This window comes from Medicago sativa, chromosome 8, assembly GCF_051527215.1.
Source record: "Medicago sativa cultivar Bolivia chromosome 8, Bolivia_mono, whole genome shotgun sequence".
In the NCBI taxonomy this organism is placed as follows: Eukaryota; Viridiplantae; Streptophyta; class Magnoliopsida; order Fabales; family Fabaceae; genus Medicago; species Medicago sativa.
This window is the reverse complement of record NC_140756.1, coordinates 90,568,058-90,619,037: the sequence shown is the minus strand read 5'-3', so window position 1 is coordinate 90,619,037 and position 50,980 is coordinate 90,568,058. Positions and strand designations below refer to the sequence as shown.

Here is a 50,980-nt window from a genome sequence, read left to right as displayed (position 1 = left end):
AAATAAATATAAATATTTCAAAAAAAATTAAAAATAAATATAAATGATGAGATGAATGTCCATTGCAAGAATAAAAAGTGTAACAAAATCAATAATGAATTAGTCCAAGTGGTAATAGTTTTGGGTCCTTTAAACATGGACTATTACTTTCCCACCCTATTGCCTTCTCCCGCGCACTGTAAAATTTCTAAAAATGCCCTTGTGCATTCCGGATTTTAAAATTCGGATTCATGTTTACTATTTCGGATTTTATAATCCGGACAATTCTTATGTATAATCAGTCATCAGACTCTCTCACATTTCAACAGTTTTGAGTTTTCATTTTAAAAACAACAAAAAAACTAAGTAAAAAATGCTAAAAACCTGTCAAATAAAATCATAAAAATATAAAAATAGTACCAAAAAATTCTAAAAATCAAATAAAACTAATGGAAAATTTTTCGGATTTTTCTGAGAATATGAAAAATTAATAAAAATGAAAAATGAGTCTAAACGATAGAATTTTGGATTTTGAGGGGCGGAGTCCCATAAGAAGTCCCTTCTAGGGGAGTCATGGTCCTTGAATTTTTTCTGATTTTCTGGGGATGTTTCGGAGCAATCCGATCAAGTAGCCCGAAAACCTGATTTTTGTTAAATAAAATATTAGTTTTTAAAAATAGAAAAAATAATAAAAATATTAAGAATGAATGTGGAAGTGACATGTGGCATAAAAAACTTTACTTTATATATATACTATTGATTGATTGATTGATTGATTGATTGATGTGTAGTTTGTTGAGATAAAAAATACTGAGTGCATAAGATCAAAAGTTTGTTGAGATATTTATGTTAAATAAAATAGAAAAAATAATAAAAATATTGAGAATGAACGTGGAAGTGACATGTGGCATAAAAAACCTTACTTTATATATATACAATTGATTGATTGATTGATGTGTAGTTTGTTGAGATAAAAAATACCGAGTGCATAAGATCAAAAGTTTGTTGAGATATTTATGTTAAATAAAATAGAAAAAATAATAAAAATATTGAGAATGAACGTGGAAGTGACATGTGGCATAAAAAACCTTACTTTATATATATACTATTGATTGATTGATTGATCGATGATTTATAGTTGAAGGGTATCGTATGTACTTTGTTGAGATATTTATGTCAAATTAAATATTGGTTTTAAAAAATAGTAAAATAATAAAAATAATTCGAATAAACGTGAAAGTGACACGTGACATACAAAAATCTTACTTTATATATATACTATTGATAGGACATATCAAGTGAGAGGACTTCTTAATGTGAGAGATGAGAGGAGTAATATATCTATCTATATATATAGATAGATAGATAGATAGATAGATTGTATAGTTTATAAAAACTACACAAAACTAATGATGCTACAAGGCCAATATACTAAAATATGACACGTGTCATTTAAATTAATAAAATATTTAAAAATTGGATTAAGGGCCCGTTTGGATAAACAACTTATATAGATACTTATAGCATTAGAGCTTATAACATTAGAGCTTACATCACAAGCTCTTATACTTGATAAACTATTTATGTTTGGATATGTACACTAAAAAGTACTTACATAAATTGAAGTGTTTGGATGTGACATTACATAAGCAATTATCGAAATTTTAAATATTTTTAATTTAACAAAAAAATCAAAGAATCGAACCACAATTATCAAGATTTTTTTTTGATAAAATTAATCAAGATGTAAAAAACAATATTACAATATATGAATTATAATTTTATATATAGTATAATCAATATTCGTCCTTAAAAAAATATCAATATTCATATAAGACAAAATTAACATTAGATGTGTAAATAAACTTACCATATATATAGATATTAGTGTACAATTTGTTACCAAAAAAAGACAAGTTAAGTTTGTTTTTTTTATTCAGTTTCATTCTGTTACGTAACAAAAAAATAATAAAAATTTTAGTTACGTGTGTTACTTAAGATAAGCATATAACAATTTTGTTACTCATGCACCGCCAAAGATAACTAACATTATAATTAAAATATATGTTTTGAAAAAGTGGAGCCAGAGAGAATCGAAGGATGTTACATAAATTCATAAGCTCCTCGTTAAGCCGGATGGTAAGCTGAAAATTTTGGCTTATTAAAATATGGCATAAGCAGCTTATGAAACTATGATAAGCTATTTTTATTTATTTACCCAAACACCTTTAGAAAGGCTTATGGGAGTAGATAAGTCCACATAAGCTCAAAATAAGCCAATCCAAACGGGCCTAAAGCCCATTTCTCTCTCTCCTTCGGTAGAACAGTAACAATAAACAACTCATCATCTCCAGATTTCCTTCAAACATCAATTCATCACCAGCACCACCCTCTTCCATTACCATCACCACCAACCTCCCCACTCTCCCCCGTGTCGATTTCGAACTCACTCACCGTTCTCCTCCTCTGCCTACTCTGGCCTCTCCTCCTCCCATTCTGTTTCTGGTTCCCACTCCAATCCGCTCTATCACTTGCTGACAGTTCAGTGATCTCCTCCACTTAGCCGCAAAATGTATCGTTTTCCCACCGTCATTCTCTCTCGCCATCTCCACCGCCGCAAATTATCCTCCACCACCTCCCAACCACTCGAACTCCCCTTATCTCACCCTATCTACACCATATGGGGCTCCAACACCGCCGTCGGTAAAACCCTTGTCTCTGCCGGCATTGCCGCCTCCTCTCTCCTCTCTTCCTCCTCCCCTATCAAATTCCACTACCTCAAACCTCTTCAAACCGGTTTCCCTTCCGACTCCGATTCCCGCTTCATCTTCAATAAACTCCGCCACCTCCATAACCGCAATCCTTACAACTCTCGCATTTCAATTTCCCTATCTAACCGTGTTCTCAATGTCTCTCCCGCTGCATCGACGAACCAGGTGAAGGAAATTAACGGTTTCGTTGGTGAAGATGGTTCTGACTCTTCGGAATTGATATGTAAGACGTTGTATGCATGGGAAGAGGCTGTGTCGCCGCATTTAGCGGCTGAGAGGGAAGGTTTCGTTGTGGAGGACTCAGCGGTGCTGGAAACGTTGCAGCGGTGTTTTCGCGAGGTGGTTGAAAGTGGTGTTGGTAAGGAGAGGTCGGAGGTTCTGTGCATTGTGGAGACTGCCGGTGGAGTTGCAAGTCCAGGTGCTTCTGGTTCGCTTCAATGTGACTTGTATAGGTGTGTAATTTCTCCCTCCAATTTTGTTTAAATCAAATGTGGATAGTGTTTTCATGAAATATTGTAGGACAAATGGACAATGACCTCCGATTAAACACTTATAGAATAAACACTTGTAATTAAGTGCTAATTTAGTATCTGTTTTCATAAAAGTTATGACTTATAAGCTATTTTTCTAAGCTATCTTGGAGAGTTTATAGAAATAAGCTGATGGACATGTTGCAAGTTGTTTCCTCGAGTTCTCGCAAACAGTCTCACTTGTGCTTATGTCAGTAGAATCAGATAAACTCAAATTAGACAATATTAACATTCGCCCTATGTATACCTATAATTTTGTTGGGTTTTGATGTTTTTAGTGAAGATTACTGTTAGTTATCAATGGTCACGAAGGTTCTTGCCAGTTTGTTTATACATATCTCACCCCAAACATCTTGCCGGTTTGCTTATGTCTCACTTGTGCTGGTCACGAATGACGGTAGAAGAGTGGTAGCTATTTTTTCCAATATCTCACCCCAAACATCACAATATGTGTGCCCATATGAGTGTATATACATGTACATATATAATAGTATATATACACACACATATACCGTATCATGTGGGCGAAAAAGGGATTTCTTAGAGGCTAAGATCTTACAAGTTCATATTTCATTATGTAATAAAGTGAAAGCACAAAGCAAGGCAAATGGGCATTGACAAAAACACATTATCATTTATCAGTGAGGGTAAGAGACTCCAATTTGATGCCATTTCGAGGCTGTCATGTACTATGCAAATCACACCATCTATATGACTCCAAATGTCTTTCTCCAAATGTCTTTCTTGAGTATGAGCTATGAACCTCTATTTAGAGGGTAAGGGTCCACACATTCAGATTCTCAACAGTTTTAGAATCTATAATGTCAGGCTGTCAATAATTTAGGTTATACAATTTACCCCATAATAAAATATATAAGAAAAAAAAAGTATATGTATAATCAGATATAGATGCTTTTTGTTTAATTTTTTTTTTTTGAGTAATCGACTAAATCTAATTTTCTATAAAAAAAAGGACTAAATCAAATCACTCAAGTTTAGTCTAAAAAAATTACTATGTTATAAATTTGATAATTTTTAAAAAAATATATATATAAAGTTTGATTCATTTGATTTTGATCCTCAATGTTAAATATCTTCCTTCTGTCACTTTATATCAGGCCATTCCGTATTCCTGCCATTCTTGTTGGAGATGGCCGGCTAGGAGGTATTTCTGGAACAATATCGGCTTATGAGAGCTTGATGCTTCGTGGTTATGATGTTGTTGCTATTGTTTTTGAAGATCACGGCCTTCTAAATGAGGGTCCCTTATTGTCTTACGTGCGAAACAAGTAAGCTTGATTGTACTTATTAGTATTAGTATTTTCTATTTCTGCTTGTGACATGGGATACAGAATTCTGGTTACTCAAAGGATTACAATACCCACATTCCTTTTCTCTGTGTGTTTTTGGTAGAGTTGAAAAATTTCTAATAACATTTGTAGTCACAAGAAGTTTTGGTTAGTATAAGCACCAAGAACTAAGCAAAGCATTGGAATTGAATTAACTAGTATTAATAAAGTATTCATTAAAGTAAATATTGTAATTTACTTCATTAAATAAGAAAAGGGTTGAAGGTTTATACCCGATGTTTAGTCACCTCAAGCAAGCTGAATGGTTTCACCAGTTTTTGTTTTTAGTTAAATTCATTTTTGGTAGGCATCAAGCAAGTTCCACTAAAATCCTGTTGGGCCTTCTGCATAACTACATGTTATGACAATGTTGTTGGTATATAGAAAAAAGTAAATGCACACCCTGCAAGCGGGTAAGCATGGATCAAGATCGCCTTTAATTAGGATGTAGATACAATGTTGAAGAATAGGAGAAACAAAAGGTATGCAATAATTTGTCAAAATAAAAGGCATGCAATAAATTCATGCGTGCCAATGACACAGTGGATAGCGGAGAATATTATTATAATATATGCCGAATATTAAATTCAAGGCTTTACAATAACCCTAATTACAGTAATTGCACAACAGTACAGAACAAAGAATCATCCCATATTTTCACGCATACATACATCTAAATTTCCTTCATAGCTGCATTTACGATCCAGTCAATCAGTTATCTTTTTAGTTTAGACTTTTATGCTGTTTTGGAATATGTTTGCTCTTCGTGCTTATATATTACAGCTGCCTTCATGTAGGGTTCCTGTTTTAGTGCTTCCACCTGTTCCAAAAGATCCATCAAATGATCTAATGGAATGGTTTGAAGGTTCATTCAATGTATTTAATAATCTAAAGGAAATAATGCTATCTGCTTATTTTGAGAGAATTAAGAAGTTGCATGAAATGCCAACTAAAGCAAGAGATATCATCTGGTGGCCTTTCACTCAACATAAACTTGTACCAGATGGTCGGGTTACAGTGATCGATTCACGCTGCGGTGAAAATTTTGCTGTCTTCAAGGTTTGTTTTGAGTAAAGTTGTTACATATTTTATTTTATTTTATTTTTTAAAAAAAAAAAATATTCTGAACGCATTGCAATACAAATATTAGGGATATGTTGACCACTGTATTGGTGTTTACTTTGGAATTATATTCAAGAGTTTAGATTACTTTATTCATGTTTTTTTATATATGCTGATACTTCGATGCAACATCACATGATTTTTTTTAAAGGCTCAGAAGACAGAAGTCATAGCACCACTGTTTGATGGATGTGCTAGTTGGTGGACTCAAGGACCTGATGCTATATTGCAGGTCATCCTCATTATTTGTTTTTGATATTTAATTCTGATATTCAAACTATTAATAATCATATCAACTGTTTGATTAAGGGCCATATACTAAAATATGCCATTCTTCCTTTATTCAACTGTTGATATGGTTAACAAAAATTCTCTCAATTATTTTAGCTTTCAATGCTTAACGATTTCACTTAATAGGGCCGAAAATGAGTGAGTGAACTTGGTTAAGCTTGACTCGATAAGAATCAGTTAAACTTCGAACTTGACTTTGACATGATCCGTTTTCAAAGAACTTTGTCGAATTTGTTAGCTTGAATCACATAAATAAAGTCAAACTAAAAGCAGATTTCCACTCTAGCTCAATTCAGCTCAATAGGAATTTACTTTGTTTTTAGATAAAATGACAGTATCATTAATTAAAAAATATAATATATTACTTAATTAGAATTCATATATATATATATATATATATCGAGCTGGTTCATGAACCAAATGGAGTCGAACTGTATATAACTCAAATTTATCTCATTTATTTAACAAACTCAATTTTCAGCCCAAGCTCGGTTCATGTGGTTCATGAACCAAGTTTTATAAATAAAATTGTCAAGCCGAGTCTCAAACTATTTTCGAGTTGGTTCGGTTTATGGTCTGTCCTATTAAACATATATACTGCCTTTTTACACTAAAAACTTATCTAGCTGGTTCCAAACCAAAATAAAAGAGGATTGCGTTTAGAAATTAGTAGCCAATGCAACAATCATTTTAATGGATCTTTATGGCATGTATCAATGATACATAATAAAATGTTATTTTGTATCAACATTATAGATTGCATATTTAGTTGTTTTGTGGATGCCCCTTCATCCCTTCACGACAACATCTCTGATGATTTCCTTTAATGCTATCTTTCCATTTAGGTGATTTCAGGCTGAGCTTGCTAGGGAGATGGGGTACACTGCTGCAAGATTTGGGCATGTTATGTTCCCCGAAAATGTTCACGAGCCAGCCTTGGATAGTGCTGAGCTTTTGCTTCAAGGTGTGGGGAAAGGTTAGTTTCCTGTTTTATTACTCTCATATTTGAACCATTAATTTTTTTATCTGATATGAATTTATCAAATGGTTCCCATTTTAAATAGTTTTAATGTTTGATCTAAGTTCTAATCTTAGGGCTATTTGATCTTTGAATGCTTTGGTTGCAAATTTGCTTTTCAGTTTATTCCAATTCCTACTGCTACATGATGATGTAATTAATATTTTTTTATAGGCAAATGTTAGTAATTAGAGAGAGAGAGAGTGGGGGTAGCACCTATAGTAGAAAAGTTGGTAGAAAATAGGCTTAGATGGTTTGGACATGTAGAGAGAAGACCCGTAGATGCCGTTGTTAGAAGAGTAGATCAAATGTAGGAGAGTCAGGTTAAAAGAGGTAGAGGAAGACCTAAGAAAACCATTAGAGAAACCATTAGAAAGGATTTAGAGGTCAATGAGTTGGATCCAAATATGGTTTTTGATAGAACACTATGGCGTCATTTGATCCATGTAGCCGACCCCACTTAGTGGGATAAGGCTTGGTTGTTGTTGTTGTTGTTAGTAATTAGTTTGTTAGGGGGAGGGGAAAATGTTAGCAGGGATTGAACCACGAGTCTCCTGCATATAAATCCTTCAGTGGCCCAACCCAAAACACTGGGCTACTCCTTTAAGGACATGATGTTATTGCTATGTTATATTTGTGAGCAGTTTGCAGTACTTTGCAGTGGCGGAGGCATACGACATACTCTGCAAGGCCAATTTTTCTCCATTTCTTAACCCTTCACTGCTCCAAACCTTTGGAAAATTTAAACTATTATATTGTTATATCTGTTTCTAAATATAAGACAGTCTTAACAAATTTCATTGTGCCTTATTATATAACTTCCAAATTTTCAACTGCTTTATTTAAAAACATCTGCATTAATCATTAAGGTTCAATATTTAGTGATTAAGGCAGTATGATTTACTGCCTCCAGTCCTGTTTATAGCAGAAAATTAAGTTATTTTTTGGCCAAAATATAATTAATACACTACCGGTTTTTATATTAATCGTTAATTATTGAAATTCTCTTTATACTCCTATTTTACAGTGAATTTCACTTGACCTAAAAACCTATCAATTGAATTCCATTTAATTAGATTTAAAAATAATTTTAGAAAACAAAGTTAGCATTAAATCCTTGAATGTGCTTCATTGCTTTTTGTGATTTATAATTTTTTTTTTTTTTTTTTTTATAAATAAGAATAGAAGGGGTAATAAGTATAATTAATGGTTCATTCCAACTTATAAAAGGGAACATAATGACGCCTAAATAGTTTTCCCAACTTTAGGCATTGTTCAAGCTAAGGCCATGCGAATTGTAATTGATGAGTTGAATGTTTGATATAATTTGAAAAAAATAGTCTCTTTTCTCCAAAGTTCATAGGGCTAAAAATTGGCAATTGGCACAGCCTTCTAATTTTACCACTGTAGTTCAATAAGGGGTATTGGTTCTATCCCTGGTTCTTTGTATCATTGCTCAGTTTATGTTAATTTCAATTTCAGTTTGATGTTTTACCACGCTAAAATTTGTGCAGGCTGGGCTTCTCGAGTATATTTTTCAGACAATGGATCTACAGCAATTGAAATTGCTCTAAAGATGGCATTTCGTAAATTTTCGGCTGAACATGGGCTTATTCCTGACTGCCACGAGGACGCTACAAATGAAAGATCGACTGAGCTAATGGTTGGTACCTATGGTCCTTTATTTTATCTTTTTCTGCCTCATTGTATAGATTTCAATCTTCATATGAAGCTGGTATTCTATAAAGCAATGCTGTAGTTTTCTTTTAAAAAGCAAAAGAAGAGGAAAACTGGCATTCAGTAGTAAATATTAATGGTCAAGTCCTTTTTATCCCTTCGGAGATCAAAGTGACAGTCGGAAACAAAATCTACTAAGCCTCTGTTTGGATACACGGTTGTAATCCACATTTTTTTTCCAAAATAGGCTTAGGTGGTTTGGGCATGTAGAGAGAAGACCTGTGGATGCTGTAGTACGAAGAGTAGATCAGATGGAGGAGAGTCAAATCAAAAGAGGTAGAGGAAGGCCTAGAAAAACTATTAGGAAAGATTTAGAGGTTAATGAGTTGGATCTAAATATAGTATATGATAGAACACTATGGCGTAATTTGATCCATGTAGCGACCCCACTTAGTGGGATAAGGCTTGGTGGTTGTTGTTGTTGTTGTTTAAGGTGTCTTACAAATACTGTAATGGTTTAACTGCAAGGCTTTCATGCCTTTTATATCGGGGAAATAGTGTTGTGTATTTTTCTTAGTTGACCTTGTTCTTTTTAATTGATGGCAGACTGCATCGTTATCATGTCATTCACATTTAAACTTCACTGTCCAAGTAGTTATTCTGTTCTGTATTTTAACTATAATTCTTCAATCATCTAGTATATGTGAGATAGAAAGCCATATAACCTTTTAAAAGATAATTTTATCCTATGAAATACACACACTTGTTGATGTTTGTGCCGTGTTGATTCAATTATTTCAGGTTCTTGCACTTCAGAGATCTTATCATGGCGACACCTTGGGTGCTATGGAAGCACAGGCACCGTCAGCTTATACAGGCTTCCTGCAGCAACCATGGTATGGACATTACCTTCTACTCTATACTCGTAAAACAACGTAAAGGGTGTCGGAAATGGACAAAAATAGATACAAACAGTTTTATGTTTGTAAACTTATGTTCAACTTCTGTCAGATTGGCAGTTTTCCAACAACCAAGCCTTATCCCACTAAGCGGAGTCGTCTACAAGGATTAAACGACACCATAATGTCTATCATTAATCTCTAGTTCTTTTTTAATAGTTTCTCTTGTAGTTTTTCCAGGTCTTCCTCTGCCTGTAGTGATCTGACCACCCTTCATTTAAATTCTAATGTTTGGGAATGGATTCTAGTTTTATCAACCTAGCTAATACTCATGCAACCGTTCTAAACTTCATTTTCAAATTCATAGGTACACCGGTAGAGGTCTCTTCCTGAATCCTCCTTCTGTCTCTATGTACAACAATAAATGGAACATTTCCATTCCCGAAGAGTTTCAGCAGGAAAATCAGAAACTTGAAAGTATCAGTAAGTTCAAAATGTTCAATTTTAATTCTTTGGTTGGTTACTGTTTAGAATATCATCATTTTATTTGCTGACTGTTTCACAGCCTTTGTTTCACGTGATGAAATATTTCACAGGCGCAGAGACAATTCTAAGCTTGCTCCAGTTTATTCATCTTATATATCAAAGGTGCTATCTGGATTTAGAGGGCCAAGCAAGATTGCTGCGTTGATTATGGAGCCAGGCAAGATATTTTATGTGGTTCCTTTTTTGCAGATTAAATCGTGCCATTTTGACTTTTACTATCTCCTCCTGTACCCTAATAATACAGTCATGTATGTTATTAGTCCAGTGCTTGAAGCTGAAGAAATTTTTTCCTACTGAACTCACTTCATCTCAAACACTTGTTTTGTGAACTATGCCCACATTTACACCATTTCCTTTGCGGCATGTGAATGAAAAACTGCATTTGGATGGTTCTAGGTCTTCCACGCAGCTGTCTTTTTTATTTTATATTTTATTTTGCTTGGTTCCTATAAGTCGTCTTCTTTCTGAAGTTGTTTTAGCAATCTTATATTCTAATTTAATTTAACTGATGTACCTTTTCCTGAGATTGATCATCTAGTCTGGGGACTGAGCTGTTTTGCAGTCATACAAGGTTCTGGTGGAATGCATATGGTGGATCCACTTTTTCAGCGCATACTTGTTAATGAGTGTCGAAGTAGAAAAATTCCAGTTATTTTTGACGAGGTTTTTACTGGTTTTTGGCGTTTGGGAGTAGAGGTGATTTCCCCTAATGACTTTTCTCTTTTCTAAAAAGAACTGTATTTTGTTTTCTTAATTTATTTGATTATGATATTTCTTCTCGCAGACTGCGGTGGATCTAATCCATTGTGAACCTGACATAGCCTGCTATGGGAAGCTGATGACTGGTGGGATAATACCTTTGGCTGCCACCTTAGCAACAGATGCCGTATTTGATTCATTTATTGGAGACTCAAAGGTATATAAGTAATTTTTGGATGGTTTTCTTTCTTTAAGTTGATAGACACAGAAACCGCTGTTGGTTTCATCTTCTTCTGCCAGTTGCTTTGATATAATTCGTTTGTTAATCTCCGACTTCTTGATTTGTTCATCAAATCATACAGACTATTTCTTTTTTTGTTGATAATAACACATATAGACTATTAAGCATCAGGCATTGATTGGATTAACAAATGTTAAAAATAATGGCTAAGAAGTAAGAGTATACTTCACTATTTCTCTACACATAATGTGATTTTTTTTTTACCACTCATATTTTTGCAAATCATACTTTTTTTGGGATTGAGCGGACCTTTATTATTTTTTTCTGTTGTAGTAGAAAGAAATGCAACCGATCATGACTGTTCTACTCTTTTTAGTTTCAATTGTATTTAGATATTCGATCTACCATTTTGGTCCTACTTGTATTTTGTGTTTATGCAAAGCAAAGTTCCTAAACAGTGCTTTGATGGCATAATAAGTGAGTATCCTCTTGTTCTGGTTAGCTCAAGGCCCTTTTGCACGGACATTCTTACTCTGCACATGCTATGGGTTGCATGGCCGCTGTAAAATCAATCCAATGGTTTAAAGACCCTTTTTCCAACCCTAACATCACTTCAGAAGGAAGATTACTTAGGGAGGTATGAATATGATTACTGTATTTTTTATTTTTCTCTTGACTCTTTAGTTTCTTAATTCATAATATATCAAAATCAATAAGAACATATAATATTAATCTATATTTTGTCATAGTATTCTAGGGTTTAAGGAATGTCCTTCTTAGCTCTATAAGGGATAAGGATCGACTATACCAGCCATTTTTTCAGTTTTTGTCTTTTATTATGCATTAAAAATTTTGTTATTTAGTTATTGTTACCAAATGTCATCCACTTCTTTATTTACAAGTGCAGTATTCTGCCCTTACAAATTGAACCAGTGTGCAGGGCTTTCCATCTTGGTTCTTCACTTAACTCTTGTTTTCCCCTTGTATTCAACGAAAAAGTACAGTGCAAGGAATTAATAAACGTAAACATGTTACACAATGAAAGTAATTTTTTTATTGACAATAAATAATTTTTCCGCGCTGGTATTTACCCCAAACATAAGAAATACGTGTTCTATTACTTATGATAATAAGTAATTGCTACCAAGATATCTTTCTAGGTTCAATCATAATTTGATATATAATTACAGGTTCTAACAAAATTATTGCTGTGAACGTTAATGTTAAATGCTGTGTTGCTGCCTTAGTAGAGTTTGTCATTTTTCAATATACAACAGCAATATTCATTAGATGTAATTTTTGTTGTGGATTTTCAGTTATGGGATGATAAAATGGTTCGTAAGATTTCGTCACACTCTGCAGTTCAAAGAATAGTGGTGTTAGGAACACTGTTTGCCTTGGAGTTAAAAGCAGAAGGCGATAATGCAGGGTAATATTTTCTCACTGTCCTGCCTTTCTCCCCTTTTTTGATATTTTTCTGCACCTAATATTCTAAAGTTCCATTGTTAAGCAGCTCGATCAGCAGTATGCATAATTGTCATGTTGAATTTGGTAGAATCTTTTAAATTAACTTAAACAAAAAACTTTTATATTAAGGGGAGGTTGCAAGTGATTTTCTTATATTTATATATTTGATACCTTAAGTGTATACTGCTTCTGCTTTGCTTGCTGGAACCTCTAATACTGTAGTTTTGGTGACTATACTGGAAAAATGTCGTTTTGTTAATTGTGATGTTCGTTTTCCTTTTCCCAATAAAAATATTACTCCCTCCGTTTCAAAATGAGTGTCGTTTTAGGTGTTTACACACATATTAAGAAATGCAATGATTAAGAGAAAGAGAATGGTTATTTTACCAAATTATCCTTATTAACCATTGGTTAGTTTTAAAAGTAATACTTTGGAAGTAGTGTGCAGAGTATTAATTAGAGGGTACAATTGAAAAGAAAAAGTTATTATTGCATTGGAAACTGAAAGCGACACTCATTTTGAAACAAATTTTTTTGGCTAAAGCGACACTCATTTTGAAACGGAGGGAGTATAAGTGAACTAAAAGGAAGCTTTTGGTAACAGAATATTTTTTTGATTTTGGCTGCTTGTAGATTGACGTACCTCTTAGTACTAGATGACCTACTAGACAAGAGGAGTGCCATAGACACTCTTTCTAACACACACACACACTCTCTCTCTCTCTCTCTCCCTCTCTCCCTCCCTCTCTCTCTCTCTAACACTCGCTCTTTTATTGGGTGAAACATATGTGAGTCTCATCACCTTATATGGGATCCATTCCCAAAGTATGAGACCCACATGATTCTCACCTAATAAGAGAGTGGATATTAGAGAGTGTTGTTAGCATTTCTCACTAGACAATTATGCATACTTCTATACCTATAGTTTTTATTTTCAAATTCTGTTTTTTTTTTTTTTTTTTTTTGTGTGTAAAAAATCATCTTTTCTCAGGTTGAAAATGTGCAATTAAACCATTGATTTTGATCATTCTGTTGATGCATTTCTTGGTTCGTTAGGATAAAGGGGTGCCAAAGTTGAAAAAACAGTGCATTTCACTCTTGAACAGGTTTTCATCTTCTAAATTATTGTTTTGTACAGGTATGGATCATTGTATGCAAGACCCCTTCTTCAAAAACTTCGGGAAGATGGCATGTACATGCGGCCACTCGGTAACGTTATTTATCTCTTGTGTGGACCCTGCACATCTCCAGAAGTATGCAATCAATTGCTCGTCAAACTTTATGAGAGGCTTGAAGAATTTGATGTATGCAAGTGAGATTTCTGAGTTGCCTAATGAAAAAATGTAACATGTCTACTATTGGCTGTAGGTTAGGTTTTTCATTTTGTTGTTGGGTAGCTTACTTTACTTAGGTGTTACTTATTGAGTTATGCTAACTGAAAACATTCGAGTGCAGTTATTTATTTATTAAATTAAATAATGTTAACTTGCATTACATGTCTATGAATTGAGCTTGATTTAGTTCAAATATTTAATAACAATTTTTTGATACACTTATAATTTAACTACAATTTATTTGTTTATTTTGACAAACAAATTTTAACAATAAATCCGCTGATTAATTAAGTTCAAATTGTAGACATGTAAATCAATGAATATGATGACCACACATGACAATGTAACTTGAGATGCGCCGCAGCTCACAGCTCCTTCCTTAGTAGAAGACAAATGGGAGCACAAAAGGGTCTCTTAGGGGAAGAAAAGGACATTATTATGGTTATATGCAAATGTTTGAAACTTTTTGGTAGTGGAGGAGGTTGCATTGGGGTCAGTAGCGATTGTGATTCCAATGGTAAATCACGAAAGATTTTATTTCTTCTTCTTCTTCTTCTTCTTCACGCAAGTTGTTGATTGTAATGTTGCTAAGAAACTTGGGTCTTTCAATACCAGACTTTTGTATTGCCAAAACAATGGTTATGTTTCACAATCTTGTTCAAGTGGGCATACTCACGTTTTGTCAGTTGCGTCGTCCATAGCTATCAAATTGCATCCTATGGGCAATGGCGTCTAAAATAACTATTTTGCTCAACCTCTTAACAAACAAATATTCATCCCAGCCCCCACCTCCAGCATATAAGGATTAATTTAATTCATTCTAAAATCAACCTACTCTATATGTATACTTGCAAGCTGCAATTTTTTTATGAACGGGTGAACAAGTACCAACATGCAATTGAAATTTATTTTGAAAGTGGACATTTATCAACTATTATGTTTTTTAGCTGTAACCTTTTAGTTAGTTTTTTTTTTTTTTTTGAAACAATGTAACTCTCATTTAATCATAATCACTAGTTTAGTACCTACCTTTGATGCATCGACTTTTAAAATAATGCTCGTGAATGACTCTATATATGCACCTAGACACGATTAAATGACATTATGATGTCAAAATTAATTTGACATCAAATCTCATAAAATCCTTTCATTTAATCCAAAGACTTATAGCTATCATCAAAATAATTAATATATACTAGATAAGTACTATCTTTATCCCTAATTAAAAAGAATATTTTTTCATTCACACATCAACATGACAAAAAGGAAATAGTGAACTGATGTAAAAAAATAATATATTATTCATAATTGTACTAAAAAAATAAGACTAATTAATATTAATAAATACAGAGTAGTAAATGATTTCCGTGTTTATTTGATTAACTAACGACAAAATGAAATAGTGAATGATGTCGTCAGCTGTTAATAGCCAAGTGACGTGATCGTATTGTACAAGGTGTCTCAACTCTAGTGACATGTCAAGTGTATCCTATATACTCAATAAAATGTACGGCCAAGATCATCCTTCCAGATCCAAACAATAATTCTTTTGTTTACCTATCAGGTACTAACAATACAACAAAACCGTTTATCTTGTTCCATTCGTTACACCTTCTTTTCATTTCATTGGTCAACACAATAACAGACAACGGTGCTCCCACACACATGCGATGATTATTACTCCATGGTACAAAGTGTCGGATCCAAGAACGTTTAGATGAGATATAAAATATCTTATTTTTGAATTTGAGTAGTGTCGGATCCAAGAACGTTTAGATGAGATATAAAATATCTTATTTTTGAATTTGAGTTTAGACATTCAACATTGATAAAACTCTTAGGAAATGTTTGTCATTCATCTGAGTTTTACAAGTTCGATTGATCAGACTCCGTGATTGCAGGTAGAGATATTCGATTTTAAAAAATGAAAAATAAAAATAAAAAAAAGGCCAAAGTCGCCAGAGTAGACCACAAATAATACAAAGAGAAACTCAATGACTTTCCAACTCAGGCAAATAATCCATTACCCATAATCGATTTTGTCGCTCTTATTTCTCTCTCTCTCTCTTCTCTTTCTCTCACCAAACACTGCTAAGTTATCTTTCTCAGGTACTCTAACACCGTTAAACTCCCCGTCACTTTCCCGCTTTCTGTTATTTTTCCTTTACTCTTCAATACTTCACTTCCACCATAAAATATCTCCGTCTCACTCCGTTACACTTCGTTTCTTTTACTTTTCTATTTACCTCAAATTTCTTGCTTATTGAACTTTTCTTGACTCTAATTTCAAGGTTTTCATCTAATTCGTGTTTAATTTCTTTGTTATCAATTTTTCATGTTTTCTAGATCTGTTTTGAGTTTTTCTTTTGAATTACTGTATCTATTAGGGTTTATTTGTTTGTTTATTCATATTTAATTTTTTATTAATTTTTTTTAAGATTAGAGTAGGTGATGATGGTGATTTAATTATTTAATTATATGGTTTTGGAATATGATATGTTTGTGTAATTTTGTTTTGTAGGGTTTTACTGTTAAGAGAGTGTATATGCAGAGACCACCTACCGACGGAGCAAGTATGGGGAAAAGGGCCCTTGAGGGTGGTGGAGATGATGATCAGCCTGAACGAAAGAGGCCTGCTCTTGCTAGGTACTAATTCATTTGCAGCTCTTTATTCAATTATATGATTCTGTGAATTTACTTTGTTTAATTAACCTTTTTAGTCCAGTTAGTATTTTATTTTCAATTTTATCACTATTTTACACTGATTAGTAATTATGAGAAAATTAGTCTGAAAGACCTAGCTCAGCTGACAATACCGAGATTGTTAAGTTGGACATTTGTTGTGGTTACCCGGGATCGAATCTAAGATCCTCCCTTTGTGTGTGTGAGTTTTCAAGTGATTCTACTCTACTGTATCCCAGTTGGAACTGTTTACTTCCAAAGATGTTTTGTCGTGTTGGTTTTATCTTTATTTGTAGTCTTTAATGACCGACTAATCAGTTGGATTATCATGGTCAAACCTTTTGTTGTCAGTTGTCAATTGTCAATTTTTAGTAATACTCGTTATTAATGTTGGAGAAACCCTTCTTTATCTTTTTTGTTGAAGCACATGTGAATTTTTCTTCTTAATGGTTGTGATTCCATTTTGATTATCGTTGCATAATGCACCTAGGAAGATTCTTTCTGATATTTCAAAATTCATCTGAAGATTGTAATAGCTATTTGAATGGCATAGCGTGGTCAACTATGGAATTCTGCATTTGGCTAGCTTTAGTTTTTTTTGGGTTTATCTGCTTTACTCGAGTTTCTTTTTTCTAAGGAGAAAATCTTGATATTTGATTGTGTACATCACTCTTTTTCTTTACTAATTTTATTCCTTTTTAATTTGAATTTTCATTCTTAATGGTTGTAACTTATTTATTTTCTTAGTTTACTTACTGTGACTGATGCATGTGTGTTTGCAGTGTAATTGTTGAAGCTCTCAAGGTGGACAGTTTACAGAAGCTTTGCTCATCTTTAGAACCTATTCTTCGTAGAGTTGTAAGACACTTGTCTTCACCCTGATTTCTGCTATTTGTTTTCTTTTTTGATTCAGTAATATTTTGGTTTGGGGGTGGGGGACTGGAGATGTACATTTTTATGATACTATTTGCCTTTTTATTCCAACTAAAAAGTCATTTTTCCGCATAATGTCCCTTCTTAAATGCCATGTCATATAGTGGTCTTCGGTGCAATTTGATAGTGTTGAACTTTTTTACTTGAGTGTGTACTTGCTTCTTGTTTTTATAAAGTCTTATTGTTTTAATAAATGAATCAAAATCACAACAATTTTGCTTGTCAAATTAGACCTATTGTTCACAGCATGACAGTATATTGCATATACATTTTGATTTCAGTGCTCCATTTGGTTCTTTTATTTCCAATCTTGGTGTGACATCATTCATTTGATAATTTGTGTGGAAAATGCATTTGATCTGATTCATAGAAGAAATAATTCCAATCTTGGTGTGACATCATTCATTTGATAATTTGTGTGGAAAATGCATTTGATCTGATTCATAGAAGAAATAAGACTAACATGATTTGTTTTGTTAAATTTGTAAGTTTCTGCATTTGATGCTCAAATAAATGAATGGTACTTATTGAAACAGGTGAGTGAAGAAGTGGAGCGTGCTTTGGCGAAGTTAGGTCCTGCAAGACTTAGTGGAAGGTCTGAGAAATTTATTACCTACAAGTTGGAAACCAATTTCAAAATATTTGTAGTTTTCTTGACTTCCCTTAAATTATGTGTTATCTCCATGCATTTTTATTGTATTTGTCCATAGACTAAGCAAGGTTGCAATTGAGTTTTTTTATCGTAACTGTGTTAAGTGTTAACTATGGTCGGCCCTTATATCTTTGTGTTTTTGAAGCATTTTTTCTCCCTCTATTAGATTTCGATTCAAGGTGTAGTTCAATCCTTTAAGCTAGCTTGAAAGGAGAAGAAAGTATTAAGTTAGAGAGGTAGGTATCCTGTAGAAAGAGGCCAACCAACAATGAAACTACAAAGGCATTTCTATTTCAAAGGATGATGTGGTAGAGAGAATATATTGCTAAAAACAAGCTCTACTATTGAGCTCTTATCAAACACACCACATTCTTTCTTTGTCGGCATGCTTCCACAAGACCCTGCTACTTTCTTTTACTAAAAAACTTGAGAAATTCAATTGATTAGTAGCTAATAGATAGTTAGTTGACTCAATTAGTTAGAGCTGAATTGCATTCATTTTTCCAATACTGCCTCCCTGATTTCCTTGAGACATTAAATAGAAATATTTTTAACCAGCTAATTTAGGTTCTTGCATATAGGCATTAATTTGCAAACAATTTACGTGTATAATTTTGATAGGATGGACATTGGAAACAAAAAACCAATGAAATTTTTAAAATGTAACTTTCTAAGTGATAAAAAACAAAACCCCATTCTCCGATTTGAGCCTACCTGCCTAGCTTAAAGTGTACAGTAAGTCATTGGCTATTTATATTAAGAAGAAACTACGTGTTAAGGTGTGAAGTCAATATCTCTATGTACAAAATGTAACTGTGACCACTTCAATTAATGCCATCATCATAGTTAAATTTAATTTAAATTTAATTCATTGGCGAGTCTGGTACTCTCTTCTAATAAGTTAAAATTCCAGGTCTTCCCCTAAAAGGATTGAAGGTCCTGATGGTAGAAACTTGCGGCTTCAATTTAGGTCCCGACTGGCTCTTCCTCTATTCACAGGAGGAAAAGTGGAAGGCGAGCAGGGGGCTCCAATTCATGTTGTTCTGGTTGATGCCAACAGTGGAAGTGTGGTAACATCTGGACCTGAATCATGTATAAAACTCGATGTCGTTGTCCTTGAAGGCGATTTTAACAATGAAGATGATGAAGATTGGAGCCAAGAGGAATTTGAAAGCCATGTGGTGAAAGAACGCCAAGGAAAGAGACCTTTGTTGAACGGGGAATTGCAAGTGACACTCAAGGAGGGAGTTGGAACATTAGGGGAACTGATATTTACAGACAATTCAAGCTGGATAAGGAGCCGTAAATTCAGGCTTGGCATGAAGGTTGCATCTGGTTTTGGCGAGTCCATACGCATTCGTGAAGCCAAGACAGTGGCTTTTACTGTTAAAGATCATAGAGGAGAATGTAGGGCTATATTCTTAGTTTTTCTCCAACTTCAATGCTTTCCCTTCTTGCAACCTACAACACCATTTTTTAATATCTTATTTTTTGCCCTTTATACAGTGTATAAGAAGCATTATCCTCCTGCATTGGGTGATGATGTATGGAGATTGGAGAAAATAGGTAAGGATGGGTCATTTCACAAAAAGTTGAATAATGCTGGAATATTCACCGTTGAAGACTTTCTTCGACTTGTGGTTAAGGATCAACAGAAATTGCGGAATGTAAGTTTAGGTTTTCCATCTTTATCTTGAATGTAGGTCCTTCCACCCATTTTCTTATATTTTATTTTAATGTAGATCCTTGGGAGCGGTATGTCAAACAAGATGTGGGAAGCTCTCTTAGACCATGCAAAGACATGTGTTCTAAGCGGGAAGCTTTATGTTTATTATCCAGAAGATACAAGAAATGTTGGTGTTATTTTTAACCACGTCTATGAGCTGCGTGGCCTTATAACAGGAGAGCAATTCTTTTCTGCTGATTCTCTTAGCGATAATCAGAAGGTTAGTCTGCATCCTGCATTTTTTCCATTGAAAGTTGAGCATGTGTTTATGTTGCTGGCATGCTCCAATTAATATAATTGATATGAAAATCTTAGCTGTATGTTTTTTTCCTCACACTTGCATGAGCACAGATATTGATCACAATCAGAAAAGTGCATACTATGGTTTACCAATGTTCAGAGTTTGTAGTTTCCTTTGAAGCTCTCTATTAGGAATAGGGTAAGCTTCTGATACCTTTAATTTTTTTGGGAAAGTCCAGGTGTACGTAGATTCATTGGTGAAAAAGGCATACGACAATTGGGAGCAGGTTGTAGAGTACGATGGCAAATCACTTGTGGATGCTGAGCAAAATAACAACACTGTTGAATCTGAAAATGAACTTCATGTGGAGTCAATTGATTATGATGGCGGTTTAGATCATCAACTGCTAATGCCATCCCTCCCCATGTCTGTTACTTCTGAACAGCAGATTAATTCAGCGATGCCAGTTGGAGGTAAGCGATTGTTAGGAACCAAATAATTGAATGGAATAGAAAAAACACTAATTTAAGAAATATGATAGAACAGGGGAGAATCACTCCTCCAAGGGTTTCCCCTTCACAGTAGAGAATACTCTATTCACAATTACAATATTCAAAGAGCCCCTTTTTTATCATTGTATTCCCCTAGTTATACAAATACTTTTCTAACTAAACAATTAACTAAGTAACTAACTTCTCTAGTGACTCATAATTACTTTAGCACGCTAATTTCTCTTTATTCTATACCCTAACAGCGTTTCTGTTTCCTTGAATCCTAATGTATCATATTTTATTTTTTATTATTCCTCACCTCCCTTCTCCTTTTCTTTTGAGCGATGTCACATTGTCAGTCACCTGTGTCTCAAATTTGTTTTCTCAATACAACTTTCAGATTATATTGAAATGATTTAGATGTTTTCTTTAATTTGTTGATGAATAAATTTCCAAATACTAAAAATATTTTAAAATAAATCTCCTGTCCAAGAGAAATTTGCATATACATGAATACATTTGTTTATTTGCATTGTTTAATGCACCTTTGCTGATTGTGTATGATGTTCTTACTATACAAATGTGTCCATATACATTTTCCTTTCAGGTTTTAACAATAGCATGGTGACGAGGTATCCAAGCCAGGCCTTGATTGGAAATTCCAGCTCTCGGAGTCATTTTGATGACCCGTTATATCTGTCTAACGACCATTTATTAGGCAATGCTCACCAATCCCAAAGCTCTAGAAATGATCATAGCACAGTAGGGTTGGCTCTTGGTCCTCCTCAATCATCAACTTCAGGTTTCCATGCTGCTAGCTCTTCCATGCAACCACCTGCCCCAAATCCTTTTGATGATTGGTCAAACAACAGGGACAAGGGTGTTGATGACTTCTTTTCAGAGGATGAAATCCGCGTTAGAAGTAATGAGATACTAGAGAATGAAGACATGCAGCACTTGCTTCGCCTTTTCAGCATGGGAGGTCATCCTTCCATGAATACTGAGGATGGTTATTCATTCCCATCATTCATGCCATCTCCTATGCCGAACTTCGATGAGGATCGCTCTCGTCCTGGCAAAGCTGTTGTGGGATGGCTGAAGATCAAGGCAGCAATGAGGTGGGGCTTCTTTATCAGAAAGATAGCAGCTGAGAAGCGGGCTCAGATAGAGGAGTTAGATGAATAGGTTGTTTGGACAAATGATAGTAGGCTTACTAGATAGCCTTAAGATTTTTCTGATGTTCTGCGAATTTAGTTGTCTTCTTCAGTGCCAACCAAATTGTGCAGTCCATGGTACTATCAACATTCTTGGTTTATGCCTGTGTATCTGATTTTACAGCATATTTGTTGAATCTTCTGTACAGTTTTGTTCAAGCTTAGGAAAAACCGCGATTGTAATCTGTTTTTGACTTTCCTGTTAATACTCTCCTCTATCACCTTTCCATTTGTTCTGGTTTTAGGGGGTGATAATATTTGCCGAACACCTGTCAGATTTGAGATATAACTCATCTTTGTTATCTCAATTGACTAAATGTGTATATTAATTGTGAGTTACTTAATTTTCTAGCTATGTTATCTCATTTTCATTGTGGATTGCACCAGTACATCGGCTTCCTTAGCAGTTTCTGGTTAATGATATATTTGAACAATGGTGTTGGTAATGTATTCTTAGTTGACTCTATGTGAAATATTAAAATGTATCACTGATCATGTGTCTTATTCACGCTGATAATAATTATTGAAATTGAAGACTGGAGTATGAAAATAAATCCCATTCAAGGTTTCATGGGTCTTGCGTGCCATTGCTCACCAGTCACCACAACCTCTAGAAATTGCGAAATTAAAAGTGACAGGAAAATGGTAATAAGAAAAGAATCTGTTTTTATTACAAAAAGATGTTACACATTTGATGAATGGCTACAAATGTTTCCTAGTGATGACAGAGATCAAAACGAATGAAAGAATCATACTAAGCTACAAACTAATGCTAGAATTGTACTGATAATGGGGAAATATTACAGAGGGGCTGCATAGTTTTCTCTTTTTAAGAGTGGTTGCACTCTGGAGGTAAACCCTGTGGAAATCGTTTTGTATCTGAGCAGTAATTGTATATCATGTAATTCTTCTGCACCCATTTCAACCTCCCTTGACCAGTAGCATCCAACTCCTGTGAAAGCCATGAACCTCTGGCAGAGTCCTTTGATGCAGAACTAGTTGAACCACAGGATGATGCTCCAGAAGACCAGATGCAAGCCTGAGCATTAAAATTTCTGTAGGAAGCTGTGAATGGAGCCTTTGTCCAATCTGTCTTGACTAGTCCACCTCTTGTTGCCCAGTTATCTGCATTCCACAAACTTGAATATATTCTCATTGGTTGGCTCTTTGGGAAGGGCACGCCAATAGTCTCTGAGTTCTTGAACTCTCTAATGGGAGTGCCATCAACTGAGAATCTGAACAAAAAATTAAAAGAAAATTATACAAGTCTATATGCCTGCAGGGTATTTAAGATGTAGAATAAGGAAACACGGGGTATATATATGAGAAACTTACATAATCCTCTGGGGGTTCCATATGATAGAATAAATGTGAAAATCAGCTGTTGGGTCAAACCATAGATAGAATTGTTGTTCCCTATTTCCTTTGCCTTGGCTGAAAACATTAGTGTGAAGGATGTATGGTTCACCACTTACATTTCCTAGAAATTCATAGTCTATCTCATCCCAAGTTGATCCTTTTGAAGATAACTGCAAACAAAGATAGATTTTTGATTTGTTATTAGAATGAATGTATTCAATATAAAACATGGCAAAAAAAAACCAACTCTTTAATAGGTTAACAAAAACTAAAGAAGTACTTACATAATATGCAGTGACAGTGCCAGCAGAGTTTCCAGGGACAAGTTTGAGCTGCATATCAATCTTCCCAAAGAGATACTCATTCTTTGATTGGAATCCTGAACCAGATGCTTTGTCAAGTGATAGAGTGAGTAACTCACCATTGTTTAGTATCTTTGCTCGTCCATCTCCCCATGTTATATCAAAGTGTTGGTTCAAGTTACCAGCAGCAAAGGCATTCATTACCATTAGGGAGCTAACAAGAAGAGGAATTAGAATTAACATGTTAAAATCATTTGAAGAAGCCATCTCTATAATCAAGTGTTTGAAACTTGAAAGTAAGAGGGAGTGATAATCTTTGTTAATTAGAAGTGAATGATGAAGAAGGGTGAATGGTGGTATTTATAATATGAATATTGAACCGTTAGTGATGATAATAATTATGAGAAATTTGAAAGAGCTAAGAAGCTGGACACAGTTGCCGCGTTTATTTATGTACATCAATAAAAATGTGTCCAATTGACAGGTGGTATTGTCGAAAAAACATAAAATCTTTTACGCGGCTGTTGTCTTTTCATTAATTTTGAACAGAGTTTGAGTTGAAAGTTGTTGTCAAGTGTGGTCAAGTAGTATTAAAAAGTCACTCCAACTCCATCTATTATCGGAGAAATTCTAATATGGTCACAGGACCAAATAAAAAGTGTTTGGTCACACATATAAAAAAAATAATTTTTAATAATAAGGTGGAAATTGATAAAAAAAAGTGACTGAATATTTTAATGAGAATCTTTTTGTGTGTGTGACCAAACACTTTTCATTTGGTCCTGTGACCATGGAAGAATACCTCCTATTATTGGATGTGAGAAAGTGCCAACCAAGCATCAAACAATTCCAGCTAAGCTAATAACTCCCTAAACTTTAAGACGTTTCACCACCGCCACTGCATATTGAACAAAACAGACAAAACAAAGTCACTCGTGGGTGGACAGTGGACACACCTAAATCTAGTACGAGTTGGTGGTGGGTTGAAGCCTTCGGTGGGTTTGTCTGGATTTAAGTCACATGTTACTTTTTCTTTAATTAACATGGGTCGTTTCTTTAATTAACATGGGTCGTGCTAATAAGTGTCATAAAGACATTATTTAAGGAAGTTATATTAGTTTATACAATTTACACACATGTAAGAGTCATAATTATAAAAAAATTGGGCAAAAGTTATTACTTTTAGTTGTTTAAACGATGCTTCAAGGATTATTTTTTAACTCGTTGATGTCTGACGAGCATTGGGAGGATGACACTAGATGCATGGCGGCAATGGGAAGAGGTTCATAAATAACCCTCACTACCGGTTGTACAACACGGGCATAACAGAGTGCAAGGCAACAACTCAGTTTGGGATAAGCCGAGCGAGACGTGGTTGAAGTGCAATGTGGATGCCGCATTCCATGACCGCAACCATATTACAACTTTTACGTGTTGTGTTAGAGACTCTCGCGGGCAATTTATTCGGGCTCAAACGAAATGGCAGCGGGCAAATATGACAGTTTTGGAGGGGGAGGCAATAGCCTTACTCGATGCCCTTCACTTTGCTGATGCAAACAGATGGGACCGGGTTGTCTTTGAGTCCGACTCATCTACTTTATTGCATGCTTTATCGTCTCAGGGTCATGGTGATTCAGAATTCTGTGCTATTGTTTCTAGTATTATTTATCAGTTAGCTTTACATTCCAACTTCGAGGTGAAGTTTATTAGGAGACAAGCGAACATGGTTGCTCATACTTTAGCTAGGGCGGCCTGTTCTTGGTCTAGTCACCGTATTTTTGATTCTTATCCTTCTTGTATTGAACATTGGTTGATTAATGACAATAGTTAATTTTGCTTCGGTAAAAAAAAAGGATTATTTTTTAACCTTTCCTACTCCCTCCGTTTCAAAATGAGTGTCGCTTTAGCCAAAAAAATTTGTTTCAAAATAAATGTCACTTTCAGTTTCCAATGCAATAATAACTTTTTCTTTTCAATTGTACCCTCCAATTAATACTTTACACACCACTTCCAAAGTATTACTTTTAAAACTAAGACTTAATTAATGCTTTGGTCCCTTAACTTATTTTTGGATTTAAATTTGGTCCCCTAACTTTAAACTGTCTCAAATTGGTCCCTTAAATCTTACACCGTTTACCATTTTGGTCCCCTCCGTTAGTTTTTTTCAAAATATGTTAACCCTTTGTCCACATGTCATTTAAGATTGGTGATTAATGGCTGGATTTAGAGAGCACACAAATATACAATGGACTCGCAACATATGATTATTTCTATTGAATTTCCTAAAAATTAAAATTAAAATATAAAAAAAAAATCTCTTCTCTTCCCCGTGTTCCTTTCCTCCTCTTCTTTCTTTCTCCCTCTTCTCTTGTTCATTCTCTTCCCTCTTTGTTCCTTTTCTCTTCTTCCAATCTTTCATAAAAAACTCATTTTCGAATTACAATCCTTCATCATCAACATCAATCCTTTCAAATCCCAATCTAAACCCATTTTTGGATCTAATATAAACCCTTTCAAATCCCAATCTAAACCCATTGTTTTATGAACATTAACCCATTTTACTGTTGTTGTGTTGTTGTTGGGGAGCAGATTTGGGCCAGATTTATTGTGTTGTGTTATTGTTGTTACTGGATTTTGTTTTGATTTTTTTCTTCTTCTGTAGAATGAGCCATAGGTTTCCCTCGTGAAACAGCTCTCAAAGAACCATGGCTTCTTTCCTCATATACCCACAATTCAATTCTTCCAATTTTGAAATTTTGCTATCCAAAGGTTTCAGCTTCTTAAATCGCGCGTTTGTTAAAGGTGAGCTTGAGAATTACAGAGTAGTTTGGAGAATAGAATAATTCTCTTTTCCTGTGGAGTTGAAACAAACTCATTTTGAACCTAAAAAATTGGGTTTAATAAATGGGTGTTAGTTTTGATTGTGAGTTAGATGATAGTGGTGGTGTTAATTCTAAATTTAAGGGGATGAAGATTGACAATCTTAGATTCAAGGATGAAGATGAAGTAGATTTTTTGTTTTTTTTTTTTTTGAAGGAAAGTAGAGTTTTTGTTTGGATTTTTTTTTTTTTTTACAGATTGAATGTTTTGATTTTGTTTTGCAATATTTTCTGGAATTTGCTATGTTGGAGTTTCTCAAAAATAGCTATGAAATTTTGTAATTTTCTGGATTTTGTTTAAGATGGATATGAATAAAGATGCAGATGAAGAAGATTGAAAGGGGAAGAAGATGAAGAAAAAATTAGGTGGTTGTGGTTCATTATAAGCTACAATAGATCCCTTCATGATCCAACCATTGATCATCAATCAAAACTGACATGTGGCAAAGGGTTAACAGATTTTAAAAAAACTAACGGAGGGGACCAAAATGGTAAACGGTGTAAGATTTAAGGGACCAATTTGAGACAGTTTAAAGTTAGGGGACCAAATTTAAATCCAAAAATAAGTTAAGGGACCAAAGCATTAATTAAGCCTAAAACTAACCAATAGTTAATAAGAATAATTTGGTAAAATAACAATTCTCTTTCTTTTAAACACCTAAAACGACACTAATTTTGAAACGGAGAGAGTATTAAAGTAGACTCCAAACAACTATGAACAATTTGTTGACCAACACTAATTGGATGCAACATTTAGGGGGGATCATCAATAGGGGTTTATGCGGTGCGTTTTGGATCGATTTTGAAACAAAAAGTTATCCGATATGAAATAAAAATCAGACGCAGTTTAATTTGGAATATCCAAAATGTAATCTATAATTTTTTTTTATTAATACTAACAGAAAGACAAGCACACTCTTTTTATTGAGCTAACACATGTAATAAACACAATGGTTAATTAAGTTTTTAATCCCTATAAATATACTAAATTTTGTTTTTAGTCCTCATAAAAAAATCTATCAATATTTTTTATGAGGACTAAAAACGAAATTTGGTATATTTATAGGGACTAAAAACTCAATAAACCAATGATAAAAATAATATAACAAATATAATAAAGGGATTTGCTAGAACACACCCACTAGTTTTTATGTGGGAGTGTTTTAGCAAGCTACACCTTAAGGTGTATTTAACTACTTTTTAGTTATAACTTGTTAAAACACACCTTCTAAAAAATAAGTGGGTGTATCCTAGCAAATGCCTATAGGAGTTGCTAACATACACCCACTTATTTTTTTAGAAGGTGTGTTTTAGCAACATTCACCTTAAGGTGTATTTAACAACTTTTTAGTTATATCTTTGCTAAAACACACCTTAATAAAAACTAGTGGGTGTATCCTAGCAAACCCCTATAATAAAATTCTTTTGGTTAGTTGGAGTAAGAAAATAGTTGTATCTTTAGAGGAATGCTAAAGACACTTGCTTACACACTCTCTCTAAACACGCTCCTTATGAGTGGTGCCACGTCTCCCTCTTTTTCAATTACCAACCCACTAAACAGGTGAAATAGTTCCAGTATAAATTTCTTTTTTTCTTTTTTTATTCTTTTCGTTTTGTCACTTCATCCTTATGGTCTGAAAACAACCACCGCCGCTTTAATGAGAAACACTTTGAGTCAGACACCAGTGAAGACAAGAGACACGACGAGGAGGAGGAAACGGTTGTCATGGAACAACGGAAAAAGAACCAGGCGGTGAAGACGGCAGGGGGAGCGGGTGTCATAGAAGGTTTAGGAAAGGATGAAGAGGACAACGTGATTAACCTGGATTTCTCAATTCATCTACCCACACCTTTGAATTCATGCACACAACTAAAAAACAGAGAAAAGGAACAATTTTCTATAATTCTCGTTGAAATCTTCAAAACAAACAATTAAAAAAAAGAAAGAGATTAAAAAACAAAAAAATAACTTTTTTTTTCTCTCTTGAATGTCCTCCTCCGCTGGCCATATTCTTTGTGTGTGGCGGAAATGTGAGTTGTTAATAAAAATACATGCTTTGCTTTTTATGATTTATAATTGAAGATGAAAAATCTGATTTGTTGTACATGGCTATGGTGTGAAACAAATGATATTGAAGATTTGTACATGGAGGTTGTGTAGCCTGTTTTACATACATCAGAAATTTTGAGAGACTTGTACATGGCAGAGATCGGTGTGGAACCATTTGCAGAGATGACTTTTAAGATACCAATAATAAAAAAATAAAATAAAATAAAAAACATTAAAACCTTCCCTACTAAGCCGGTCAACAGGTACAGAGGTGAAAAAGTGAAAACGTGGCACCACTCAGAGGGAGAGTGGTTAAGAGAGAGTGTCTAAGCAAGCAAGTGTCTTTGGCATTATTTCTCTTCTCTATTTTTTAAGAAGAAAATCAGAGTAATGATTCTATTTTAATTAATATGAAAATTTTGAGGATAAAATTAGTGTTTTCATTTGTTTTTTTGACAGTCATTAGTGTTTTTCATTTATGACTTGGCCAAATATGTTTCCATATTTTTACCTACGTCCAGTTCTAAGAATTTGACCTATTTGACATGTTTAATTTGATTTGAAGAACCAACTTGAGGTTAATTTGATGATGTTGGCTTGAGAATTTGCAGTGTTCTTCTCTGTACTAATTTGAATGAATTATTTAACCTTTTCAAATTTTTTTTTTTTGAATTGAAACATTAATTTTATGTTTAGACAAATTAAAGAAATCACATAGAAATGGAAGTGTGGTCTCCCCACGTAATTTCATTCTTTCTTTTGGAACGTTACATGCATGTAATAGTAATAGTCAAAATTGTTGCAATATTATGAGAATAATGTGAAAATTTGACATGAGAATTATGGGATAATGTTATACATACCATTCATATATATATCTAGTTACAAAGGTGATCTAGCTACAACTACAAATGATATTTTACATGGTAAATAAATAAATAATAAATAAAAAATAGAAGTACAAACAACAAACACATACATAGGAAAATGATCGTGAGGCAATGAGAGTCCTATAGTATATGACTAAGATCTAGTGAGTGCATTCAACTGGAAGGCCTTGTGGAAATCTCTTCTTATCTGAGCAGTAATTATAAATCATGTAGTTCTTCTGCACCCACCTCAGCCTCTGCAGACCTGTTGAGTCAAGCTGTTGTGATAGCCATGAGGAAGCAGAGGGTTTTGATGATGATTTGCATGATGATTTTCCATTGTTCCATGTACAAGCATTGTTGGCATTGAAATTCCTGTAAGAAGCGGTAAATGGAGCTTTGGACCAATCTGTCTTAACAAGTCCACCTCTTGTTGCCCAATCATCAGCATTCCAAAGACTAGAATAGATTCTCATTGGTTGGTTTTTGGGGAATGGAACACCACTTGATTCCATGTTCTTGAATTCCCTAATTGGAGTTCCATCTACAGAGAAACTGAAAAATACACAAAGAAAATAGTCTAATTTAGTTGCTTCCAACACAAGTAATGTTTTTTTTTTTTTTATTGATTTGATTTCAAAGATTGTATAGAATATATTGATTTAGTACTTACACAATACGTTGTGGATTCCACAGAATTGAGTATGTGTGAAAATCTGCAGTTGGGTCAAACCAAAGGTAAAATTGTTGCTCTCTGTTACCTTTGCCTTGGCTAAACACATTGGTGTGAAGGATGTAAGGATCACCACTCAAATTTCCTAAGAATTCAAAGTCTATCTCATCCCATGCACCTCCTTTTGATGATAGCTGAAGTGAGCATAAATAATTCACATCAGTAAGCTAATCAATATGACTTTGTACATAAATATATAGTTATAAAGTAAAGTATGAATATTTGATGAACTTACATAATAAGCAGTGACAGTGCCAGCAGAGTTGCCTGGAACAAGCTTAATCTGCATATCAATTTTGCCAAATAAGTATTCATTTTTGGATTGAAAGCCAGAGCCAGAGGCTTTGTCAAGAGACAGAGTAAGAAGATTGGCGTTGTTGAGTATTTTGGCACGACCATCTCCCCATGTAATCTGAAAATCTTGGTTGAAGTTACCAGCAGCACATGCTACATTATTAATCCAAAGCAGAGGAATAAGAAGCACTAGCAAAGTAGTAGTAGAAGCCATCAATTTACTAATGTATGAAAACTAATGAAGATGTGGTTTCAAGAAGTGAATGATGACAATTGAAGGAATAGAAAAATTAGTAGTAAGTGGATGTGTTATGAAGGTTGAAGAGTTGTTATGATATATATAGTAGAAAATGAGCGTGTGTGATTTGAAGTTTGAAGCAAGTAGGTTGGAGAGGAAAAAGATAGGAAGGTCAAACTGTGAGCTAAGCTGTGGATAGTTGTATAGTAAGAAAATAGCTGTCAAAAGCTCAAATGAATGGCATAGCATAGCCAATAAACTTTGTCCTATTTAATTAATGAATCCATGGTTAAATAAAAGTAACAAGTTATTATTATTTATAAAGTAAAGGTAATACTGGTGGAGGATGTATGTTACAATTGGATGAGCACGAGGTATTAAATAAGGAAGAGGTCACTATCATCAGGTAAATAAAGTATGATATATATGTAATGAATGAATATTAACCAAAAGAAAAATATGATATAGTATCTTAGTTAGTGGATAAGGTCACGGTCACCGTCGCCACCTTTGAATAATACTTGGACCCTATCTCCTGGCAAGAGGCAGCAGCTAGCTGTAAATTTTTGCTTTTTCACTTGTTAGAAGAGTATATCCAAATGCTTCTGGATTGATACTATGTTCTGCTCGTAGAACCCTCTTCCAAAACAAAAATTGAGACATAGTTTGGAAATTTGAATTTTGTTTTTATTGAAAATCATGGATTTGTCCTTTTAAAAGTCCAAAAATAACAATAGTCATTAAGTTATCTCAATTATACCATTATCTTTACTTAACTAATAAATAAGTTAGAAAATTGGCCAAAATGGAATTTTCAAATTGGGTAAAATTTGAAGTTTTAGTAAAAGATGAGGGATCGAACTGCAAATTTTGGTAAAGTTGAAATATTGGGTTCAATTTGTAAATTTTCAAAAATATAAGACTTATCTACAAAGTTTGAAAACATATAGGCACTGATCTGAAAATTTTGAAAAATATAGGAACCAATCTTTAAAATCAAAATAAAAGACACTATTCGAAAAATTTGAAATGTATAGATTTACATATAAACAAAGAGGAAATTTCATATTTTTAGATTTTAGGCAGTATTAGAAAATTTAACTTTAACAAAACACTTCATAAAATTTCTTAATTTATAAATTACTCAAAATTTATTAATCATTTTACATTGAATAATTTGAATTGTCTTCTAAAAATATATTACATCATACTTTTTTTCTTCATCCAAACACACCATTAATTTATCACAATAACTAATCGTTGGTTTGCCTTTTTATGTAAAACAATGTTTGTCAGCCTTAGTGAACGGTTTTCTTACTCAATCTTTAGTACATACTTTCTCCGGTCATATATATATAAGAAAATTTTCAAATTTTTTTTGGGTCACATTTATAAGAAAATGTCACAATTTTAAGTTTCTACATTTGGTTCTTTAACTTATGCCCCAAGAGCACAAGTTAACATTTCCCTTTTAATATTAGTGAGTGTATTTTTAATGCTTCACAATTTTCTATGAGGGTACATTTGTAATAATATTCCAAAGGTTGCACTAACTAATGATTTTATTGGTTTTAATAGTTTTTTATTTTTCTTTTCTTATAATAAGGATCATATGAAGTATTTTTTTTTTAAAAGAATCATTAGTAAATATGTTGAATGATACTGAAAACCATCGGTGAAGTGCAAACCTTTTATCACAATAAAAGAAGTATAATTTAACAAATAAACCGTTTATAAAATATATGTAAAGCAATTAGTGAGATCTATTTAGTAATTTTTTGTAGGTGCTATGTTAAAGTTAGGGATGGCAAAGCGGTCCAACCCGTCCCGCCCCCGTCATTAACCCGCCAAAAAAGGGCGGAGCGGGGCGGGCCAACTAGTGATGGTGGATTGAAAATCTCACCCCGCCCCGTTTTATGGCGGATTGGCGGGGTACCCCATCAACTTTTCTTTTTTTTTAAATTTTTTTTTAAAATAATTGATAAATTCGCAAAAACATGTAAAAATAACATAAAATTAAAGACCATTCAAAAAAATTATATATAAAACTAAACTTCAAACATCCATGATCCATTAAAGTAAAAAGGAAATCATAAATCCTTAATGAAATAGTCTCAAATCCAACAACTTAAGCAAAACTTGGATTCTATGTTTAAATCCACACCAACAAAAATTAAACCATAAAAAAAATACTCAAATCCAAAAACAAAAATTGAATTCAATGTCTAAATCCACACCAACAAAAAAATAAATATTAAGCAATACCAATAAGCATTCTTTAATTTTTTTTGCTTAAGCCCGACTGGTCAACCCCCGCCCCGCCACCGCCCCGTTTTTAAGCTGGTTATGCGGGCGGGCACCCTACGAATGGCTGGTTCAAAATCTCAACCCACGCCGTCAAAATAGGCGGGCAAAACGGGCCAAACCGACGGGCCCAACCCATTTTGCCATCCCTAGCTAAAGTGATTGAGTGTTTAATGCATGCCAACATTAAAAAGTATAAATAAATTTGTATATGTGTGACTCTCATTTATATTCTTGGCTTTTTATGTAAAACCATCGGTATCCCTCTTAACACATAAAATTATGAAAAACCATTGGTAAAATGATACCCTTTTATAGCAATTTTATTGAAGAGTCATTACAATCTCTACAAAAAAATAAAAGAATTGTTACATACAAACACTTTTTTTTTTGTTTTTACAATATTCATAATAAATTCCATTCAAGAAAGTATTCATAATATAGATTAGGCTAAAATAAAAAACTTGGAAACTAGCATACGGGTATGACTTAGACGTTCTTGCAAGGGTGTGAGATACAAGATTTGTTTGCTTCCTAATGAAACTAACCTAAGTTTTGCAACCCAACTCACTTAGCCATAGTAAGGCTTCATATAATCCTAAAGCATCAGCCTACAAAGATGGAATAAATGCCTCCTTCCAACTAGTTTTGGCTTTGACGAATTCCCCTTTCTCATTCCGAATGTACATTCCTACAGACCCTACTCCATAACATCCTTACTGATCAAAAATTGCTGTGTCTACGTTACATTTCAGCTCAGCCGGGACAAGTTTAGTCCACACACGCTGCAATTCTGTTGTCAGTTCCTCGACCTGCTGTATTATGTATGTGTCCTGCTGCTGCAGCGCCTTTTTCATGCTGCCCGCGGTCTGCTATACCAGACCGGTTTTTAAGACCAAACTGGTCTTTGTTTCACTATCGAAGGTGGATCAAGAGGGACCATACTGGGTTTTTATGATATTTTGCGAGGGACTAACTTATCCTTTCATTTTTTTACAGTGCGACACTGTCTCCTACTAAATATTGTAAATGCAACGTATATAGTCGATTTAACTGTCCATGTAATAATCACTGAATTTGTCTATGAATTTTTGTTTAGAGACTAACTGTTCCGATTTTCTTTTTTGGTAAGGGATTAAAAATTAAGTTCCCCCCCTTTTTTTATGAGGGACTAGCTTGAATTCATGTTCTTTGCTAGAGACCAGAATAAAACTTAACTCTTATGATAATAATTAAACTAAGTCAACCGTATTTTTTTTTTTTTTTTGCATCTTTAAAATGTCAAGACCTATTGGGCAAAATTGACATATTTATACACACTTTAACAAATAGTATAGAATTAGCTCAGCAAATTATATTAAGCTTGGAAGAAAAGAAATCTGAATATTTATTATAGTGTATCAAAGAATAAATGAATTAAGATGAAGCACGTTACAAGTAAAATAAATTGAATAGGCCTAAGAAAGAATAAATCTACAACTATATAGTTGCTATTGGAATATAGAATTATTAATTAGGATGCAGTGCACTCTATTGGAAGGCCTTGGGGAAATCTTTTGAGGTCACTGCAATAATTGTAAATCATGTAATTCTTCTGAACCTCACTCAATCTTTGTTGACTTGTTGAATCCAACTCTTGGGAAAACCATGCATTAGATGAAGTAGTTTCTGCATTGAAATTCCTATAAGATGCAGTGAATGGAGCATTTGTCCAATCTGTCTTGACAAGACCGCCTCTTGTTGCCCAATCATCAGCATTCCATAGACTTGAGTATATCCTCATTGGTTGATTCTTTGGAAATGCAACTCCTTTTGATTCCATGTTCTTGAATTCTCTTATTGGTGTTCCATCCACAGAAAAACTGCATTCAATTGAAAACATGTTCATCAATAATCAATTCATTGTGTCCAATTGATTATTTTTAAAGAAATTCTAATATCTATCAAACACCGACACATGTTTATATATTAGTGTCAGTATCGTGTCCAGTGTTTTTATCAGTATGATATTTGAAAAGGTGCTTACACAATGCGTTGAGGATTCCAAAGAATGGAGTAGGTGTGAAAATCAGCAGTTGGATCAAACCAAAGATGGAATTGTTGCTCTCTGTTGCCTTTTCCTTGACTAAACACATTGGTGTGAAGAGTGTATGGTTCTCCACTCACATTCCCCAAGAATTCAAAGTCAATTTCGTCCCAATTTGATCCTTTTGATGACAACTGCATGCCATAGTAAAAATAATTAACACATGACATGATCATTGATCAAGAATTTGAAAGTACAAATTATACTGTAGGATTAGCATTAAGGCAGTCAGTAACAATTAGTTATAACTTACATAGTAAGCAGTGACAGTGCCTGCAGAATTTCCAGGTACAAGCTTGAGCTGCATATCAATGTTGCCAAAGAGATATTCATTCTTGGATTGGAATCCAGAACCAGAGGCTTTGTCAAGGGAAAGAGTGAGAAGTTGACCGTTGTCGAGTATCTTGGCACGACCATCTCCCCATGTTATATCAAAGTTCTGATAGAAGTTTCCTGCTGCATATGTTGTAATGAAAGTGGCAAAAACCAATAGAGATAAGAGGACAGTGATCACTGAGCAATTATGAGTGTATGCCATGGTTGATTTGAAGGTGTGTGTATATATATATAGCTTGGTAGTAGTTCGTAGTGAAAATGAAATGTTGAAGGGATGATTGTGGAAGAGAATTGGGATTGGTATTTATACAAGATGTGATGAAATGTTGAAGGAAGAAACAGAGGAAAGTGCACTCGGATCATGTTGCCGTGTACAGCTGCAGTTTTCCATGAGTTGGCACAAATATTAATTGATTATATAGAGCCAAGTTTTTTAATTTTAATAGGTGCTCCACCTAACAATGCCAATACTTAAAATATCATTCGAAATTCCAATGATGGTCTAGATTAAGTTGTTTAATTTTGAGAAATGATATTTGTACAACCATTTTGTAACATTATGTTTTTATTATCTCTTTTCTTTTTTCTCTCTATTATTTTTGACCAATAAAAATAGAAAAAATGGAAGTTGTCATGAAAGTTGTCACTAATGGTTGTTCATATATTATTACTCTTTAATTTTTTACATAAAATTATGTAAATATAATAGTGTCTATTTTAACCATTCCTGTAAAAAAAAAGGTTACGTACTAATAAGAACAGGGGCGTAGCCCTTCAGCAGCATGTGGTAGCCAAGGCTACCCAAAAAAATTATTTTTCTTGAATGAGTTGGTATGATTTTATATCTAGCTACCCCAAGTAAAAAATATTTAGCTATACCCCAAAAAAATTTATTTGTTAAATTAGCATAAATAATAAAGTAAAAAAATTACTACATGATTGATAAATTTATTTGTATTAATTTGTCGCTTTCGGTCTCAACAACAAATAATGAGTTTCTTGCAAATAACTTATTTGTTTACGTTGAAAAAGACATTATTACTCTATTTAGTATATAAATCAATTATGAATAAAATTGGCTTCTTGAAATGCTTTGTGTCCAGCTTTTCTAAATAGCTATTGTCAATTTTTATTTTCTTTGTTATTGTTTTATCTACATTTCATGTAAGTAAAAATTATAGTGATTTTTTTTTAACATATTAGTTAAGATTAGGATTAAGTTTGATTTTAGTCTCTAGAACGGGTAGCACTTGATTTTAACACTCTTCTTCTTTTCTTTTAGTAAAAATTTGAGAGAAAAATTAATTTTTTTTAGTGACTAAACCTAAAAATATATAATTTATTGGACTACAATTATATTTTATCTTTAAATTTAATATTTTGATTTTAAAAATATTTTATTCTTCTTTAAACGTGGCCCCCGTGTAATATTTCTGCTAGCTTCACCGCTGAATAAGAAACAATAGTTTGTCAAAATGAAGAAGAAGTAGTCATCTTTTTTTCTTACTAACTAAATTAACTCTATTTATTTATAAATAGTTTCCTATATTTACGAAAATAACATTAAGTTTAAAATTTGTTTGAATAGTAACAAGCGAGTATTTTTGTCCAAATAAAAACAGTATACACTTACTAACTTAAACCTTAACATACTGCTTTTTTAAAACAAAAATTGTCTCAAAATAAATTATTTTAGAATTTTTCAAAGAAATGATATAATATTCCTAAATTTATTTATTAACAAATGGCTTAAAGATTTAACCTTTTGTTTTTCCTTGTTTTTTTGTCGTTGTTAAACTAACACTTATTATTTTCAAGATGGTTATGAATTTGGTGACCATAAATTTTTTTTTTGAAAGAGTATTTCTTAACCAAATTCCTTAACCCCAACAACCATAAAATATTTGCAAGTGGGTGTGACTCGGTTTTTTGCGGCCAAGCCAACATTTGAAATACTACTTACTACTAAGTAATGGTTTACTACTTGCGGCATTGAAGACGCGCATTTGAAACTACAGTTGGTTTCAATGAGAATGTGGGGTCTCAAATCTCATATATCAACACCGCCATCAGACCACTGATGCTGAGGATAAGACTAAATCCTACAAACTAAACATCCTTAAAAAAAAATACAAACATTACATTGAAGAGATAATTTAGTTCGGGGCCAAATACCATTTTTGGTCTTTTAGTCTGATAAAATTCTCAAATTAATTCTAAGTTTTAAATAGGTTCTTTTAATTGATAAACTATTTCACTGTTACTTCTGGTGTCAGTCTCTTTTTAACTGATGTTGATGTAACTGTTAAGTTGTTGACTTGGATCAAACGCTGTCTTTTAAAAGCTCTAAGGTATCAAAACGCTACGTTTAATGGTCACATATCATTTATAGCGCTAGAAAGACTATTATTTACAACAAATGCCTTTCTAGCACTATTAAACGACATTTACAGTGCTAGATGATCATTTGTTACCATTAAACGTAACTTTTTGACACCCTGAAGCTTTTAAAAGGCAGCGTTTTGATCCAAGTCAACAACTTAACAATTAAATCAGCGTTAATTAATTATTAACTGACAACATGGGTAACTGTGAAATAGTTTATCAATTAAAAGGACCTATTTGAAACTTTTGAAACTTAAAAGACTAACTTGGGAATTCTGTCAAACTAAAATGATCTATTTGAAACTTTTGAAACTTAAAGGACTAACTTGAAAATTCTGTTAAACTAAAAGGACCAAACACGGTATTTGGCCTTTAGTTCTGATATGAACTTCTACTAGTATCTGTGAAATGTGTTATTTCATTTTAAAAGGGATGAATATTTCCTTAACGATAATTTAAAAAGACAAATTGGCCCATTATAACAATTAAAAAGAGATTTTTTTTAATTTTAAGTTGAAAAGAGATAATTTTTGTCCCTAAACAAAATAATAAGTCTATAATGTTTTCTCTTTTCACTAAATTATTCACTTTTCTTTTTATCAACATAAATCATTCACATTTGTTTTGTTCAAAAAATTATTTCATTTGTTTTGTTCTATAAATTATTCACTTTTTTTTGTCAAGTAGTCCAGTGGCTAGAGCTCACACATTTTAAATGTGGAAAAGCGGGGTGTCTAGGGTTCGAACCCCAACCCCTGCATATAACATGCAATATCCCCATCAACTGAGCTAAGCTCACGAGGATAAAAATTATTCACTTTTATTTTGGGTATTTCTCTTTTGCACGCCTTATGCGAGATGAATCACCTTTGATAATGTATATATTCTATTTTGACTTGTTAAAAAAAAAAAATCATTCACATTTGTTTGCTGTCTTTTTTAGCATACAAACAAAGACATTCAATAACAAAAATTATTTTTGTTTCTATTTGTTGTTTCATAAAGAAGATCAATAATGTTCTCCACTTTCTATCTTATGACACGAACTCATGCACCTTAGATTCAAAAATAAATATTATTCAATAATTTATCAATAATATTTGACAATTCTAAAAAATTCCACGAGCATATCCAAAAAGTTTAAAATAGATCCATTTAGCTTCAACAACGAAAATTTTAGAAAGATCCACAATATATAAGGTTATAACATACCCAAGAAATGGTACAAATAGTGTACCAAAAACAAAACACTTGTCACATAGTTTATATAGTTAAAATAAAATGATGTATCTACGTAGACAAAGGTTGCATGAATGCCAGTGGCGTATCCAGGACCCTGAGTCAGGGGGTGCAAAATTTTAACTCTGATATATATGTATATTGAAATAATACAATTTTGAGTGCAAACACAAATTAGTCGGTCTCAAATAGGTTCCTTGAATTATAAATGTTTTAAAATGGTCTCCAATTCAATTAAAATGTAGGTTGGTTCGTACATTTAACAACTTACTATCAATTAAGTTCCTATATCTTAACAATATACTATGATTTATTCCTTATATATAAAAAAAAAATTACTATCAATTTAATTTCTAACATACCAGGAAGATTAATATAAGTGAAATTTGACCAAAAAATGAATCTTTCTAAAATACTTACGGTCTTCGAGATCTATTTAAAAATGTTCTACAAAGTCGAAGACTAGTAAAGAGATGAGTAGTTGAACTCGTTTGACTTAAAAGAAAAAGAATTAAAGGTCTTACAAAGAAGTAGATATTAATTAATCAAACTAATTAATAATATTTGTCATTTAAAAGAAGGAAAATTGTCTAGATTAGTTTTGTGGTTTTACTGAAAAAATAATATTTGCGTGCCACTATATGAGTTATTAAGTTTACTTATGCCCGATTTTAGATTTATATGATTCAAGCATTAAATAAAGGGAAATGTTAACTTGTGCCCTTAAGACACAAGTTTAGAAGCCAAATGTAGAAACTTAATTTTGGAAATCGTGCATTCAATGTCTTGAAAATTTAAAAACTTATTTTTTTAAATACAAAATTTATGTTTTAATTCTTTTTTTAGATTCTTAACTTGTGCCCTTAAGGCACAAGTTAACATGACCCTTAAATAAAGAGGTTGCTATATTAAATTAATAACCAAAAGACAAAAGCTATTATAAAAAGTAAACAGTAAAAGGCAAGTTGATCCGAAAGTCCTGCTGCTCCATGCCTCAAGCTCCCGTAAAAACAAGAAGTTACTTTGAAACACTGAGTTTGAAGTGCAGAAAGTGGGAGAGCCGGTTGATTGGTGCAAATTAAATAATTAAGGGTGTGCAAAGTAGTAGTAAAGCTGAATAATAGAGGGTAATATAGACAATTTCAGGGTGTGCAGGTGCACACCCTCACCAAGGGGTAGCTCCGCCCCTGATGAATGCTAAAGAAGAAAATAAACAAAAATAAGAATTTACTAGACTTTTGACCCGTGCAACGCACGCGTCTTGTCGATTATAATAGAGACAAATGAATAATCTTTAACCTGTAAGATCATGGGTCGATCAATAAACGCAAATTAGATTATTAGATATACAATATTACAATCAAATTTGTCTTACTATGTCCTTCAATGACACTTGAATCTTATCAAATTTTACATTTTAGTTTTGAAAAACTAATCTTTAAAGACTGTTAATTTATTTTATCAGAATATATTATTGGGGCATTATCTTCTCATTTTTTTTAAATTATAAAGAAAAAAGATAAAAAGAATACCATATTATATTGCTGCAGGGTCAATTTTATTTATTACTTTTATAGTTAAACATCAAAAATTGATTTGTAATAATTGTTTTAAATTTTACTAACATGAAAAACAACGTCACTTCAATTAATAGAAACACAGTTTAGGATTTTTTTTTTTTTTTGGAGATAAACATGGTTTAGGGTTTGCTATATACAGCCGAGTTTGCATGGAAATTAGAGTATTCTGTTTGTAAACGTATTAAATAAGTGTACAAAAAAATACAAAATTAATATCGAAAATAAAATGTGATAAACTAAGTGCTTCAACTTCACCTCTAAAAAAAAAAATCGGTTCAACTTCATAATAAATGAAATTTAATCGATTGGATGTGTAACACTATAACTTGGAGGATAAGGTGAGAGCGTCAAAAAAGAAAGGCAACATGATAGGAATGAAATTGGTGCGATCCATTTTTTAAGTATTAAATAAGTGTACAAAATATTGTCGAAAAAAATAGGCAATAGAATATGAATGAAATTGGTGGGATGCATTCTTTTAGATGGATTTGTTAGGTTAAATTGCTGCAGACCTAATAAAATTAATAAATAAATAAATAAAGATGCAAATTTAGAGCCAAAATGTTAGGATTGAGTTGTTGCAAACCTAATAAGGGATTAATGGAGGAAAAAAAAAATTAGGTTAAGTTGCTGCAGACTTAACAAAATTAATAAATAAGGATTGAACAAGAAACTAGTTTTTTTTTTTTGAATCCTCTAGTTATTAGAGTAATGAACCCTAAAAATTTGAAGTTGGGTTAAGAGGTTGTAAAGTCTGAGAAAAAATGTTCTTAACAAGAATCAAACTCAAGTTCTTCTAAAAAATTCGTTCTAGAAAAAATCTATTAATCGTTTGAGTCCAATCACTTGATTTATTTATAACGATGTATCTCTGTACTCTTGGGTCAGGTCTAATGCCCCTCCAATCTTTGTATCTCGTCTTTTTATTTTATTTAATTTCCTTTTTCCTTTTGTCATGCTTCTTAATGACTTAATAATGGTTAATTTTTTGACGTAGTTAATAATACAAGGATTAAGTTATCTTAATTTTTTTAAAATATTAGAAGTTACTTTTATTTTTTTCAATGACCAAACTCAGCCCACAGTTTTTTTAAGGAGTAAAATAGGTCGTCATTCTTATTATTTTATAGCCGTAGTCTTTAATTTGAAAAATACATAAATAAATTAAGAATTAAATAATCATAGAAATCGGTTCCTTTATTTATTTATTTTTTTGAGAGAGGAATTGGTTCCTTTATAATGATCCCTTACACAAATAATTAATGAATATGATTATGAAAGTTACAAAAAGAAAAGAAAATAGAATACAATTATACAACATGTTGAGGTAAACTAAATTCTCAAATCCCCTAAGTCATCCTGCATTCTTGAGGAAGACCCTGAGGAAATCTTTTGTTATCACTGCAGTAATTATAGATCATGTAATTCTTCTGAACCCACTTGAGCCTCTCAAGACTTGTAGAATCTAGCTCCTCGGAGAACCAATCATTCTTATCAGATTGTGATGAACCACAAGATGATATTCCAGAAGACACGGTGCATGCATTAGCATTGAAATTTCTGTATGAAGCAGTGAAAGGAGCTTTGGACCAATCTGTCTTAACAAGTCCTCCTCTTGTAGCCCAATCATCAGCATTCCAAAGACTAGAATAGATCCTCATTGGCTGGTTTTTGGGGAATGGAACACCACTTGATTCCATGTTCTTGAATTCTCTAATTGGAGTTCCATCCACTGAGAAACTGAAAAATACATGGAAAATAATATAATTTAGTTGCTTCCAACACAAGTAATGTTCTTTTATTGATTTTATTTCAAGATTGTATAGAATATATTGATTTAGTACTTACACAATGCGTTGTGGATTCCACAGAATTGAGTATGTGTGAAAATCTGCAGTTGGGTCAAACCAAAGGTAGAATTGTTGCTCTCTGTCACCTTTGCCTTGGCTAAACACATTGGTATGAAGGATGTAAGGATCACCACTCAAATTTCCCAAGAATTCAAAGTCTATCTCATCCCATGCACCTCCTTTTGATGATAGCTGAATTAGTTAATTAAGCACCAAAAAATTAGTTATCAAAGCTAAAGAAGAATATGCATGATATTTAACAATAAAGAAAGTAAATATTGAATTTCAAATATACTTACATAATAGGCAGTGACAGTGCCAGCAGAGTTGCCAGGAACAAGTTTAAGTTGCATATCAATTTTGCCAAAAAGGTATTCATTTTTGGATTGAAAGCCAGAGCCAGAATATTTATCAAGAGAGAGAGTAAGAAGTTGGCCACCGTTGAGTATTTTAGCACGACCATCCCCCCATGTTATATCAAAGTCTTGATAAAAATTGCCAGCAGAGGCAATTGCAACAGTCGAAGTAAAAATGACTAGGAATGTGACAAATTTTGAAAGTGCCATTGACTACTTACAAGGAGATCGAAGTTCAAATACTTTAAGATTGGAATAGATTTTTTGTTATAGTTGAGAAATATGGGAGATAAAGATAATTGTTGATGTGATATTGCAAAGATGGAAATTAATGTCATGTATTTATAGGGTGCATAAGAGAGGAAAGGAACAAGAAGGTTCACTTGAGATTGAAGATACGTATAGTATATAGTGTTGAGAAGTTGGTCATGAATTAGGAATGGGTAAAGTAAAGACATGGTTGGTTTGGTATAATGCCCACCCAAATGATATCATCACACACGGACAGCACTTGTGTAACATTATGTCACGGTAACATTACATCTGGGCCACACAACACACATTGTCACACAACATCTGGGCCACACAACACATACAACACATCTGGGCCACACAACACACCACATTTGTGTGACCCAGATTTAATGTCACCGTGACATAATGTCACACAAGTCCAACCCCATCACACACACGCGTTTGTGCCTGAAATGCTGCATACCTATTAGCCAGCCACACAATAAATGTGCAAAACGTTCACCGCCTTTGATCAGGTCCTATCTCCCTTCTTTTCAATTACATGGACTATATAGTATTGAACAAAATTAAAAGTATGATTATCAATGGAAAAAGAAAAAGATTTTTTCTTTTATTTAACAATAATCTTAACCTATTAAGGACCTTCATTAGCGAAAGAAAAAAGTGGGTACCTATTACCACTAAATAAGGACTCTCTTTTCAGCAACAACTAAAGGGTTTTACGATTAAAATAAAGAATAAAGTAGATAAAAATTGATCTCACCATCTCAAATTAATGTGATTCTTTCTTTTTTCAATTTCTTTTTAATCACCTGGTCTAAATGCACGTGTTAAAGTACATATTAATGGACGTATTTAAGGACTTTTTTTAGTTTAGTATCATTAGAGTGGGTGGAGATCCTCTTCTCTCCAATTAAAGTTATTTTCTGTGAAATCTAGGTCATTCAACTTTTTTTATTGCAAGCACTTCAGTTTGTTAAAAATAAAATTAAAGACACAGGTCAACACTGGACACTCTCTAGTGAGATTCTCACAGAAGGGGATCCAAATTCCATTTAGTCATTGAAGACTTAATAGATATTTTTATTTAAAAACGACAAATAAATAACGTGTATATATAAAACCCATTTAAAAACTCTTTTTAGTCTATACAAAACTTTGTTCTGATTTTAAATTAGACCCTGTAAATAGATGGTGGTGTTATAACCTCATATTAGCCGGTCCGTAAATCTATAACTGAATTGTGAAAAAGAAATTATACTTAGTTGTGATTTTTATATTCATTGTCTTTCCGAAGCTCATCATTTGCCTTTATAATGCAGTTTTCCACCCTATTTTTGAACTATTTTGATGTGGAAATCTGGATGATGGCTTTCACTTGGGGACTAAATTAATCTCCCACACATACTCAAAATATCCTTCATTTTATAAAAATATTGTATATGTATTAACTTCTGTTAATATTTACTTATTGAAGTATCACATTAATCTATGTATTATTTTGGAGAAATGATATTTTGACAACCATTTTTTGACAATTTTTGGACAACTTTCTCTCTCATACTCACATGATGTTATTATCCTCTCTCTTCCTTTTTCTCTCTCCATTGTTTTTGACCAATAAGAAGTGAGAAAAACAAGGTTGTCAACAAAGTTGTCATCAAATGGATGTCAAAATATCGTTACTCATTATTTTGTGACAACAAAGAAGATTGAATAGCTAGATTCATTCTCTTATACTCCCTCCGTTTCAAAATGAGTGTCGCTTTAGCAAAAAAAATTTGTTTCAAAATGAGTGTCGCTTTCAGTTTCCAATGCAATAATAACTTTTTCTTTTCAATTGTACCCTCCAATTAATACTCTGTACACTACTTCCAAAGTAGTACTTTTAAAACTAACCAATAGTTAATGAGGATAATTTGGTAAAATAACCATTCTCTTTCTCTTAATCATTGCATTTCTTAATATGTGTGTAAACACCTAAAACGACACTCATTTTGAAACGGAGGGAGTAATAGAGAAATGATATTTGGACAACCATTTTGGTACAACTTTTGTACAAATTTCTCTCTCATACTCACATTATGATTTTATTCTCTCTCTTTTTTCTCTCTCTATTGTTTTTGACCAATGAGAAGTGAGAACAACAAAGTTGTCTCAAAGATTGTACCAAATAGTTGTTAAAATATCACTACTGCTTATAATAATGGATAAGTAGTGTAATTTTTGCTGAACTATTAGATGTTTATCATGATTTGATATTGGTTATCAACAATTCTATTCAAGAGATTATTTGCAAGATTGACCCATTAGAATCACTCTATCCTCTTCAATATCTGAACCATTCACACATGCATGTGTATGTTTATTTGTTGGTTAAATTTTTTGGTTTCAATGAACATATCCTAATATTTCTTGTCAATAGATAGCGTGAATTTTATGACCAAACTTTGGCACTTCTTACGTTATGTGTCATCTCGGAATTGGAGACGGTGTGAGAGGTTTGATATTTCTAAGGTGTTTTTTTTTTTTTTTTTTTACCTTTGTGGTTGTAACAAAAAAGTAAACGACAAATATTATTTGAAAAAAGATCTTATAAATAACAACGAAATACACTTCTTCGTGTTTCTTTTCCTTTTTTACTCTCACTTCCCACCCGTGTGAGAAAACATTTTTGTCCAATTCTAAGGGGGAATTAGTCACTTTAGTCCCTGAATAGGGAACGATTCGTCAATTTAGTCCCTGAATGCAGATAAATTGCAAAATAGTCCCTGAATGTAGACTTTGTTAGTCAATTTAGTCCCTGAATGCAGACTCCGTTAGTCAATTTAGTCCCTGAATGTAGATTTCGTTAGTCACTTTAGTCCCTGAAATTGACCATGCAGGGACTGTTTTGCATATTATCTGCATTCAGGGACTAAATTGACGAATCGTTCCCCATTCAAGGACTAAAGTGACTAATTTCCCAATTCTAAGGGAGGGTTGGCAGGAATTAGGATCATTAGAGTTTGCTTGTCAGAAACGAAAAATGATCATATGCGAGTTTGGAATACAGATGGCATTGTAGAATTAAGGCGGTTTACAAATTTGACTGTACGTGGTGATGTGGTTGGACTTCGAAGTGAGAATTTGACCAACATTTATCCATGACATGACTATTTTTACCCAAGAGTCGGTGAAAAAGTTAATGGTTCATGTTTCTAGAATTTACACGGTTGTAGTAATAAAAGGATGATGATGATGAAACCAATTCCCTTCCCTCTCTGCCGCTGACTTGGAAAGCCAAGAAAGTGGTGTAGACCCTACTAGAAGCTACCTCATTTTTAAACTCATTAACTTGTAGCACTTTGGATGAATACTACGAATCAATAGCACAAACACTAGTTCGGTCTGGTAGAATAATCCTAGCTAGGAAGTCCTAATCACTTATCACTCTGCGCCGTATGCATGTGTAAAACTAAAACTAAAACTAAAACTAAAATAGTGTCTACCCTAACAAGCAAGCACCACGTAATGCACCACTTAATTCAAGTCTTAAACTATCATTACCAATTTAACACTATTATGCAATTGAAACCGATTGCTGTCCAGCTGTCAAGTCCCACTTCATCTCACCAACCCAACTTTTATTTTATTTTATTTTAGTATCATTCAGACAACATTCCCATAAACCACAAGCCTTATAGATTACTATAAATTGGACTACACTAATTTGCTGTTTCACAAGTTCTCACACAAAGACAAAGCAATACTAAACTTGTCGCACGTACACAACACCTTTTATTTTTATTTATCCACACAAAATACAATACACTGTCCAATGGCTTCTAACTATGCATTTTTTGTGCATGTCATAACCTTTTTAATATGTACACATTTCATGGTAGCTTTTGCTGGAAACTTGTATCAAGATGTTAGTATCACTTGGGGGGATGGGAGAGGTAAGATTGTGAACAATGGTCAGCTTCTAACTCTGTCTCTAGACAGAACCTCTGGCTCTGGCTTTCAATCCAATAATCAATATCTTTATGGAAAGATTGACATGCAAATTAAACTTGTTCCTGGAAATTCAGCTGGCACGGTCACTGCTTATTATGTGAGTTTAATTAATTTAATCCTTATTAATATGTTTAATGTTTTTTATGGAGTTTAATTATAATTAATATTTGAATTTCTTCATCATGCATTGCAGTTACGTTCAGAAGGGTCATTGTGGGATGAAATAGACTTTGAATTCTTGGGAAATTTGAGTGGTGATCCTTACATAGTTCATACCAATGTGTACACCCTAGGCAAAGGGGACAGAGAACAACAATTCTATTTATGGTTTGATCCAACTACAGATTTTCATACCTATTCTTTTCTCTGGAATCCTGCACATGTTGTGTAAGTTTCTAAATTTCAAAATGCTTATTTTCAAATTCTTTGTTTGGATAATAGAATTAAATAGCACATCAATATTAAGATAGAGCTTATTTATTGTACCATTTTTATAAATTTCAAAAATCTTGAGATAATAATTTAAATATAATAAGAGAGTGGATCAAATTTCAAATTTTAAAAGATTTGGGCAAATTTCAAATTTTAAGGAAGTTGAGGGATCAATTTTAAATTTTTGAAAATATGTAGGGACCAATCCTTAATTTTTTGAAAATATGTAGGGACCAATCCTTAATTTTGATAAATAAATATAGATAACTATGCAGAGTTTGAAACACATAGGAACTAATTGTGTACACACTATTTTTTTGGTGGTGGCCGGAGTTTGAACCTCAGACCTTGTATATATTATGCATTGTCGATATCAACTGAGCTAAGGTCACGGAGACTAATTGTGTACACAATATGAACAAATTATATGTACCAATTGGACATAAGAATTGTAATTTTTTTGTGGTATTCTAAATTCTCTAAATTTATCATATAAAATTACAAAAGAACTTTTAAAATTGCATTATCTCTAGCCAAAATAAAAATTTACATGATCTCGTAATCCTCTTGATCAACTTGACTTATGTGATTTGTCTTTGGTTTTCAGATTTTCTATTGATGGCAGACCAATTAGGGAATTCAAGAACTTGGAGAGTGAAGGTGTTCCATATCCAAAGAAGCAGCCAATGAGATTATATTCAAGTCTGTGGAATGCTGATGATTGGGCAACAAGAGGTGGACTTGTGAAAACAGATTGGAGTCAAGCTCCATTTACTGCTTCTTTTAGGAACTTCAAAGCCAATGGTTGTGTTTTGTCCAATGGAATTTCTTCTTGCAAATCCAACTCTTCTTCTGACAATGCTTGGTTGTATCAACAGCTAGATTCTACAAATCAGAAAAGGCTCAAATGGGTGCAGAAGAATTACATGATTTACAATTACTGCAATGACCTTAAACGATTCCCTCAGGGTCTCCCTTTGGAATGCACTGTCCGTACCAAGTCATGAGAATTAAGAGGAATACAGCCTTTAGTAGTTTATTACTTGTAAGATATGTGTGCATTATTTTTAATCATCTTTCGTTTGCTTATCATTCTTTGAGCTATGTCATTTGAGTTATTATGTTCAAAAATCTTTGTAACTCGTTAATGTAAATAAAGTTTTACTCCCTTCGTTTCAAAATGAGTGTCGTTTTAGGTGTTTACACACACAAAATGAGTGTCGTTTTAGGTGTTTACACACATATTAAGAAATGCAATGATTAAGAGAAAGAGAATGGTTATTTTACCAAATTATCCTTATTAACCATTGGTTAGTTTTAAAAGTAATACTTTGGAAGTAGTGTGCAGAGTATTAATTAGAGGATACAATTGAAAAGAAAAAGTTATTATTTCATTGGAAACTGAAAGCGACACTCATTTTGAAACAATTTTTTTTGGCTAAAGCGACACTCATTTTGAAACGGAGGGAGTAAGCATTTACTAAAATCATATTTAGTTCATACGTGAACAAGCAAGCAGGGGAACTTATTGGAAACATTGACATTTGCATAAGCAGTAGCAGCATTTTAAGTTAACAACCACTCAAACTAATAAAATCAATTTGAAGTTTCAAACAAACATTTTTATTCTTTAAAAGTACATGAGCTTTTTTATATATCAAAGAAGCTGTAGCACGAAGACTACAACCACCTCAAAATGTATTCAAATAAAAAGAAGAGAAAAAAAAGACACTAGGCCAAAACTTCTTCAAGAGTAAGAGAATCTAATTAGGCATTCCTAATTTGTTCGATCCTTTATAGCCACAGGGAGCTCAAACCAAACAACTGATTGATCTAGATTAAAGGTCTGTTTGGATTGATATATATTTTTGAGCTTATAAAAAATGATTTAGTTATATCATAAGTTCTCAGTAACAAAAGTTATATTTGTATAAGGTGATTTTTTCATAAAATACTTTGAGAAACTTATAAATAATACAAATAAGGTGTTTTATAGACACTAAGTCCTATATTAGCCTCCCTAAAAACAAAAACAAAAAAAAAAAAGTCCTATATTAGCCAAAATGCCAGCACTTTGGTTTCCTTCCTTGTACACATGGGAGACAAGAAGTTCATATTTGCAGTTAGCATCCTGCAGCATTTATTCGAACGGTTTTCTAGGTTGCAAGGAATGTTAATTAGCAGCATTCTTAAAAGCATGCAACACCAAAGTTGAATCGGTTTCTATCCACAAATTGTGCCGATGATGGTGATAAGCTATTTCAATTACTCATAAACTCCTTGAAATCGCTGCATGACAAGTAGTTTCAAAACAGCAAATGAAACTTGAATCTTGATTGTTTAAAAATGCCTCCACATGAGGAGTTAACGGAAGCCACAAATTCAACCAACCAGTGATAGGAAGAAGCCAAATCACAACTTCGATGATTTGAGGCTAAGGAGAATGAATGTTCACAGTGAACATTTTCAAAATAAAAAACTATGACAATGAAGAAGAGGATGCAAATGCAACATTAGAATTATTTCCTGAAAAAGCTACATTGAAATGATAGAAGATATTGAGGCTTTCCAAAAAAATCCTTGTCATTGAATCTACATTAATTTCTGGCAAACCGTACTCATACAAGATTCAAAATATTTCTGAGAGCAGCTTTAATGACATTCTTGCATATTGGTTGCTCCAACCACTATTACATAGAGTCCAAATATGCTCCAGTGAAAAGTACATGAACTTTTGTTATTTTATTTACTTTTATTTAAAATATTATTTATTATGTTATTATAGAAAAATGGTTTTTTAGAGAGATAAATGTTTTTATACTGCAATTATAGGACCGATAAATATTTTTCTTTCATTCGTTTAATCTTTTATAAATATATTTTCTTTAAAAAAAATGTTATGTCAACTCGATTTCTCAATATTCACCAGTATAAAATTCTTTTTACATGGATGGTCAAATGAGATATAGCAAATAGGGCATTACCCTCGGGGATTACCTTGAGCAAGTGGATGGATGATTTTTTTTTTTTTTTTATTTTATAAATTGCTCTTCTTCCATAAAATATTGTTCACTCTCGTCCAAACTAACGGAAATACCTCCAACGTGACTTAACTCGTGCATGTGTTAAAATCAACGTGACTTAAGTCACGCCGAACTCAACGTGAGTTAGGTCACGCTCATTACAGGTCAACGTGACTTAACTCATGCTGGGTTTAACACCTGCATGAGTTAAGTCGAGCTTGGTCTGTGTTAGGTTCCATAACAACAGAAAGGACATTTTTCCCAAATTTCCTTCATTCATTTGTATTTCCATACATCCATTCCTCTCACTTTCCTGATTCATTGATTTTTCTGATGGCTTTTTGAAATGTTGTGTCTAATGTTGTCGATGATTTGTAATGGTAGTTTACCGGTAGCAGACTCCCTCCCTCCTCTAACTCTGTCAGGCCTCTCAGACATATCGGCACAACATTTCAAAAAGCAAAAATTCAATGATTTTTTCATACGGACATTGCGTCATTTCTCACCATTCAACAAGAACAGTTAAATTTCGGTAATGTCATTTCAATC

The 50,980-nt window shown here is 33.1% G+C and overlaps 7 protein-coding genes across 9 annotated transcripts; 3 read left to right on the top strand and 4 right to left on the bottom strand.

Moving 5' to 3' along the window:
- The first annotated feature begins 2,342 nt into the window (after positions 1-2,342).
- On the top strand, positions 2,343-14,141 carry BIO1 (adenosylmethionine-8-amino-7-oxononanoate transaminase). The gene is made up of 14 exons (XM_085731846.1): positions 2,343-3,202; positions 4,399-4,569; positions 5,427-5,688; positions 5,903-5,983; positions 6,898-7,018; positions 8,575-8,723; positions 9,539-9,633; positions 10,004-10,119; positions 10,202-10,339; positions 10,745-10,878; positions 10,967-11,098; positions 11,625-11,759; positions 12,439-12,551; positions 13,728-14,141. The coding sequence occupies exons 1-14, from the start codon at positions 2,550-2,552 to the stop codon at positions 13,903-13,905; spliced, it is 2,478 nt and encodes an 825-aa protein (XP_085587972.1). The 5' UTR covers positions 2,343-2,549; the 3' UTR covers positions 13,906-14,141.
- A 1,791-nt stretch (positions 14,142-15,932) lies between these two features.
- Positions 15,933-22,251, top strand: LOC146903167 (Calmodulin-binding protein). 2 transcript variants are annotated; one of them, XM_085731842.1, is made up of 9 exons: positions 15,933-16,032; positions 16,445-16,569; positions 17,388-17,463; positions 18,075-18,133; positions 19,104-19,597; positions 19,697-19,857; positions 19,933-20,136; positions 20,396-20,630; positions 21,256-22,251. In XM_085731842.1, exons 2-9 carry the CDS (start codon positions 16,469-16,471, stop codon positions 21,831-21,833), a joined length of 1,908 nt encoding a protein of 635 aa, XP_085587968.1. In that variant the 5' UTR covers positions 15,933-16,032; positions 16,445-16,468; the 3' UTR covers positions 21,834-22,251. The 2 variants fall into 2 exon arrangements, with proteins under 2 accessions (XP_085587968.1, XP_085587969.1); XM_085731843.1 differs by having other exon boundaries at positions 15,933-16,214.
- Positions 22,252-22,508: 257 nt separating this feature from the next.
- On the bottom strand, positions 22,509-23,876 carry LOC146903166 (xyloglucan endotransglucosylase protein 7-like). The gene is made up of 3 exons (XM_085731844.1): positions 23,506-23,876; positions 23,198-23,391; positions 22,509-23,097 (listed from the first exon to the last, which is right to left on the bottom strand). Exons 1-3 carry the CDS (start codon positions 23,788-23,790, stop codon positions 22,692-22,694), a joined length of 885 nt encoding a protein of 294 aa, XP_085587970.1. The 5' UTR covers positions 23,791-23,876; the 3' UTR covers positions 22,509-22,691.
- A 5,416-nt stretch (positions 23,877-29,292) lies between these two features.
- On the bottom strand, positions 29,293-30,661 carry LOC146903165 (putative xyloglucan endotransglucosylase/hydrolase protein 23). The gene is made up of 3 exons (XM_085731841.1): positions 30,290-30,661; positions 29,995-30,188; positions 29,293-29,876 (listed from the first exon to the last, which is right to left on the bottom strand). Exons 1-3 carry the CDS (start codon positions 30,560-30,562, stop codon positions 29,483-29,485), a joined length of 861 nt encoding a protein of 286 aa, XP_085587967.1. The 5' UTR covers positions 30,563-30,661; the 3' UTR covers positions 29,293-29,482.
- A 3,592-nt stretch (positions 30,662-34,253) lies between these two features.
- LOC146903164 (putative xyloglucan endotransglucosylase/hydrolase protein 23) lies at positions 34,254-35,588 on the bottom strand. Its single transcript, XM_085731840.1, has 3 exons — positions 35,230-35,588; positions 34,917-35,110; positions 34,254-34,752 (listed from the first exon to the last, which is right to left on the bottom strand). Exons 1-3 carry the CDS (start codon positions 35,512-35,514, stop codon positions 34,404-34,406), a joined length of 828 nt encoding a protein of 275 aa, XP_085587966.1. The 5' UTR covers positions 35,515-35,588; the 3' UTR covers positions 34,254-34,403.
- A 6,104-nt stretch (positions 35,589-41,692) lies between these two features.
- On the bottom strand, positions 41,693-43,037 carry LOC146903163 (putative xyloglucan endotransglucosylase/hydrolase protein 23). The gene is made up of 3 exons (XM_085731839.1): positions 42,666-43,037; positions 42,365-42,558; positions 41,693-42,256 (listed from the first exon to the last, which is right to left on the bottom strand). The coding sequence occupies exons 1-3, from the start codon at positions 42,930-42,932 to the stop codon at positions 41,866-41,868; spliced, it is 852 nt and encodes a 283-aa protein (XP_085587965.1). The 5' UTR covers positions 42,933-43,037; the 3' UTR covers positions 41,693-41,865.
- A 3,662-nt stretch (positions 43,038-46,699) lies between these two features.
- On the top strand, positions 46,700-48,589 carry LOC146903162 (putative xyloglucan endotransglucosylase/hydrolase protein 23). Of its 2 annotated transcripts, XM_085731838.1 has the most exons (4): positions 46,700-47,073; positions 47,170-47,363; positions 48,016-48,212; positions 48,287-48,589. In XM_085731838.1, the coding sequence occupies exons 1-4, from the start codon at positions 46,798-46,800 to the stop codon at positions 48,355-48,357; spliced, it is 738 nt and encodes a 245-aa protein (XP_085587964.1). In that variant the 5' UTR covers positions 46,700-46,797; the 3' UTR covers positions 48,358-48,589. The 2 variants fall into 2 exon arrangements, with proteins under 2 accessions (XP_085587964.1, XP_085587963.1); XM_085731837.1 differs by having other exon boundaries at positions 48,016-48,589.
- The last annotated feature ends 2,391 nt before the right edge of the window (positions 48,590-50,980 follow it).

Bases quoted from the DNA above. Each gene is read 5' to 3' on its own strand.
- BIO1 (XM_085731846.1), top strand. From the start codon at position 2,550: ATGTATCGTTTTCCCACCGTCATTCTCTCTCGCCATCTCCACCGCCGC. The intron at 7,019-8,574 runs GTTAGTTTCCTG...AAATTTGTGCAG, and splicing joins GCTTCAAGGTGTGGGGAAAG to GCTGGGCTTCTCGAGTATAT. The intron at 10,120-10,201 runs GTAAGTTCAAAA...ACTGTTTCACAG, and splicing joins TCAGAAACTTGAAAGTATCA to CCTTTGTTTCACGTGATGAA.
- LOC146903167 (XM_085731842.1), top strand. From the start codon at position 16,469: ATGCAGAGACCACCTACCGACGGAGCAAGTATGGGGAAAAGGGCCCTT. The intron at 19,598-19,696 runs GTAGGGCTATAT...CCCTTTATACAG, and splicing joins TAAAGATCATAGAGGAGAAT to TGTATAAGAAGCATTATCCT. The intron at 20,631-21,255 runs GTAAGCGATTGT...TTTTCCTTTCAG, and splicing joins TTCAGCGATGCCAGTTGGAG to GTTTTAACAATAGCATGGTG.
- LOC146903166 (XM_085731844.1), bottom strand. From the start codon at position 23,790: ATGGCTTCTTCAAATGATTTTAACATGTTAATTCTAATTCCTCTTCTT. The intron at 23,392-23,505 runs GTAAGTACTTCT...CTTTGTTTGCAG, and splicing joins GCACTGTCACTGCATATTAT to TTATCTTCAAAAGGATCAAC. The intron at 23,098-23,197 runs GTAAGTTTCTCA...TTTTTTGTTCAG, and splicing joins TGGAACCCCCAGAGGATTAT to ATTCTCAGTTGATGGCACTC.
- LOC146903165 (XM_085731841.1), bottom strand. From the start codon at position 30,562: ATGGCTTCTACTACTACTTTGCTAGTGCTTCTTATTCCTCTGCTTTGG. The intron at 30,189-30,289 runs GTAAGTTCATCA...TGCTCACTTCAG, and splicing joins GCACTGTCACTGCTTATTAT to CTATCATCAAAAGGAGGTGC. The intron at 29,877-29,994 runs GTAAGTACTAAA...TGTATTTTTCAG, and splicing joins TGGAATCCACAACGTATTGT to TTTCTCTGTAGATGGAACTC.
- LOC146903164 (XM_085731840.1), bottom strand. From the start codon at position 35,514: ATGGCATACACTCATAATTGCTCAGTGATCACTGTCCTCTTATCTCTA. The intron at 35,111-35,229 runs GTAAGTTATAAC...TATGGCATGCAG, and splicing joins GCACTGTCACTGCTTACTAT to TTGTCATCAAAAGGATCAAA. The intron at 34,753-34,916 runs GTAAGCACCTTT...AATTGAATGCAG, and splicing joins TGGAATCCTCAACGCATTGT to TTTTTCTGTGGATGGAACAC.
- LOC146903163 (XM_085731839.1), bottom strand. From the start codon at position 42,932: ATGGCACTTTCAAAATTTGTCACATTCCTAGTCATTTTTACTTCGACT. The intron at 42,559-42,665 runs GTAAGTATATTT...TAACTAATTCAG, and splicing joins GCACTGTCACTGCCTATTAT to CTATCATCAAAAGGAGGTGC. The intron at 42,257-42,364 runs GTAAGTACTAAA...TGTATTTTTCAG, and splicing joins TGGAATCCACAACGCATTGT to TTTCTCAGTGGATGGAACTC.
- LOC146903162 (XM_085731837.1), top strand. From the start codon at position 46,798: ATGGCTTCTAACTATGCATTTTTTGTGCATGTCATAACCTTTTTAATA. The intron at 47,074-47,169 runs GTGAGTTTAATT...CATGCATTGCAG, and splicing joins GCACGGTCACTGCTTATTAT to TTACGTTCAGAAGGGTCATT. The intron at 47,364-48,015 runs GTAAGTTTCTAA...TTTGGTTTTCAG, and splicing joins TGGAATCCTGCACATGTTGT to ATTTTCTATTGATGGCAGAC.